The sequence below is a fragment of the Phascolarctos cinereus genome, unplaced genomic scaffold, assembly GCF_003287225.1.
Source record: "Phascolarctos cinereus isolate Bilbo 61053 unplaced genomic scaffold, phaCin_HiC Scaffold_4;HRSCAF=312, whole genome shotgun sequence".
Lineage (NCBI taxonomy): Eukaryota > Metazoa > Chordata > Mammalia > Diprotodontia > Phascolarctidae > Phascolarctos > Phascolarctos cinereus.
In genome coordinates, this window is record NW_027555847.1 from 556,247,725 (window position 1) to 556,316,046 (window position 68,322).

The 68,322-nt window shown below is 40.4% G+C and overlaps 1 long non-coding RNA gene across 2 annotated transcripts; it reads right to left on the reverse strand.

Annotated features, from left to right (window-relative positions):
- Positions 1-40,156: 40,156 nt before the first annotated feature.
- On the reverse strand, positions 40,157-48,220 carry LOC110208694 (uncharacterized). Of its 2 annotated transcripts, none has more exons than XR_002324601.2 (3): positions 48,175-48,220; positions 42,668-42,735; positions 40,157-40,764 (listed from the first exon to the last, which is right to left on the reverse strand). It is a non-coding gene; the product is annotated as an uncharacterized LOC110208694 (long non-coding RNA). The 2 variants fall into 2 exon arrangements; XR_013485734.1 differs by having other exon boundaries at positions 40,157-40,835.
- Between the last annotated feature and the right edge of the window lie 20,102 nt (positions 48,221-68,322).

A 68,322-nucleotide genomic window follows, 5' to 3' on the forward strand; every position in this document is an offset into this window, starting at 1 on the left:
ACTCAGGAAGATGAGTCTTCCTGACTCCAGGCCCAGAACTCTTTCCATGATACTACCCAGCTACCCATCATCCAAGATACATGCAACTAAAACGAGATGAACTGATTGTGTAGTGAGAGCAGGGGATAAGACATAAAGGACTCTAAAGCCAGACCATTGGCAATTTTGGGAGCCCTCCCTGCCATAGGAGGATTTATTGGCGGTCCTGGAAAAAGATCTCCTAGGAAAACTGTGGGTGGGTTGTGACCTGCACTGTAGGAAGTAAGTCTCCTTATATATACCTGCCTGCTGCCACAAGGCTGTTTCAAGGTAACAGGACAGAGCCATCAAAGTATGGAAAGCGCGTAGGTTTAAGGTAGCATCCTTCCCAAACATAGATTCATTTTAATAAGAGATTCTGCATGACCTAATGGAAAGAATCTGTAACGATGGAATTTCAGGCAATACGGCTGGTAGTAGGGGAGATTTGGAGTCTATGGGATCTGCTTGGAGCTTATGATGTTGCAGCATATCACCTACCCTCAAAGGTGACCCTGAGCCTCACCAAATTAGAAGCAAAGCAAATCATCTGAAAGTTGGCTTCCTTTCTGCCTTTGCTGAAAGAAGCCAGGCATTCATCAGAAGGAGGTAGGATTGGGACAATACATTCTGAGCTCCCGGAGCACTGGTCTAGCTAACACATTCATTCCCTATGACCCACCAAGAAGTCTAAACATGGAATTAATTGCCATTTGTTTTTACTGTAAAATGCTCCATCTAGATGACTTTCCAAACAGCCTTTTGCAGCACTTTCTTCAACTGAAATATCATATGCAGGAAACCTGCATATGATAAATGGGAACATGCGATCATTAATGGATTAGGTGGTCTTACATGTCATTGCTCTGTTTACATGTCTGTGAAGTTGATGTATGTATATGTGTTTGCATGCTTGTGTTTGTGTGTGTGTGTGTGTATATATTATATATATATATATATATACTGTATATATAATCAGGATATGTTTATAATATTCAGGCATATGCTCATAAATATTCATGAGCCAATCCATACATAAATGAATAATTTAACTTACTTAACATCAACCAAAGTCTGTTTATAGCATTTCCTTTCAGTTCCAGTTGAGCATCACCTCATAAAGTTCTTTTAAACACCTTCTCTCAGCTAGTATCCTGTGAAGAAGGTGAACAAGCCTGATGGGACTAACAAAGCAGAAAGAAAGAGAAAAAAGAAGCAAATTGTTTTCTGTTAGTCAGGCTCTTTCTTCTCTAGCACACGCAGCACGAGGGTTGAGCATTCTCTTCTGCTTGTTCCAAGGTGCCATATGTTCCTAGTTTGAGTCTTTCTCACCTACACCGTCAGTTACTGTGAAAGACGAAGCCTCTTACATGATGGAATCACATTGGTCTTGTTGGCTGATCTGGGTTTGATCCCCACCTCTGATACTTACTAATTGTGTCTATAGATAAGTCACTTAATCTCTATCTTTTCACCCTTAGTCTTCTCATCTGTAAATTGGAAAGAGTGATATTTGTCATAGGATATTAGGGTCATTGATTTAGAGATGGAAGAGAGACCTTAGAGATACTCTAGTCTACGCATTCTTAACCTGGGCTCCATAGACCCCCAAGTTGTTCATAGATAAATTTCAGGGAGGGGGTCTGTGAATCTGGATGGAAGAAAACACACACACACACACACACACACACACACACACACATATATACATATATGTACATATAAATTTTTTTTCACTAACCTCTAACTAAAATTTATTTTTCCTTCATCTATTAGTGAGGGTGACAAACCATTATTCTGAAAATGGGTCCATAGGCTTCATCAGACTTCCAAAGAGAAGATTAAGAACCCCTAATCTAATTTAGCTTTCTCCTCTCATAGATGAAGAAACTGAGGCATGAGAGGTGATGGGGCTTTCCCAAAGTCATTTGGGTAGTAAGTAAGAGTCAGAATTGCATGACCACCGTCAAGGTTGTTGTGAAGAAAGTACTTCGTTGCCCTTCAGAAAAGGAGATATTTAAGACTCAAAATCCAAAATATTACAAACATCAAGAGATGCTGAATGAAGTCAAAGCACTAACAACCATAGAAACTGATAAAAGCTTAAGTGATTTGAAAAATCATTTTAGTTTTTTTTTATTTCAGTTTGTTTTCTCAACTGAGTGGTGGGGTAAGTTAGGGTGGTGAATGGAACAGTCAATTCTTCTAGGTTGAGAGTTACAAAGTCCCATTATTTTGGCCTTCTTGTCTCTGAGAGAGTCTACATAAATCCATCTCTTGGAACATACCAGTTACGAACACTAGGTCAAGGAGCCTGAGATTATACATTGTCTCATTAGAGGAATCTGAGTGATAGCCTACAGCCTTCCCTTCCAATACCACTAATAAATGTCTCCTGAAGGAAAAATAGCCCTCATTTTCTTCACTGGTCATGTGGTTGCTGGGGTGACTTCATAATCTTGTTTGATGGATTAGATACATTAAATAGATTTCTTAATGCCTAAAAACAGTTGCATTCACATGCAATATGGCTATTTCAAAACCTAAAAATTTAAAAGTTGGGGAACTAATATGCATAATGGAGCCTGGCCTTGCAAAAAAGGAAAGAGCATTTAATATGATCTTTTTAGGTGCAAATCTTAATTAGGGTCAAAAAGCAGGAAACATTACTCTATGGTCATTATTGAATGGATGAGAATTGATGTCAATATAGACAAAATCAATAAGATAACTGAAGCATTTATACGGAAAATAATGTGATAATGGCCAGCTTTTATATAATACTTTCAGGTTTTCAAAGTGTTTTCTGTATATTATAACATTTGATCCTCACAACAACCCTGGAGGTAGGTACTAATTATCCCCATTTACAGATGGGAAAACTGAGGCTAGAAGCACTTAAGTAACTTTCCTAGGATCATAGGGTCTCTGATCTTCAGTTGGCACTTCTATAAAATGAAGAGGTTAAATTAAAGCAATGGTGTCAAACTCAAATAGAAATGGGTGCCAAGGGTATTGTGTTTGAGGAAGGATTCAAATTCATGTCTTCTTGACTCTATGTCCAGCACTCTGACATACAAGCTAGCCACCAATTTTTGTTTGCCTGAAATATTAAAATATCTACCTATATATACATACATGGGTAGCTAGGTAGTGCAGCGCATTGTATGTTGGCTCTGGAGTCAGGAAGACCTGAGTTCAAATGTGGCCTCAGATGCTTACTAGCTGTGTGACTCTGGGCAAGTCACTTAACCCTTGTTTGCCTCAGTTTCTTTCTTTCTTTTTTTTTGGCTAGGCAATGGGGTTAAGTGATTTGCCCAGGGTCACACAGCTAGTAAGTGTTATGTGTCTTAGGCCAGATTTGAACTCGTGTCCTCCTGAATCCAGGGATGGTGCTCTATCCACTGTGCCACCTAGCTGCCCCCCTCAGTTTCTTCATCTATAAAATAAGATGGAGAAGGAAATGCCAAGCTGCTCCAGTAACCTTGCCCCCAAAAAACACCAAATGGGGTCACAAAGATTTGGATATGACTGGAATGACTGAAGAACAACATATACATGCATATCTATGTGTCTGTATCTATACATACATGCATACATACATGTATATGTACATTTATGTGCATTATATATTTATACCTATATTTATACCTATATTTATATATATGTATGTCTTTGTCTATATCTATATCCATATCTACTCTAATCCACATCTACTCTACATCCATATCCATGTATTTATATCTATGTCTATATCTATATATGTAAAACTTAGTTTAGAGGTTATCTAGTCCAGGACAGTCAAACTCATGACTTGCAGAGCTCTCAAGTGCTGGCTTGAAGAAAATTAAAATGTAATTTGGAAATGTTCAACAAAATAAACAAAATTATGACATAGATAATTTGTGATTTTGAAAAATGTATTTCAGTACAATTGGTTTCCCTTATAGTCATATGTATTTTATTTTGTTCACTTAAGAATTTTTTTCTGAGAAAGTGCCCATAAACTTCCTTCACCAGACTGCTGAAGGTGTCCATGAAGGTCAAGAGCCCGTGCGCAAGGTCCCACAGGTAGTTGATAGCAGATGCTAATCCACTAGCACTGACTTTCGACAAATTGGAATCAAGACAGGTGGAAGAAGAAAGGGAGAGAGTATGCCCAGTCTGAGACCAACTGCCATGAACTTTCCTTTGCCTAGGTGTTCCCTCTGATCTTTCTCATTTGTTGCTTGGCAAAAGAGAAACCAGATGGAGAGGAAAAGAGCAAATGCATTTTTAACTTGAACAATTTAGCTAATTGCCTCTATTCTCCATTTTCCTAAACATATGTAGATGTTGTGATTGGCCTAGTTTAATGTATGTAGACAGTAGCATATAGTATCTATTAAGCTATATTCATACAAGAAAATGCAAGATAATGTTCAACAACTCCTTGTACATTTTTGTATATTCATATCAATCAACACTGGGCACCATCCAGAAATAAGAAATCTAATATAGCTAGACAGCCTCTATAGAGTTCCACTTCCCTTTAGTCATAAAATTTTTAAGGATTTGGTTTAAGTGGACAGTATGTATATAGAAGTCTGCTATAGTCTCTATATAAATTAACAAAAATCCAGGTACTAAAAACTTCCAGCTAAGTTAAGCAGGCTAATTGAAGTGGACACAGTCATTTCCCTCATAAGATTACCCAACTTTACATCATTTTGAAATAACATCATTAATATATTGTGAGTCCTATTATAAAATTGCAAAACCTTGTCATTTGGCCTTTCCATCAAGAATGCTTGAAAGTCTTTTATTTCATTAGAGGACCATTTTTTACCCCTGAAGGATTATATTCAGTTTTCCTGGGTAGACAATTCTTGGCTGTAAGTCTTCTGATACTTTATAGTAGAAGCTGCTAAATCTTGTGTTATCCTGACTGTGGCTCCACAATATTTGAATTATTTCTTTCTGGCTGCTTGTAATATTTTATCCTTGACCTGAGAACTCAGGAATTTTGCTGTAATATTCCTGGGAGTTTTCATTTTGGGATCTCTTCCAGGAGGTGATCAGTGGATTCTTTCCATTTCTATCTTACCCTCTGATTCTAGAATATCAAGTCAGTTTTCTTTGAAAATTACTTGAAAGATTATGTTTAGGATTTTTATTTGATCATGGCTTTCAGGTAGTACAATAATTGTTAAATTATTTCTCCTGGATCTATTTTCTCGGCTAGTTGTTTTTCCAATGATATATTTCACATTTTCTCCTATTTTTTCATTATTTTTGTTCTATTTTATTGTTTCTTCATGTCCCATGGAGTTAATAGCTTCTACTTGCTCAATTTAAAAAAAAATTTTTTTTTTTTGCTTTTTGGTGAGGCTATCAGGGTTAAGTGACTTGCTCAGGGTCACACAGCTAGTAAGTGACATGTGTCTGAGACTGTATTTGAACTCATGTACTCCTGACTCCAAGGCTAGAGCTCTATCCACTGCTCCACCTAGCTGCCCCTCAATTTTAATTTTTAAAGAATTGTTTTCTCCAGTTAGTTTTTATACTCCTTTTCCGTTTGGTCACTTCTACTTTTTAAGGAGTTATTTTCTTTAGTGAATTTTTGTACATGTTTTTTCATGTGGTCAGTTCTGTTTTTAAGGAGTTTTCCTCTTCAGTAAATTTTTGTTCCCCTTTTATCATTTGATCTATTCTGTTTTTTAAGGCATTATTTTTTTCAGCATTTTTGTGCCTCCTTTACCAAGCTTTTGACTCCTTTTTTCATGTTTTTTTTTGCATCACTCTCATTTCATTTCCCAATTTTTCCCTCTATCTCTCTTATTTGATTCTTAAAATCCTCTTTTAACTCTTCCAGGAATTCATTTTAAGCCTGAGACCAGCTTATAATTCTCTTTGAGGCTTTGGATGTAGCAGTTCTGACTTTGTTGTCTTCTGAGTTGGTTGATTTTCCCTGTCACCACAACAACTTTCTATGATCAATTCATTTTTTTGTTGATTGCTCCTTTTCCCAGCCTATTTCTTGACTTTTAACTTTATGTTAAAGATGGGCTGTACTCCTAGGGTGGAGTGGCACTGTCTTAAGCTTCAGGTTTTTTGTGCTAGTTCTGGGGGTCTGCAAGTTTTCAGTTCTTCCCAGGTGGTATGATCTAAGGAGAGATGTGTTTACTGCTCTCTTGGCCTGTGCTCCAGTCTATGAGCAACCACAAACACTCTTTTCCACCCTGGAACTGTGACCAAGGTCCCCTCTCCTCTGTGGCTACAAGCCCTTGTGTGCTAATATTAGCTCCTACTCACCCTGGGACTGTGACCTAGGACTGACACCCAGATCCACATATGGGCAATTCAACAGAGTCTTGCTCCCATGTCAGCGAAGGAACCCTTGTAATCATCTTCTGACCTTACCATCCTTATCCCATTACCATCTGTAGGCTGAGAGATCCAGAAGCTGCCACAGCTGATTCAGTGTCCCTCCAAGGCGTGCTGCTGGCTTGCCTTGCACAGGACTATGCTCCACTGTCACCCTGGTGCAACAGACTCTTCCTGCCAACTTTCTAGGTTGTCTTAGGCTTGAAAATTATTTCACCCCATGTTTTTGTGGGTTCTGCCACTCTGGAATCCATTTTAAGGTTGCTCAGAGGGGAATTTGGGAGAGCTTAGGCTAGTCCCTGCCTTTTTTCTGCCCCAACAAAATCATTTTTCAAAACAAAAAAGAAAACACCAGTGATTATGGAACAATGAATATTGTGTCAAAAGACCTGGATTGGTAGTCCTGGCTCTGCTGGTTTCACAAGGCACTCTTGGCCAGTACCATTCTTGGTTCGATGATGTTGACACACCCACCATCTTTTTGGCAGTCAGCATGCTCTTAGTTAAATGAAGGAGTTTGACTAAATTATCTGAGGTCTCATGCAGTTCTAACAACTCCTATATATGTAAATGTCAGACCCCAAAGTCTTAGGTTACACGTCCATCTCAGTTTCCTTCCTTCAATTTTTTGTTTTTTGCTGCCCAGCTTGTGAGAGTCTAAAAGGGGCATATGAGAGGAATGTCATGGATATGGGACATACCTGAAGACATGGTCTTCTAATTGGTGGCAGGCTATTTGATAACTTGACATTGCATTTTTCTGGTGTTTTTCCTTAGATTGAGGGGTTCAGAGACAGAGAGACATGAGAGAGAAAGGGAGAAAGAATGAGAGGAGATAGAACTAGAGAAAGTGAAAGTGAAAAAGACTCAGAGAGAGAGGGAGACAGATATTAAGACAGAGAAACAGAGAGACAGAGAGAGAAGGAAAGAGGGAAGGGGGGAGGAGAGGGGGAGAGAAAGACAGAGGGGGAGGAGAAAGGGAGAAAAAGAGAGAGAGAGAAGGAAGAGGAGGAGGGGGAGAGAGAAAGAGAGGAGGAAGAGACAGAGACACAGAGAAAGAGAAAGACAGAGAAACAGAGAGAGAGAGAGAGTCTAATGTGTGGCAGGGGATTTAGTTGGCTTTTAAATATGCAGTGCTGCTGTCCTAAAATATACCTGTGCCTGTGAGGCCACTGTAAGTTCATTTATTCACTTGGAAAGGTTGGCCTGATTTGCATGGTCTCTGAGAGACTTCCTGCAGGCTGCCACATGGGAATCTGTCCCCTTGTAGACACCTGCCCGCAAGCACAGAGCTGCTTCAGGGCAACAGGACAGTACATGTTACATCCATCAGTTGAGCTGATGGATAACATTATACTTTCCAGAATAAATAAATAACCAAGCAGAAAGGTACTGAAAGAAAAAAAAATTCCCAGATACTGAGATTGTAATATACATTTTTTGAGCTTTTAGGCACTTAGGAGGCCTCAGGAAAGCTTAAGAGAAAATTAATAATAACTGGAAAATAAGGTATCATGACCTTACAAAAATTCTAAACCATAGCACCCCAACCTCTTTTCTCTCCACCCTCATCTCCTTCACCATCCCATGGCCTCTCTAAATGTGTGTGTTTGCTCTGGCACACAAGGAATGTCTCCCAAAAACAAGAAGGGAAGGGAAGTTGTCTGAAGGCCTCTTGAAGAGGTATTAGATGCATTTTAAGGAAAAGACTATCTTCACTGTATGGAATCTCTGTGAATTCTGTGAGATATCATGGCAGAGTAGGAAGAACGCTAGATGGACAATCAAGAGTGACCTGCATACAAATCTCACATCTAATACTGACTGTGTGACCATGAGCAAGTCACTTAAACTCTCTGAGCTTCAGTTTTCAAACCTGTAAGATGGGAATGATAATACTTGAACCTGCATCTCAGGGCTGTTGTGAGGATCGATTAAGATAATGTATGTAAATAACTTTGCAAATATTAAAGCACTTGGATTATTAAATTAAACACTTAATAAATAGCTACTATGTGCAAGGTAGGCAGCTAGGTGGTGCCAGGCCTGGAGTCAGGAAGACACGAGTTCAAATTTGGCCTCAGATGCTTACTAGCTGTACGACCCTGAGCAAGTCACTTAACCCTGTTTACTTTTCCTCATCTGTAAAATGAGCTGGAGAAGGAAATGGCAAAGCACTTCAGTATCTTTGCCAAGAAAACCTCAGACAGGGTCATGGAGAGTCATACACAATTGAAATAGCTGAACAACAATATATGTAAGGTACTACTATAGACGCTGGGTACACAAAGATGGTTAGCATATGATTTATAAATATAGACCATGTTCTAAATTAACTTAAAATCTAGAAATTAATAGAAAGTAAAGGAAATTAAAGGAAGAGTAAGATTGAATGCAAAGGGGAAGACCAAGCAAAAAGCTATGAGAAATATGAGGAAAGAGCCACCATTTTCACCTTGCAAGGTCAAGGAACCTTCATGGAGGAGTTGGCACCTTAGGATTGGCTTGAAGGAAAGGAAGAACTTCACCTGATGAATATTAGGAAGTAAGATTGGAAAGAAAAGGAGGGTGTCCATTTCAATCACAGGGGTGCCAAAAGCAAAGGCAGGAACATGAGAAAGAATAGAGAGATGAAAATAGAGGCCAGAAAGTAGACCAATTAAATAATTCCAAAGGAACATCGTTCCTCAAAAAGTCTAGGGCACGGCGGGGGGCAGAGGAAGGTGCAAAAAAAAAAAAAGAAAGAAATGTACACAATAACTTCATATATTTAAAAGAGGTAGCAAGTTGTACCTAGTAGACTTGTAGCTTTATGTGCAATCATCTTTTTTATCATATTGTTATGGAAATGCTTGTTTTACTCCATAAATTAAAAATAATTTTTTTTTTTACTTTTTGGTGAGGCAATCAGGGTTAAGTGACTTGCCCAGGGTCACACAGCTAGCATGTGTCACGCATCTGAGGCCAGATTTGATCTCAGGTTCTCCTGACTCCAGGGCCGGTGCTCTATCCACTGGCCACCTAGTTGCCCCCTAAATACTTTTTTTAAAAGAAACATTATTTGAGCATAAATGCTAGATCATGCCACTCTCCTGCTCATAAATTTTTTGTGGCTTTTTATCTACTACCAAATAAAATTCAGAGTCAGTCCATGATGTGGTGCTACTTTTCCCAATCATTTCACATGACTCTCTTCAACATACTCTAATCTCCCATAAAACTGGATTATGCCATGTCCTCTGAACATTGCTTACCACATGTTGCTGCTAATGCCTAGAACGTCCTCCATTCCCCGCTTTGGCTGTTGAATTTCTTCCCTCTCTGTAAAGCCCATTTTAAATGCTCCCTCCCTTGAGAAACTACCTTTTTTCCACTTTTGTTCTCCAAGGAGGAGAGAATAGATAAGGATACAGAGAAGTTCAGAGTTTGTAGGATCATAGATTTCTAACTATAAGGCCATCTGGCCCAACCCTTTTTTTGGTAGATGAGACACAAGAGGTTAAGATACTTGCTAAGGTCACACAGCTAGTAAGTGTTTAGGGAAAGATTTGAACACAGGTCTTCTTGACTCCAACATCAATGGAGTCCATTATAGAAAAGTGGAGTTGGGGTGCTTCATTAGAAAACCTTAGTCTTCTCAATAAACTAGAAGACTAGGTCATCAGCTGGGTATCTGGCGATAGGGTGGGAATCTTAAGGAAAGACGAAAAAACTTAAGTAGGGAACCATGATAGATGAATAAGATTGCTGAAGAAATGTATCATCAACTTGTAGTAAGTGAAACCAATATGATTTCATGACTTTGTTCAGCAAACTCAGCAATGTAGGAGCAAGAGGGGAGGAACTGAATGGGGAAAGGGAAGGGATAGGTTATGCAGAGCTGAGTATGAGTCAGTCAGGACCAGCAGAAGGATAAAGGAGAAGGGATCCCATGCGTGGAGCTAGTGAATCACTGACCATGGGATCAAGACTGGCTATGGAGGACAAGACAAAGTGAATCAATAGCCGAGGAGACAGATGAGTGAATTATTATTACGGTTTTTAGTTCAGATTTGTGATTTCATCTGTATACGGAGTTACCAGTGAGGAAACTCTCCCAGTGCTGATCCGCAGCAACGTTGCACTTTAGTAGCAGAGCATTGCATGAGGCACTGAAAGGTTGAATGATTTGGCTAGGGTGATAAAGCCAGTATGAGTCCGAAGCAGGACTCTGACGTGGGCCTTCCATCCCCTTTGCCACACTACCTCTTAGACAGCAGAATAATTATTGGTAAACTTAAAGGTATTATATTCAATTAAATCCAACACATATTTATTAAATGCCTGCCATGTATGAGGTATAGTGGTAGGTGCTGGGGATTTTTGCCTTCAAGGATCTTATGTTCTACTGGTCTATAAATCATATTCCTGGGCTTCTATGTATGGCATTGTTGTTGTTAAAATTACTGGGAAGGGTCAAAGGGCACAATGAGGAAAAATGGTAGGCTTAATGTGATTGAAGGAGAAAGGTAGAGTCATAGCCCTTTTTTACATATGGTAAACTGAGGCACAGAAAAATTAAATGATTTGACCAAGGATACACACACACACACACACACACACACACACACACACACACACACACACACAGATGATGGCAGAGCTGAGATTTGAGCAAAGGTCATCTGACTCTAGAGACAGATAGATGGCTCAGTGGATAAAGCTCTGGGCCTGGACTCAGGAAGATCTAAGTCCAAATCTGGCCTCACTAGCTGTGTTACCCTGGGTAAGTCACCTAACCCCCACTGAGGAAGGAAACGGCAAACCACTCCAGTATCTTTGCCAAGAAAACCAAATGGACAGTATGATCCACAGGATCATGCAGAGTCAGACGAGACTGAATATCGACATCTGACTCTAAACCAGCACTATTTCCACTATACCATGCTTTTTCTCTTGAAGGAAAGAGATTTCATTTAGAGAATAGAATTTAGGAGTTCAGGATTTGAAGGTGGTATAGTTTTACATGATGATACTAAGCTGCCTAGTGGGCAGCTAAAGTGGAGTCGAAATAAAAGTCGTTGGAGAAGAGGTTGAGAAACTGAAGTCAGAGTTAGATGGTCTTTCACTGTGAATATTGACATCTCTAAGGATGATGGGAAGGGCTAGGGTTGGGATTTTAGGTCCAAGAAGTGAAATCATTGAAGAAGTTAGGAAAATGATGAGATGGTCAACATATAAAAAGAATGAGTCAGCATAGAGGGTGGTATAATCAGATTGCATGGAGGAAAGATCCCTGAAGAACAGCAGCCAAGGATTGACTTGAACAGTGAGGGGAAAGGAATGTGTCAGCATTTTACCTTGGCCCTGTGAGATTGGGGGGAATGGAAGGAGTGGCCTTCCTTGTATCCAATTGTGGGGAATTTGGTTTCTTTTTAGAGAAGTCAGGGTTCCACTAAAAGAATGAAGTGGAAGAAGAGATCAGGAAAAACAAATTGAAGATGTGGGTGGGCTGATTAAAAATTGAGTAAGGATTCCAAAGGCTCAGTGGAAAGTATGAAAGTAGGACTGATTTGGATGAGGAGAGGTGCAAAGGAGGAAGCTGGGTATGGAGCTTGCATTAATGATGGTAAATATATATGACATGGATTGGGGAGCCGTCAGGACTTGGGGTAGTGTGGAGTGACCTATTGGTAGTAAAAGCAGGAGAAACTAAAGAGCTTGTATAACTAACCAAATCCAAAGTGATGCAGTGGATAGAACACCAGGCCTGGAATCAGGAAGACCTGGGTTCAAATCTAGTCTCTGACACTAGTAAGTGACCTCGGGCAAGTCACTTAGCCCTGTTTGCCTCACTTTCTTCATCTCTAAAATGATTTGGAGAAGGAAAGAGCAAAACTGTTCCAGTATCTTTGCCAAGAAAATCTTAAATGAGGTCATAAAGAGTCAGACAGGACTGAAAAATGACTGAACAACAACAAAGTGCTAGGTAGGATATGAAACGCTGAGGTAGTCTTGTCTGTCAACCCAAGGTGAGACTGAAAACTCTTCTGTTCCTAAAGTCTTACCTTCCTTCTCCATTCAGGGGCAGAGAGTTCTAGGCTTGGCAATTCCCCTAACTGAAGAGCTATGAAGTCAACTTGGGGCTACTATGGATTTACAAAATTAAAATAATAGTCACAGGCTACTACATAACTATTCCCAACTATTTTATAAAATTTAGTTGACTCTAGATCAGGGATTCTTAATTTGGGGTCTGTTCATTTAGTTGTTATTTTATTTTGATAATTGTATTTCAACATATTTGACTTCCTTTGTAATCCTATGTATGCCATTTTGTGCATTTAAAGTTTTTGAGGAGAGATAGGCTTTACCAAACCACAAGAGTCCACAATGCAAAACATGGTTAAAAACTTCTAGCCTAGAAGTTAATATGCTTATGATTGCAGAAAAGAACCCATGCAATTCAGAGTATGAAGGTTAGCTTCCCATTCATGTGAAGGTTTATGTATTGGAGGGCCATCTAGCTCTGGACAAAGAACAGTAGCTTTGGAGTCAGAGGACTTGGGTTCATTTCCTTTATCTGATGCTTACTACTTATGTGACCCTGGGTAATCAACCTCTCTAAGCCCAGTTTCCTTACTGAGTGAAAACAAACAAACAAAGCAAAAACGTGACTTGGACTGGGTGACCTCTATACCTATGGTCCTTGTGACCCAGCCCTTAAACTTGTCCTGGCCTTTAGAAATGTTCATAGGTGCCTCTGCCAGCAGGTGGTGCTGTTTGACAACAGAGAAAATGGCCCAACTGAAGCGACCCCAATCGCTTTGCTTTGCAAAGCTCCAATCAGGCAAGACCAATACTGATTCAGTAGAACCTTTTTCTTCTAAATCACCATTTCCCAAACTAATTTGACTACAGAACACATTGGGCCTTGAAATAAATCAACAACCCCAATGTTGCTCTAGGGGCCTTTTATAAAGGCTAAAGAATATCCCTGGGGTAAGGGATAAGGGAGAGATGTTTGGGGACAAAATAGAGGAAATTAAATTTAGAATCATTTCATCTCAATTGCCTTCATGTAATTTTTTTTGCTACATACATATTTCATATTCAGATTTTTTTTTGAGGGAAGAATATTCCCTGCACTGCCACTTTTTTTTTGGATCCTTGCTTCAGAACAGCAGGAGTCTGCAAAATAGGGTTTGTCTAAGGCTATGTCTTAAGGCCTTGCTCTTGGCAGCCTGCAATCCCAGAAACATCACATGGGGAACTAACCCCACCTCTTTAAACTTAGTTGGAGGCCTTGCTTTGATTCAACTTCAATCAAGCTTAATTTCAGTGTTTACTTTATTAGCTTTGTTAGCTCACCTGGCACAGGTACTGAGCATACAGAGTCATTCAGTGTGCTGGAGGTAATGCACTGTTTAACTTGAACTGTGTTACCTCCTCTCTCCTCTCTCTCTCTCTCTCTCTCTCTCTCTCTCTCTCTCTCTCCAGCAGTTCCTTCCACAGGACTGGAAGTTCTAGGGCTAACTATTAAGTTCATATGGCCTACACCCCATCACCAATGTTCTCTTTCTCAAGACAACTAAGCAAAAAGTGCCCAAGCTTTCCTAGTAAGGTAAATGCTTAACTACAAGAGACATGTTTTTTGGTAGCTCCGAGAAATTCATTATGTGATTAGAACAAATGCTTTTTGGGGAAAATGACTTCTATCCAAACCTCACTTTCGTATATGCTTTATGGTTTGTGTCTACATTTTCCCATAACCCTGCAAAAGAAGATAGTGTTTTGTCCTCATTTGACAAATAAGAAAACTGAGACTTAAATAGGTTAAGTGACTTGTACATCATTGGTAAGTGAGAGAGCTGGGACTTAAATCTGGATTTCTTGTTTCAGTCTCCCCTTTTACACCAGGACACCTCTCCACTATCCTGCTGTTGTTATTGCTCAGTCATTTTTCAGTCATGTCTGACTCTTCATGACCCCATTTGGGGTTTCCTTGGCAAGAAGACTAGAGTGATTCACCATTTCCTTCTCCAGCTCATTTTACAGGTAAGGAAACTGAGGCAGGCAGGGTTAATTGACTCGCCCAGGGTCACCCAGCTAGTAAGTGTCTGAGGTCAGATTTGAACTCAGGAAGATGAGTCTCTGTAACTACACTCCCTTCCCTCTATTCACTTCACCACCTAACTACCTACTACTAGTATGACTTTTTAAAATGTGCTCTATGCAAATAAGATTGGAAAGCTGCAGCGTGCCTTAATATAATGCAGGAGCTGGTGTTCAATAAATGCTCAAAGATTAAGATCTAAAGGTTTTGATGGATTGTAAGCTCCATATGAATCAACAGTGTGATGTGGTAGTGAAAGAAAGAAAGAGAAAGAAAGAAAGAAAGAAAGGAAGATAGGAAGGAAGAAGGAGGAAAGGAAGATAGGAAGGAAGGAAGGAGGAAAGAAAGAAATGAAGGAAGGAAGGAGGGAAGGAAGGAAGGAAGGAAGGAAGGAAGGAAGGAAGGAAGGAAGGAAGGAAGAAAGGAAGGAAGGAAGGAAGGAAGGAAGGAAGGAAGGAAGGAAGGAAGGAAGGAAGGAAGGAGGGAAGGAGGGAAGGAGGGAAGGAAGGAGGGAAGGAGGGAAGGAAGGAAGGAAGGAAGAAGGAAGGAGGGAAGGAGGGAAGGAAGGAAGGAAGGAGGGAAGGAGGGAAGGAGAGAAGGAAGGAAGGAATCAGGAAGTGATAGTTTGTAGTATTATGCTCACTTCTGGGCTCCACGTTTTAGGGAGATATCAATAGATGCTTGAGAAGAAGGCAAATAGGGTGCTGAAAGGCCTCAAGTTCGTGCCATAAGAGGATCACCTGAGGGAACTGGGGGTGTTTAGCCTAGAAGGAGGAAAGGAAGGAAACAAGCATTTATTAAGTGCCTACGATGTACTAAGTAGGCAGCTAGGTGGCACAGTGGATAGAGTGCTGGGCCTAGAGTCAGGAAGACTCATCTTCCTGAATTCAAATCCAGCCTCAGACACCTACTAGCTGTGTGACCCTGGGCAAATCATTTAACCCTGTTTGCCTCAGTCTCCTCATCGGTAAAATGAGATGGAGAAGGAAATGGCAAATCACTCTAGTATCCTTGCCAAGAAAAACGTGACTGAAAAGTGACTCAACCCAAATTTTAAAAAAATGTACTAGACACTATGCTAAGCGCTTTTATCAACGTTATCTCATTTCATCTTTACTACAACCCTAGGAGGTAGGTTCTATTGTTATCCTCACTTTATATTTGAGGAAACTGAGACAAACAAAAGTTAAAATGTCTTGTTCAAGGTCACACAGCTCGTAAATGTCTGGGGCTGGATTTGAACTCAAGTCTTTCTGACTTCAGACCCAACATTTTATTCCCTGCCTCACTTAGCCCCTGGAGAAAAGAAAACATCTAGATCACATAACAGCTCTCTTCGATTGTGTGAATATCTGTCCTGTGCAAGAGAGCTTAGAACCGTTCTGTTTGTCCTAGAAGGGCAGAACTAAGAGCGATGGGTGGGAATTGAAAGGAGGTAAATTAGCCTTGATGTTAAAAAAAATCAACTTTATGATACTTGGAGTTGTTCAAATACGTAATGTCCTTCTTCAAGTGCTAGTAGTTTCTTCCTTGCTAGAGGCCTTAAGCAGCAGTTGCCAAAAGCATTTATTGACTATATTGTACAGGATATACTTTTTCTGAGGGCAAAGGTATTAAAATAATACTTTGTGATTCTGATCAATTGTTCTTTCCTTCCTTCCTTCCTTCCTTCCTTCCTTCCTTCCTTCCTTCCTTCCTTCCTTCCTTCCTTCCTCTTTCTTTCTCTTTCTTTTCCTTCCTTCCTCTCTCTCTCTCTCTCTCTCTCTCTCTCTCTCTCTCTCTCTCTCTCTCTCTCTTTCTCTCTCTCTCTCTTTCTTCCATTCTTCCTCCTTCCCTCTCTCTTTCTATCTTTCTGTCTTCCTTCTTCCTTCCCTCTCTCTTTTTCTTTTTTCCTTCTTTCCTTCCTTCCTTCCTATTTCCCTTCTTCCTTCCTTCCTAGATTGGGAATCTCTAGATTGGGTCTTCTGATATCACCTAGGGTAGGTCCTCCGTTCCCCAGGGACTTATAATATTGGTCCCAGAGTTAGTGTGGACACGTAATTAACTTTAGCCCTACTGTAGCTCAGAACTCAAAAGCTTAAGCAACCCACTAGCCTCAGTCTCCCTAGCATCAGTGATTACAGGCATATCCATCTATGTAGTTTACCATGAGATGACACCATGAGTTGTTTGCTTGACAGCCTCTGAAATCCTTTCAAAGTACAGTAATGGTATGTACTCTTCCAAAAAGGAATAGTTGTAAGTAATTTTGTAGGCCTTCTTACAATGAAAAGTCCTGCCAAGGTAAATGTAGCTTAGTTTCCCTGTCCAATTTAGAGCTCATTCCAACACATCCAGATCATACTTCTGGTCAGGATCCTGCAGCCAAGAAGAATAACAGAGGACGGTGCAGGATTACTTTTATTTTCTCAAGTACAGCTGAAACAAGAAAATCAAATTTAGGCTTTGGTAGAGAATAGTCTTAGGAATTTGAATTCACCCCAGACTGTGTGCCCAATGTTATAAAAGTTTGGTATTTCCTTGCCCTTTTCTGTCCTACATGCAGCTCGATGTTGAATTAAAATAATCATCAACGCTTCTAGTGTTAACTAACCTCAGGGCTTAATGACAACCAACAAATATTTATTTAGAGACTGATGTACCATTTTATTATTGTAAATGAGTGAACAAACAACGAATTCACTCACTACTGGGCTAGAAACTGTTGGGGCTCTGATTGAAGTGTAAAATGATGTCCCTGCTCTACAGGAGCTTATCATCTAGTTGGGGAAATTAGGGTAAATGTGAGAAAACTTAGAAAACAAAACAGGGGAGTTTTTAAATTGGTAACATGGACTATTAGAGTGTTCAGAGAAGGGAAAGACCACCATGGACTGGAGCTACAGCAGCCATATGTCAATCTGGCTCTGTATTTTTCTGGAGTGGCTTAACAAATTCTCATCTCCAAACACTATAGACTATAATCTTTTTAGTGGTATGGTAGAAATGATAACTGGCATTTATGTAGTGCTTTAAGATTTGCAAAACACATACATGTGATCTCATTTGATCCTTACAACAATCCTGGGAGGCAGATGCTCCTATTCTCATCCCCATTTCATAGCTGTGGAAATTGAGGTAGAGAGAGCTTGAGACTTAGGGTCATGTGACTAGTAAGTGAGGTAGGATCCAAAGTCTTTCTGACTTAGTAAATGGAGTTAGAGGAGCACGTACTGCTAGTGGGCGGTTCTAAGATGCAGTTCTCTCCCCTTGGGGAAACAGGTTCATTGTCTTTGAATGGGGGAAGGAAGTCCCTGCTCAGAAGCTCTCTACACTGATTAAATCAAATGTCTGGTTAAGAAAAAAATCATCCGCATATCTGAACTTGCAAAGTTGTGTGGGTAAACAGGCTATACTTATCAATACATGCGGCGGTATTGGTGGTGGTGGTGTTGGCAGCCAGGTGATGCAGTGGATAGAGCACCAGGCCTGGGGTCAGGAAGACTCATCTTTCTCCTGAGTTCAAATCTGGCTTTAGACACTTACTATCTATATAACCTTGGCAAGTCATTTCATCCTGTTTGTCTCAGTTTCCTCATCTGTAAAATTAGCTGAAGAAAAAAATGGCAAATCACTCCAGTATCATTGCCAAGAAAACCCCAAATGAGGTCATGAAGAATCAGACAAGACTGAAACAAATGAACAACAACAATAACAATAACAGATGAACAAATGTTATCAATGTTATAATTTAATTAAATTTAATTCATATATATTATGATCTAATTCATATAATTCAATTATAATTAAAATTCAATGTTATAATTCAGTTCAACAAAACATTTGTTTGCCTACTGTTTCATTCTTGTCTTTGGATCCTGAGTATCTGCCACAGGCTGCTAATACATAGTAGGCACTTAATAAATGTTTCTGGATTGATTGATTGATTGGTAGTAGGCACTCTAGAAGGAACTGGAGATAAAAAAGGCAAAGAGGAAACAATCAGTCCATGTTCCCATTAAATCCTACTTGGTGGGTGGGAGGAGAGGATGGCAGGAATGTGGGTAAACCTAATACAAATTTAGGGGTAAAGGAGAAAGAGTAAGATAACTCAGTTTCCTAGGAACATTGAAGGGGGACAAAAAAGGCCTTCATCTAAAGGGAGTGGCTTAGAGAAGGGTACATTCAAAGAGATTCCTCAAGGGAATCATCAAGAAAGGTACAGATTGTGATAAGAAAGATGAAGATGAAGATCATTCCAGGCATGGGTTTTTCTGTGTGCAAACACACAAGAGGAAAAGATGGCATGCCAAATTCAAGAATAGCCCAGAGATCAGTTTGGTCAAAACAAATAATAAAAGAATCAGGCTAATGGGATGAAAGATTGGACAGATAGATTGGAGGCAGAGTGGGACCATCATACTATATCACAAGATTGATCATAACAACAGTGAATGCTAACTGAGGAGGGAGGGTTGGCCGACTTTGTATATTATCCTAGAGGAAATAGGGAGCCACCACAATTTTCTTTCAAAAGGAGAAGGATATGTTCAGATCTTTGTCTACTGTTGCAACTGCAAGGAGGAAGGATTGGAGATGAAAATGACCAGAAGTCAGACAAGCAATTAGGAAGCTCAGATGAGGGGGATGAGTGACTATGGTGTGGAATCAGGAAGTCTGTCTTCAAACCCCAGCTCTGACGTTCTTGTTTTTGGTACCTTGGACACATTGCTTTGCTTCTGAGTTTTTTCAGTTGTAAAACTGAGATTTACAACGTGGTTAGACACGACCTGTGAGGACTCCTTTAGTTCTAAGTCTATGATCCGGTGGCAATGAGCCTGACCTATGTTGGTGGTCAAGTGCTTGAGAAGGAAGGCACTGATAAAAGTCTACAAGACTTGAAATCTGATTGGCTCCAGGAAGGAGGCAAAGGGATGATCCAAAGATGACTTAAAGTTCTTATCCTAATCTGGAGAATGATGGCACCCTTAACACAAGAGTAGGGATATTTGGAAGAGGTTCACAGTTAGGGGAAAGATGACATGTCCATTTTGGGACATAGTGAGTTTGGAGGGTATGTAGGAGATCTAATGCCATTTTTTTTTCTCTCGTTCCCTAATTATAATCATAGGTTTTGATTTTATCTCTCAAGTTAAATTATTTACAGTTTTTAATATATCACTATCACTTCCCAGTGGCCACCTCTAACAACTCTTCATTTTAAAACATAGGTACAATTAAACAAAATATGTATATACATTATCCAGGTGTAAAAATGTGTGCCTCATCCCACTACTCCAGTCCTTCCATCTTCTCTGTGAAGAGGTAGGAAGCATGTTTCATCCAGTCCTCTGATGGTACAATTTTTCCACCTGAATTGAATTTGAGAGGATGGAACTAAAGCTGGGTCTTGAAGGATGGGTAGGATTTAAGTGGTCAGAGAAGAAGGGGCTAGACATTTAAAGCTCCAAGAAAGGCAATGAGCAAAGACATTAGAGTGGAAAAGAGGCCTGGTGTATGGCGACAACATTTAAAAACACTGGCCTGACTGGAGCCTAAATATATATATATACATATTGGTCACTGATGGGAGATAAAGTAAGATAGAACTTTCTGCTCCAGATAAACCAGCCTGTTGAAGATACCTGATGCTTTCCCACCTCCACGTCCTTGCTCATGTCATTCCTTCATGCTCTTGGCAAGGCAAATAGGTAGCACAGTGGGTACACCAATGGGCCAGGAGTCAAGGAGACCTGAGTTTATGTCTTACTTCAGATACTTACTGGCTATATGACTCAAGGCAAAATCACTTAGCTTCTGTCTGTCTCAATTTTTTTTTTTATTTTTAGGCAGTTGGGGTTAAGTGACTTGCCCAGGGTCACACAGCTAGTGTCAAGTGTTTGGTCTGAGGCCGGATCTGAACTCAGGTCCCCCTGACTCCAGGGCCAGTGCTCTATCCACTGTGCAACCTGGCTGCCCCCCATTGTCTCAATTTTTTAAAACTATAAAGTGTGCATAATAATAAAACTTACTTCCCAGGATTGTTGCTAGGATCAAATGGGATAATATTCGTCAAGTGCTTAGAGCAATGCCTGGTGTGTTGTGGGAAATTAATAAATGATTGTTTCCTTTCTTTCCTTCTCTTTCTCCTTCCTTCCTTCCTTCCTTCCTTCCTTCCTTCCTTCCTTTCTTTCCTTTCCTTCCTTCTCTTCTTTCCTCATTTCTTCTTCCTTTTCTTTCCCTTCCTTCTTCTTTCCCTTCCTCCCTCCCTTCCTTCTTTCTTCCCTTCTTTCTTTCCTTTCTTCCCTCCCTTCCCTTCCTCTCTCCCTTCCTTCTCCTTTCCTGCCTCCCTCCCTCCTTCATTCCTTCCCTCCCTTCCTTCCTTCTCTCATTCCCTCCCTTCCTTCCTCTCTCCTTCTCTCCCTTTCTTCCTTCCTTCCTTCCTTGCTTTCTTCCTTTCTTCCCTTCCTTCCCTCCCTACCTCATTCCTTCCCTCCTGCCTGATTGCCATTTCTCCTCTCCATCTACCCAAACCCAACCTCTTCTATGAGGCCTTGTCATGTAGTATTTCATATCCTACTCATCTGTGTTTTTACCAGATTCCTCTACAAGACTGTGAGCTCCACAAGGCCAGGAGCTGGGCAGTATCTAAACTTTATAAATTCAGCAGCCCCAGCACAGAGTGCTCTGCACCACGTAGGCATTTCATGAATATGTTAGATTGAATTCTTCCTCGACTCAACCACCTTCCTCACAGTGATCTTCTCCCTTTTTGAACCACTGTGGCATTTATTTGTGTATATTTTAAGCTTCTTGGTGTCCCGGTTTTATGGAAACTGTGGCCTGAATTGTGAGGATCATTTAAGTTTTTTTTGGGGGGGAGAATAAGAACCTAGCCTAGCAGGTGATAACGCAGAGGAGACACACACTCATTAGGCAACTTTCTATTAACCTGCCAGTGATGGATCAAACTATTAGACAATCTAAATGTATTGTTAATTGCCATTATAATCTTGAAATATTGAAATAATCATTATTACTCATGTCTTCCCTGTGCTAATTTCCCCCACTTTATCTTAATGCATTGATGTTTCCCTTATGTGGTTTTATTTCCCCTGTTAGCTGTGTATGGAGATTGTAGGGCTCAGAGCTGTGTATCTGTTTTCCATAGGGTATCTGATGCTGTTATTAAATGACTTTGGGGTTCCATTCAACGACCCCCACATTGCCCCATTAAAATGCCCTAGAGTTGGCCTGCTGCCAGTCTCACTGTTACTACCTCTCCCAGGGGTCTAGATTCCTAGGTTGGTATGATCACAGCTTTAGAGCTATAAGAGGTCTGTGAAATCATTCAGTCTAATACTCTCATTTGAAAGGTGAGGAAACCGAGACCCAGAGCTGACAAATGACTGACTCACCCAAGGTCACAAAGGGAGCAGGATTTGAACCCTGATTCTCTGTCTCTAAACCCACCACACTCTTTACCATATCATGATTGCCAGATGACAGCTTTCTCTTCTTTCCTGATCCTCTTGTCTGTAAACAACAAACTGTTCTTTTTTTCTTCTTTTCTCTCTTTTCTGTCATAACTTTTTTCTAAAAGAGTTTTTCATACCTCATCTTCTCTATCCAATAAGTTGCCAATTCTTGTCTCTTCTCTGGTCATATTCTCCCCCTCCTCACTTCTACCATCCTAGTGATCCGTCCAGAACTTTTGTCTATCATTCAAGTTTCCCATCTAATGTCATTAGGTCAGGGAAATAATTTCCAGAGCTGGTTTTTCCATACCCAAATGCCACTAGATTTTCAAGGGGACATGACAAGATTCACAAAACAGAGCTAATTCTAGTTCATTTTAATTATCTTTTTTCTTAAGTGATGCTACCTAGATCATGTAATGGAAAATACATAGGATGTATATTTGGGCCTGAAATGCTGGCTCTGCCACTTTTTACCTATGTTATCTTAAGCAAATCACTTCACCTCTCTGGGCCTCAATTTACCTACATATTAAATGGAGAGTTTGGGCTGGATGATCTTTAAGATCTCTTTCAAATCTAAAATACTTCTCTGGCCCTCCTTACAGTCTTCCTGTCTGATGCAAAAGCTTCCTACCAGGTCTCCCTGGGTTCACTCTATTCCTATTTGCCACTATTAGGCCAATTTTCATCTTGCATAGTTGTAGTCATGTCAACCTCACCTCAAGACCTTTCAATGACTCTCTGTAGCCTACTGGATAAGATGCAAGCTCTTTGATGTTCGTCTTTGTTTTGAAGAGGACCAATGACATCACAGGGTGATGTGTTGGCTTGAGCGTGAGTTGGATTTAAATGAGGCAGAGTTGCACAAAGTCAGTCTCTCTCTTTCAGAGTCGCTGAAGTTGAGTGGCAAGACAAAAGTCTGGGTGACCACTGATGGCCCCGCATGCAACAGATGAACTTGGCATCTTTGATGTCTGACTGAGCTCTAAGGGCTCCACTGTACCTGCCTTCATGGCTACTGGAACAACTTGTTCTTATCAGCCCATTCCAGAGGTAGAAGTTTTCATATGGTTGGGGTAGACATCTCCCTAACTTACTTGTGGGTTTGAGGCCTGCTGGCTACCCCTAACCTGGTTTGGCCAAAATGGTTTATCAGGGTGTGGCCACTGCACATGCTACAGCTTCTCAGAATCACAGGTGAGAATTGAGTGAAGATGGACATGGGAGATAGATGAGCAGCCCTGAAAAGGGATTGGCAGGGCTTTCCATCAGAGGTGCTAGTCCTCCCTGAACACCCCATACACCCCTTAGCATGGTATTCAAGGCCCTCTGCATGCCACTTCCTTCCTTCCATGTATTCTACATGTTAGTAAAAGGGGGCCATCTCCAGATGCCCTGGCTTGTATCTTGCTACTGTACCCAGATGGCTCCAGAGGAAAAAGTAATGCTGGCGACCTTGCATCGCCCACCCTCACTTAAATCCAATTCACTTGCAAATCATGGCATCACCTTCCTGGTGCCAGAGTCCTTTTTGAGAATGAAGGACAAACCACAGCAACTTGAGTCAAACAGAACTAATGCCTCTGGACTCAGTGATTGATTGACACCTTTCCCTGGCCTCAGATTGGTGAGTTATAACACACATGTCTTCCCCAGGGAAGCGACTTGATAAAATTCTCCCTTCATTTCAGTGACAAGAGGGGAGGAGGTGAGAAGGAATATCCCATATATACAGTAAATAATAATAAACAATTACCACCACCACCACCACGAGTTCTGTCCAACTTGCTGTATGGACTTTGCTGTTGCCATGGAGAATGATGAGGGTTGCAATAAGTGTTCTCTAGCTGGAGGGACTTCAGAAGAAACTGGAAGCCTTGGCCAGCCTCAAACAGCCAGGCATAGAAACCAGTGTCCACCCACAGATCCACTAAAGGCAATAAACTGACCTCCCTAGACCCCGTTATGACCCTTGCTTTTAACCCTGCTTCCGTCTTCAGACACTGCCTCCCATTTCTGACCCTTGCGACTCCATAACTGACTGTTTCACTTTACCTCAGCTTGTTAACAGTGTGGATTTTGCTCCCAGCTATCTGGAGACTTCCTGACTGCAACGTTTAGTCCCAGCTCTCTGTAGGAACCAGAACAGTGGTAAGGGAACCGTTATCCTTGGGGCAGGGACATCCCCCAGTGCAAATGATAGCAACAGTGAATTGCTGACTAAGGAGGGGGGATTGAAGGTGAATTCCTCAATCTTTGGATGACAGATTTAAAACTGGAGGGGACCTCAGAAGCCATCTAGTTCAGCAGATCCCTTTTACAGGACAGTTAAATGACTTGTACAAGGTCACAAAGGTAGTATCATGGGCAGAAAATTTCTGAGCTTGTATCCTTCACTTAGCCAACATCGACTATTTTTAATGCTGTTTTCCCCTTATCAAGTCACTAATACAGCACTGTTTCAGATGAACCCAGATAAAAGTTCTGGGACAAGTTATTTAATCCTCAAGGGGCTTTAACTGACTGTTCTACCTGTAGTTAAATTGGAGAAGAATGATCACTGTTTTTCCCCCTAGAGATCTTTTACCAGTTTCAAAGTGGGCCAGAGTCACTCCTGGAGCAGGAGAGGAAGTAAACCATGTTTGGAGCAGTTTCTGCTTGCTTCATTTCTCAACGTTTTGGCAAAATCACTTGAAAAATGAAATCTCTTGGCCCAAGCTCAGTTAGACTTCTGAAGCACTCACTGTGCCAAGGCAGCTCCCCCTCAGCACCTCCACCCATCAGCTGAAGCTATGAGTACGACCAAAGCTGTGTCAACATGGGGTCATGGACTAGAACTGAATGGGAAGTGTGGGTATTGATTCCTTTGAGGGCTCGTTAGCACACACTCAAAAAAGACAGTGCAGAAATGTGTCCAACTGAGTACCCATTTGCTCATTGGTTCATTCATTCATTCAGCAACTACTTGTTAAGTACCTAACAATCAACGAGCATTTATTAATCGCATACTATGTGTCACATGCATACACCTACTGTGTCCTCAACTGCTCGGGAGGAGAAACAAAATAGATGATGTGATTCCTACCTTGGAGGAATTGACACACCACACCTTAACAAATGCAGGTATACCTCGGAGATACTATGGATTTGATTCCAGATCACTGCAATCAAGTGAATATCGCAATAAAGCAAGTCACATAAATGTTTTGGTTTCCCAATGCATACAAAAGTTATGTTTATATTATACTACAGCCCGTCAAGTGTGTAATAGTATTCTATCTACAAAAATGATGACATACCTTGATTTGAAAACACTTTACTCCTAAAAAAAATGCTACCCATTATCTAAGCTTTTAGCAAGTCATAATCTTTTTGCTAGTGGAGGGTCTTGCCTCAATGTTGATGGCTGCTGACTGATCAGGGTGGTGGTTTCTGAAGTTTGGGGTGGTTGTGGCAATTTCTTAGAATAAAACAACAAATAAAGTTTCCCACATCCATTGACTCTTCCTTTCACAAAAGATTTCTCTCGATGCTGTTTAATAGTATTTTACGCACAGTAGAACTTTCAAAATTGGAGTCAATCCTTTCAAATCCTGCCTCAGATTTACAATTAAGTTTATGTAATATTCTTCAATATTTTTGTGTCGCAGGGAATAGGGAGGCTTGAGGAGAGAGAGAGAGAGAGGGAGAGATGGGGGAATAGCCAGTCCATGGACAAGTCAGAACACACAATTTTTACCAATTAAGTTTGCTGTCTTATATGGGCACAAATCATGGCTCCCACAATTATGGTATTAACACCAAAGATTACTGATCACAGATCACCATAACAGATATAGTAATAATGAAAAAGTTTGAAATATTATGATAATTACCAAAGCATGACCCAGAAATACAATGTGAACACATGCTTTTGGAAAAATGGTGCCAATAGACTGGCTCAATGCAGAGTTGCCACAAACCTTCAATTTATAAAAAAAATTTAAAAAATGTATCTGTGAAGCTTAATAAAGCAATGCACAATCAAATGAAGTATGCCTGTAGGTGGTTATTCTAGACTTGAGCCCCCCTTGTAGAGTAATAACTAAGGTAGGACAACTGGACACTGAAATTTGGGGGTTACAAAGATTTAACGTGCATTTTTCATAAGTATAGAATCCAAAGCAATAATTCTCCTTTCCACTCAACTGATTTTGTCTTCATTACTTTCTGTATTATTTCAGCATCACGAAGGACAAGTTCCGTGTGCATTTCTTGCTGCTTGCCCTAGGCGTCCAAATTGCTAGTTATAGCTATCTCCTTTTGCTTCCCAGACTGGAACAGGCCCAGGGAATGTGCTGTGGTTCAAAGATACTCTCGGATTTTCACTGAACTTCCATTCCTACCATTCTCCACCCAGAGGCAGGTCTATGTCCTACCTCTATGAATGAAGAAGGATATCCAGGACCTCTGCCAATTCTGTTGGGGAGGTGGAAGGGAGGCGGTTCCAGAACCAACTCTTCCTGCAGCCTCCCTACCACTGCGATGTTTGGAAGATTTGGGCTTAATAAGACATCAGCATCCCATATGGGAATGTTCAGAGATGGGGAAAATATTTCAGTAGGGATAATTGTATATCTAAGTACAGATAATATCTAAGTAAAGATATTTCCAGCTAAGAATGTTCTCTTTGGGTCTAGGGTGCCCAAAGATTGATGTCATTTTCCTTTGCAAAGCTCCAGTTACATGTAGGAGTGCTATTCTTTGCAGCCATAAGTATACTCAATGATCAAGTCTATTCTCCTTTCTTCTCCTTCATCATTTGTTAGAAAACATCCTAAGAAAATGTAGTATGTCATCTTGGGAAAACATTCCAAGAAAATGTAGTATATCATCTTAGGAATAGTTTTCTGGGAGCTTATTTCTAGCTTACTGAAATATCTTTTTCAGTAGGTTGGGGCTTTGCTTCTCCTTTTAGTGTTATGAATACCAGTACAATGGGGATGGCACCAATTAATAATTAAATGCATTGAATCAAAAACTTTTTTAATACTCTACAAAAGGAATCACCTATGACTAGTATTAGGGACCAAGCCTAAACTAGGCTAGTGCAGTAATTCAAGCTTAAGAGTTAAAAATAATGTAAGAGACTCATGGGTCTTAAAATATAGTAAAAACAAACTTCACAAATAAAAGAGTTAATTTAAAAGGACAATAAGTGAAAATAAAACACTACTCTCTTCTTTCTCCAAAACCACCAGAGTGATAATTTGCTAGATCAGAGAGACAGGTATCCACAACCTCAGTGACATGCAGCATCAAGGTTTTCAGTTATACTCCAAGATCTTTTAGTTCTCCCATGCAAATAAATGGGTATGGGAAAGCAAGACCAGAAATGGGTAAGTGGGACACCTGTGAAGCTTACAATTCAAATCACTCATTCAGAATTGTTGCATCTTTTATGTATATGTGTCCAGTCACGTAGTTTTCAGTCTCTGAGGCCCCACACACATGAAAAGTACACTTCAGACCTTAAAGTATTATATAAACACAGCTACCATTGTTATTCCTGCTGAACCATTTCAGGGTCTATGTCCTATCATTGTCAAGGGTGCCCCAAGACAAACATTTCTAGGTAATGAACTATGGCCTATGTTCTCCCAAGTATCACTACAGAGAAAATCTTAGAGATCTGAGATTTGGTTTCTCTCGTGTCCTCACTCTAGCAAACACATTCCTGGTTCTCATCTCAGTGACATTAGCTTGTCTTATGGGGCTCATAAATATTTTACTTCTCATGTATGTTTGCCCTTTGGTTATTCCTGTGGAATTCTAAGTAGTGACAAGCCCCAGAACTACTACCTTAAAAAAGAAAGAAAAAAAGAAACTAGAAACCTGCTTTTGTCAACACCTCAAGGAGACTTGTCGCTGTTAAAAGAACTCAAATTTGAGGGACTGGTGGTGTCGGTTGTTAGGTGAATGTGCTTGCTGTGTGCTATTTGTGTGAAATGAAGTTGGCAAGAAAAATGCTGGGTGACTGCTATTTCTTTTGGGTTCCTTTAAAAATGAGATGCCTGTCTCCTGAGGGCAAATTCACCCAAATTCTAAATAACAGTCACATTTCAATTCAGACCATTTTGTAGAACACATTCACAAAGCTTGATTTCACTTGTTTTCTTTAACTTATATTGGCACTCAAGTTTCAAGCTAACCAGAATCACTTATTTTTCTTTCTCGCGTCACTGCCCTCATATTCTCCTTTTTCATCTCTGATCAGGAATAAGGAGAAGATAGGCTTGTCTGTTAGCCTTGCTTGGTTGTTTGGTGTTGTTGTTGTTGTTTGGGGTTTTTATTTTTACAGCAAAGAAGGCTAAAATAGCTACACACTTGAAAAAATTGGAGTGCAGCACCTGACGCCGTCGACCCTACCCTCCTCTCAAACATTTTCTCCGACTTCAGTTTTCGTGACACTGTTCGCTCTCAGTCTCCTTTACTAGATCATCACCTGTGTTTGGTCCCATAATGGAGCTCCTTCAATTAATTTCCAAGGCACACTTCTTTTTCTCTTTCTACATTCTCTCTTGATAGCATCAGTAGCGCCAAGGTGTTCCATTTTTATCTTTATGTAGTGACTCTTAGATCTAGCAAGCTCTAATCTCTCTCCTGAGCTCTAATACTGGACCACCAATTGCTTGTTGGACATTTTGTACTAGAAGTCCTATAGGCATTATACACACACACACACACACACACACATACACACACACACACATATATATACATATGCGTGTGTATGTGTGTATGTATATGTATGTGTGTATATATATGTATGTGTGTATATATATGTGTGTGTGTATAATGTGTGTGTGTGTATATATATGTGTGTGTATATATATGTATATATATATACACATACACACACACACACACACACACACACATATATATATATATATATATATATATATATATATATATATATATATAAATTCTATATATCTAAAATGGAACTTAAACTTTTTCCCTCCAAGCTTACTCTTCTTCATAGCTTCCTTATTTCTCTTAAGGGTAGCAGCATGGCTATTGCTTCACAACCTTGGGGTCATCCTTAACTCCGACTGCTTCTCCCTTTCCAATCAGATACCAAGTATGATTGATTCTATATCCACAGTATCTCTCACATCTGTCCTCTCTTCTCTATTCACATGGCCACCACCCTAGTTCATGCCCTCATCACCTCTTATCTGGCTCCAAATTGGTCTCCCTCCAAGCTGTCCTTGCTTTAATCCATTCTCCACACAGCTGTCAAACTGAAAATCCTAAAGAATGGGTCTCACTCCACCACTCCAAGCTGAAGAAACTTCAGGAGAGCCCTACTTGGTTGATTCTCCTATTTTATGTTCCATCCAAACCAGTCTATTTTTTATTCTTCATCAAGCCAAATGAACAAATATTTATTTGTGAGTGACATTCCTTCATTTACCTCCATGCCTTTGACCAGGCTGTACCCTGTACCTGGAATACTCTCCTTTACCTCTGCCTCTTAGAACCCTTTTTTTTTTTTGTTCAGTCTTTTCTCAGTTGTATCCAACTCTTCATGACCCCATTTGGGGTTTTCTTGGCAAAGATTTTGGAATGGTTTGCCATTTCCTTCTTCAGTTTATTCTACAGATGAGGAAGCTGAGGCAAAAAGGGTTAAGTGACTTGCCCGTGGTCACACAGTTAATAAGTGTCCGAGGCCAGATTTGAACTTAGATTTTCCTGACTGTAGGCCTAGTACTCTCTCCACTGCACCACCTAGCTGCCCCAAAAGTATTTATTAATCATCTACTATGTGCCAGGCACTGTGCTAAGTGTTTTACCAATATCATCTCATTTTATGCTTTCAATTACCCTCAGAGGTAAGTGCTATTATTATCCCAATTTTACATTTGAGGAAACTGAAGCAGACAGAGGTTTAAGTGACTTGTCCAGGGTGATAGAGCTAGTATATCTGAGGCTAAATTTGAATTCTGATCTTCCTGACTCTAGGTCCAGCACTCTGTCCACTGCTTCAATTAGCTGTCCCTAAAGAGTGACCAGTGTCCTAAGACCAGGTCAATTTTAGTTTGAAATAACTGAATGCTTCCCCTACCTCTAACCTCATTCCTTCTGAGCCTTTAGATCCAACAATTGTGCTGCGGTTTTACGAATTGTAAATTGGAACAGAGATATTGGCTTAACAAGAATGTCATATGAGTTCACTAATTTGTTAATATTCATAAAAGTGCTGGGGAAGCAAGAGAGCTACACTGGTCAAACATGATTTTAAAAATTCCTTCTACACAGTCATCTTCATTTTTACTTCCTTTCCCCACTCCCCTTCCACCTCCCACTCATCCCCCAATTCCTTCTTTTCTGCCAAATGTTGTGTAGACATGAGATTTATTCCTTACTCTTTTCCATTTTACCTTTGGGGCTCAGAAGTGTGGATTAGCCCATCACAGGGGTGTCATCTTGCATTATTCTCTCAATGGTGCTGCTCTAGATTTTCTGATTTTTGTGTTCTGTTTGTCATTGGAAGGAGTAAGGTTTTTCACTGAGGTCAATTGTTAGAGAGAGAGTGAGCTCAGCATAATAGAAAGGGATTCAGAGCCCGAAGATGTACCTTTGACCCTCAGCCCTGACCCTCGCTATGTAACTTTGGCAAGGCCTTTCACATTGCCAAGGCTGCTGTGAAATGTAGATAACAATCCTTGTGACTGCCTACTTCATAGAGTTGTTGTAAGGAAAGGCATTCGTAAGCCTTTCACTGATTATATACATGTGAGTTTTAACTAACCCTTAGCATCCAATTAAAAAAAAAATTAATGAAAATCTTTCCAAAATATAATGCACAATTTGCTGCCTTCTTAAATAGAGGATATTGAATATTCATTATGTTTATCGATTCAGGCGGGGGGGGGGGCTTCTGTGTCCTTGGGTGCAGCCTTTTGACTGAGTCCAAGTTTTACAGAACAAATCCTTTTATGAAGGGGATTTGTTCTGTGAAGTTTGGATCTGGTCAAAGGGCCACACTTCAGGACCTAGAGGGACATGTGGCCTCGAGGCCGCAGGTTCCCCATCCCTGATACTTAGAACAGGATTGGACTTTTTAGGCAACCTGGTCCAACCTCCCCATTTTACAGATGAAGAAACTGGAGCCCAGAGTGCCTATTCCAAGAAGACACAGTCAGTCAGTCAGCCACGCACGAGTCACAACACCACCCCATGATGCCATTGGTTCTCTTCAAAAATGAAGGATGAGAGGGGACAGCTAGGTGGCACAGTGGATAGAGCACTGGCCCTGAAGTCAGAAGGACCTGAGTTCAAAACCGGCCTCAGACCAAACACCTGACACTTACTAGCTGTGTGACCCTGGGCAAGTCACTTAACCTCAATTGCCTAAAAAAATAAAATACCTCCAGTGAGGGGAAACCCACCAGTGCCTGAGCAAATCCATTCACAGGATCATTGATTTAGAGCTGGCAAGGACCTTAGAGGCTATCGAGTCTAACCTTCTTATTTTACATATGAGGAAACCGAGGCAGACTGTCACATAGACAATAAGTATCTTGGGCAGTATTCCTGTCTCCAAACCCCAACATTCTCTCCACCGTGCATCTAGAGTTCACAAGTTCTTTTTTTTTTTAACAATGGTTTTTAATTTGACTCAGTTCTTTGTTGTTTTTCTGTTTTCCTCCTCATTATCAGGCTGTCAATTGTCTCATTCCTTGTCATCCACTGTCAGTGAATTGCTCCTCAGCACATCCCCACTATTGTTTATAAAGTTCTAACTCCTGAATTGTTATGAACTGAAAGGCCAGTCAACGAAGTGTTTTAGAATTGAGAGGATAGTTGTAAAAGTTTCCAAAAGAGGGCCTATAGACCACTTTATGACACTTATTTCTGGTGTCTAGAAGCCTTTTTCATTTCAATTCAATACAACAAATATTTACTCGATGCCTACTATATGCAAGGCACACTGTTAGGTACTACAAAGAATACACATATAAATAAGAGTTTGTAAGTGCAGTTAGGTGACCCAGTGGATAGAGTGCTGGGCCTGAGACACTTACTAGCTGTGTGACCCTGGGCAAGTCATTTAACCCTGTTTGCCACCATTTCCTCATCTGTAAAATGAGATGGAGAAGGAAATGGCAAACCACTCCAGTATCTTTGCCACGAAAACTCCAAATGGGGTCACAAAGAGTCAGACATGACTTAGACAACTGAACAGCAAAAGAATTTGTAACTACTCTCAAGAGCTGGAGCCAGGTGGGGTGGGAAAGAATCTGAGAGAAAGGGAAAAAGGACAATTCCAATAACATGACAGCTGTAAGGGGCCTTAGTGATACTGTGGTACAATGAAGAGGTCTGGATTTTGGAATCAGAAGACCTGGGTTTGAATCCTAGTTCAGCCACTTACTATCTCTGTGAAGTCACTTCTCTAGCCCTCAGTTTCTTCCTCTGTAAAAAGAAGGGGTTGAAGTAGATGACCTTTAAGCTCCCTTACAATTCTAAATCAGAGATGGCATGAACATCTTTATTTCACACAACATATGAGATAATATATGTAAAGTTCTCAAACCTCAAAGTGCTATATGAATGTCAGCTATTTATAATATTATTATGATTATGAATATTTTTATTACAGATGAAGATGCTGGGACCCACAGAGCTGAGACAACTTGCCCAAATCACTTGTGTGTTTGAGCTCACTTTCTAAGTCAGGTGATAAGAGAAGCCATTAAGGTAGAGGGGGCATTTGAACTAATCTGAAAAGAATGAGTAGGGTTCTAATAGATAGAAACACAAAGAAGAGCATCTCAGGCAGAAGGCATAGAAGGCAAAAAGGCATAGAGAACAAGAAAGTGGGAGAGGGAATGCTCACGTTATTAATCTAGTTTATATCAAGCCCAAGGGCTTTGGGAGCATCATCATCTTCATCACAGTAACAACAGACATTTACACAGCATCCTCACATACGGAACCCCGAAAGCTACTCATAGCTGTGATGCTACAGAGCTACTAATGTCCTCTGGCAATGTCATCTGGCTGCTCTCTACTGGAGGAATGGGCACATGAGAACAGTTTGTTCCAATGGCCATGAAGGCAGCTGAAATAGGCACTATGGAGGGCTTAGAGTTTGGTCAGACATCAAAGACACCAAGGCCACCCACTGCATCCCGAGCCATCACCAGCCATCTTGACTTTTGTCCTGACACTGGATTTCGATGACTCAGGAAGAGAAAGAGAGAGAGAGAGAGAGAGAGAGAGAGAGAGAGAGAGAGAGAGAGAGAGAGAGAGAGAGAGAGAGAGGCTGACAACTGTGCAGCTCTGCCTCACTTAAATCCAATTCACATGCGAGTCAAAACATCGCCTGTGATATCATTAGTCCTCTTGGAAAACAAAGGATGAACAACTGGAGGGAGCATCTCTGTTGTATACATCGTGTCCATTGAACATTTTTGCTAGTTTCTTGGTCATCAAAATGCTCTCTACCACCATCTACTGGACTTCAACTATTTAGGGCCATCATGTTTCTGCCATCTAATATGATACAGTGGATAATTTCGAAATTCCTTTCTCTGGCAAGGAGTGTCACAACTTTTAGGGCAAGACTGCCAGACAGCTAACATCTGGCAGAGTGCTGTAGGCCAAGACTAAGTCCAATCTTTTGATTCCTTTTCTCTGATGTGGACTGGAGGTCCTTGTTCTTATTCAACTATCTGATTTGGGATTAGAAAATTCTTTTTAATTATGATTAAATTTCTGATTATGAGTCTATATTCTCAAAGCCCATTCCAGGGACTCTGCCCCTCCAAATCCCATAAGAGCTATATGGGAAACTAGAGTGATAATTCTTCCCTAGATCCCAAGATTCTTCTTCATTTGAATGCAAATGAAGTTAGAGCAAGAGGGAAAGTAGGCAGGGTCATCAATAACTCAGATTCTTCCTTTATTAATCAGTGCAGTCTTGTGAACAGAGAGTAACCTTGGAACCAAGATGAACAAGGTTCAAGTCTACCTCCTCCTCCTCCTCTCCTCCTCCTCCTCCTCCTCCTTCCTTCCTCTCCTCCTCCTCCTTCTCTCCTCCTCCTCTCTTCTTCTTCTTCTTCTTCTTCTTCTTCTTCTTCTTTCTTCTTCTTCTTCTTCTTCTTCTCTTCTTCTTCTTCTTCTTTCTTTCCTCCTCCTCCTCCTCCTCTCTGTCTGTCTGTCTCCAAAATCTCTTGACTTCTGACTGCTTTCCATCTAGCATAAACTTCACTGGTCCTCCTACTATATAAATAGGCAAGTTTGGTGAGATTATAGAGTATGTGTAGTATAACACAAATATGAATCTAACAAACATTTATTATGTGACTACTATGTATATAGTAGGGTTGCATGGGACCACGAAGGTTGGGGTCATATTTTGCAGACGTTCAAGGGAATTCCAGCCTGAGGAAACTTGGCTTTACCATGTAGACAATGAATGAAGAGCCCTTGGAAGATTTTGAATAGTAGAGTGATGTAATCACAGCTTTGGGCATATTAACATTAATATTAATGTGTAGGATGATTTGGACAGACTGGAGAAAAGTATACTTGTTAGGAATCCATTGCAATAGTCAAATGATAGCAGTGAATAAAAGGCATTAGGAAAGTAGGATATTTAGAGGTAGGCAGAAGAGAAATGTTAAAGATAGGGTCAGAGGAGTACTAAGGGTAGATTTAATGAAAAGTATTTCTGGGTTCTTCCATATTTTCTGGATGTCTATGATTGCTAGAAATCTGTGTTCTTGGTAAGGTATTACAAGCAATAGCTCCACACAGTGATTAGAGTGTTGGGCTAAGAGTCAAGAAAACCTGGGTTCAAATTCCCCTCCAAAAAATTCCTGGATTTATATCCATGGGCAAGATAATCCATGGGCAAGTATTAAGTGCCTTTTATGTACCAGACTGTGCTAGGCACTAGGGATATAAAGATAATGATGAAATTGTCCCTGCCTTCAAGGATTTTACCTTCTATGGATGGAAATGGTATACACACATATTTTATACATTGTATATTATATAATAATTTATAATATCATTATAGTAATAATAACAATAATTATAAATAAAACATGCTATATATTGTTGTTATTATTGTTGTACTATTGTAGTTAACATTTATATAGTGCCTACCATGTGCTAGACATTGCCTTAAGTGCTTTGCAGATGCCTCGTTTGATCTTCGCAACAATCCTGGAAGGAAGGTGCTATTATTATCTCTATTTTACAGTTGAGAAAACTGAGGCAGACAGTAGTTAAGTGATTTGCCCAAAGTCACTTAGCTAGTAAAGTCTGAGGCCACATGTGAACTCAGGTTTTTCTGTCTCCAGGTCCAATAATCTATCCACCATGACCCTGGCTGCCATATATACACACATATGTGTGTGTGTGTGTGTGTGTGTATACACATACATATATATATATACACACACACACACACATATGGTGTTGAAACATCTTTCTGAGCCTCACTGTACTTATCTGTACAAAGGGGACAAAAACAGTGCTTACCTCACAGAACTATTATGAAAATCAAATGAGGTAATATGTGTAAAGCACTTGTAAAACCTTATAAATATGAGCGACTACAGTACTCTGAATCTAGTTTCTAGAGTACTTGTACCAAATCTTAATTTCTCCTTCGTATGCCATCACACACGCACACACAAGCTACCCATCAAAACAACAATAAAAAAGATATTTCTCTACCACATAACATAGAGAGGGAGACAGACAGAGGTTAAGAAAAAAAAGAAAGGAAGAGAAATACAGAGAGTGTACTATTTGAGGTGGTAAAGCATTTCAAATTACTTCTAAAAAACCTTTGATTTTCATAAATTAATAGATTGTTTTCATTCCCTGCCTCCTCCCCTCCCCTATTTAATGCTTGATTGAATCTATTTGTCACAAATGCATTCATGATGTTTTTCTTTAATTTTTTTTTAACCTGCTCTGGTATGCTCCTAATTTTTCTTTGTAGCTTTTAAATGTCTATTTGCACTGTTACTAATTCAGAGACTCAGTTCTCCCTGCCTGCCACTTAAGAGTCTTGCCTATAGTACTTTTGGTCTTTCCTTGTGTTTATGCTATGGACATACCCACATGGCCAAGCCCGGGGTTTTATTTTTTTTCAGAGGATTGTGCCTTCGGTGAGCAATGAGGCAAAACTAGTTACTTTTCTTGTGCCAGAATTTAAATGCCTGTTGTCTACTTAAATGACTTGGTCTTTGTGTGCAAAAAAAGCTCAGTTTTTCTATTGGGCTTTCCAGGACACCTCCACATAATAGGGTAGACATTTCCCCATGCCTTTTTAACAACCCAAAGGGTGAGGGATCCTTGAGGGTATGGAGGGGAGAGCATGGAGAGTGGTCAGTGCTAAGGGGAATTACTGAGGTGAGTGAGAAAGAAATTAGGAGAAAGGTGGGTACAATATATATGCAGTCTGTGTGAAGGAGGGATTGGGAGGAGGGTAAGGGGATTATGTTCAGAGGAGGAGTGGATATGCCCATCCCACATAAAAATAAAGGCATGTCCACTGTCCATTTTCTTTTCCTTTAATAGTTTTCTTTCTTAGTTTTCAGTAACAGCTTTCTGTGCCTTCTCCACATCTTTTTGGCCAGTGATTACATTTCCACTGTCTTGCTAATCCACCTTGGCCTTTTTTTCTCTGAGAATATTTATGACTAGATAGCATGTAGTCATTTTGGTCACACATTAACTTACCTTTGAACACTTTCTATTTCCTCCCATGGCTTTCTTTTTTTCACTGCTTTATACTGTTTTATTTCCCTCTTCATCTTCCCTATTCTTCCAAAATTAGCCCTCCTGACATTTAATGTCTTTAGCTTCCCCTCCTGGCATTGCCTTAATCCTCCCAGGCATAAACACAGCTATCATTACCCAAGCACCTTTGCTTATGTGGGCTTCCATGGCTCCATTTCTTAATACATCCCGGAGCTCTCCAGCAAAGCTAGATATTGCAGCTGTTCCCTATTCTCCCTTGCACAGATGGTTTCCATCAGGGCCTGTCCAGCGTAATGGGGACACACCTATTGTTTAGGTTAGTCTCTGTACTTCAGAGTGTCCTAGTTTACTGTTTGGTATGGTGTGTCCAGATGACCGTCTTTTCCTCCCTTTTGTGATAGCATCAACCATGCCCGAGCTGCTGTAACAGTACATCCTACAGGCATAGCAATGAATTCCCTTTGGATTGTTAAAAGGGGAGGAAGGCACTAAAGAAATTCACAGATTGCTTTCTAATGTGCTACATATTCTGACATCCCTGAAATGTACACGTGGAATGTACACGCTCTTCTTGCAAGCTTGTCACTTTCAAGATGCTCAGTTTGGGTCTGCTCTCTGCTGTGTTTGGGGTGCTTTATTCAGCAGAAAGCTGGAAAGCCACAGTTGATGGACAAGTCCAAAAGATTGATGCACAAATTGGGGCTGTTTATGCTTCAAGCCTTCTGGAAGAGTGGAAAAATACTCACCTCTCCTGAACATTTGCTCTGCTACCATTGCCAAATTATCTAACAACCAGTCCCTATCCAATTTGACAGCATGGTATTTATTTTTTTTTTTAAATTATGCATTGTGGTGTCTGTTTCTGCCTATGACAGGTTCCTTATAATAATAATACTTTGCCTTTATGTAGTTCCCTTTTATTCCAGAATCTCAAAGTGCTTTTGAATACCATCACCTCTGTGAAATTTCATAGACAGGCAAGCAGAGACATAGATTAAGTCATATGAATAGCAGAGTTGTTCCAAGGGCTTGGGGCAGCACTGGGCTGCCAGCTTCCAGGAAGGTATTTTATCTCCAGTTCAGTGCCCTACTATATCACTGTTCTTTCTTTTCTACTCCCTAAGAGCTAGGGGAAACTGCCCTGCCACCAGCCCACGTAGCTCTCTCTCCCTTCCAACCCTCTCCAATTGGCTCCCTCCTATCATCACAGTATCCCTCCCCTGTACCCCTCACCCACTTGAAAAATGGTGCTAGGGACAAGTCCAAGGTCATCATCAGATCGAAGACAATGACACGGTGTGGTAAAAGGAGATTGCCTGGGAACCTGAAATCCCAGTTTGCCCTCCTGAGGTTCACTGGTGATTTCCTGTGGGATCTCGGGTGAAGCATTTATCTTCCCTGAACTGCTTTTTCCTTAATTGAAATACAGAGAGAATAAGTGTCTTGCTTGCCATTTATTGACTTCACGGGGTGGCCTGGGACATGGGGCAAGGAATAGGAATAAGATTTGCACAGAAAACTAGAGCCTTTCCTAAAGAACGGTAGCAAATTGTTGGGGGTACTCCTTGTCTAAATGTCCCCTTTCCATGAACACAACTGAGATCCAATAATATCCACTAATTCTTTCATTTATAAGAGAGAAGCAGAGTGAAGCAGGTGAAAGAACCCAGCCCTGGTGCCCAGAGACCTCTATCAATTACCTGTTTAAATGAACTCGGGCATTTCGCTTGCTTTTTTGTCTCTCTTTCCTCAGTTGCCAAACGGGGATGATGATAATACATATCCTTACCCCTACAGGGTTGCAGTGAAGACCAAGTTAGATAAATAAAAAAAATATTTATTAAATACTTAGCTATGTGCAAAGCACTACGCTAACCACTGGGAATACAAAAAAAGTAAGACCATCCCTGCTCTCAAGATGCTCATCTTCTAACAGCACAAGACAATATATACGGAAGGTTTCAGCTGCACATCAGATGGAAAGGTCCCATAGTCCTTAGGGGGCAGCAGCAAGGCAGACAGTAATACCTCTTCTTTAATGTTATAATCAGTTTCTGGTATTGGACCATGTGGCAGTGCTAAGGACTTGGGTAGCGAGAATTATCTTTCCTGAGTCTTCAGTAGCAGTGGCTGGAGCACCTGCAGGAGCAGTGGCCAGGTTGCATATCCACAGGGGTTGTTTCCCAGAGTGATGGCTGAAGACATTGGGCTGGAAGCATTACAGTTTCCAAGGGTCTTGGGTTCAGCATCCTGGGATGTCTCCAACCGGGTCTGAGAGGAGATGGTGGTCAAGGTGTTGGGGGTGGTTTGAGTTGCCTGGTATATGTTGCCTCTTGTCTTTCAGGGTATCTTGCTGCATCAGCTAAGCTGGCTTGCCTGCCCTGTGTGACAGTTGATGGGAATGACTGGTCCCTTCTTTCTTTCTTTTTTTTTGTTTTGTGAGACAATTGGGGTTAAGTGACTTGCTCAGGGTCACACAGCTAGTAAGTATCAAATGTCTGAGGTTGGATTTGAACTCAGGTCCTCAGGGCTGGTGCTCTATCCACTGTGCCACCTAGCTGCCCCTGACCCTTCTTCATAGGAATTGCTGCTTCCCTAGATGATGGCTGTGAGGTCCGGGCTGGAAGCAGGACCAGATGGGGAAGTGGGAGGCAGGGTGCTGCCATTTCTAGGGCTTCTGTGCTGATCTGATGTATATGAGAGGATATATATGATAGCTCTGCATGAATTATAAAGCACTATAGAAATGTAAACTGGCATTTTTATTGTATGTCTGAGTAAAAATTGAATAAACATTTCAGCTTTGATCCTATTACCATTACATCTGTATTTTGAACTGGGCTTATATGTGTGTGATTATCATGTGGCACGGTTTGAGGTGGCAAAATGTATCAGGGCACCCCTATTTGCCCTCCAGTGCAATGGAGGTAGCTTGTCACCAAGAATGTCTACTCTTGGAGACATTTGTTGTGGGGCAAGCACCACTACTGGTTAATAAAAAGGTGGGCGGGGGGCAGGAAGCACAGGTAACCCAGGAAGGAAGATGGAGAGAAAGCCCATTAGCACGTGAGTAGCCATCTTTCTTCTTGTTGTTGTTAAGTTGTTTTAGTTGTGTTCGACTCATTACCCCATTTTGGGGTTTTCTTGGCAGACATACTGGAATGGTTGGCCATTTCCTTCTCCAAGTCATTTTACAGATGAGGAAACTGAGGCAAACAGGGTTAAGTGACTTGCCCAGGACCACACAGCTAGTAAGTGTCTGAGGGCTGGATTTGAACTCATGAAGATGTTTTCCTGATTCCAAGCCCCATGTTCTCTCCACTGCATCACCTACTATCAGAATAACTGAATTTTCAGTTTGGGTCATGATTGTTTGGATTTCCTTTGGGTATCAATCTATAGTCATAAGACACACAAAAGAAGCCTACAAAATTCATTCAGTTATTCAACAATCATTTATTAGACCCACTGTGCCAGGTTTTGTGGGATAAACAAGAGAGGCATGGTGGCTGCCTTAGAAGAGCTGACATTTTGCCTAGGCAAGCACATGCCATTTTGGAGAGCCTACCAGTGGGACACAGGACAGGTCATTTTTGACTGAGTGAGCCCATAAAGGTCTGTATCAGGAAGGTACAATAAAGTATATGGAATGCCTCAATGGAAGATTCCTGGCAACTGAGCATCTGGGAATGGGGATGAGGAGGACAGGGTGCTAAAAATAGTGAGACTAGAAATGAGTATGCTTCCCTTCTTGTCTGTCCCCATCAGCTTGATCTTCCATTGTCATTTCCCTCGGGGCAAAGATTCCCCATTTCACTCGATTGCAGGGAGAGTGCCTGGCATACAGCGCCATGTGCAGAGAGGCAGCGCAACAAAGCTTTTTGATTGATAGTTGTACTTTGACAGTCTGTGTATCTTTTTTTTTCCTTTTTGCCATTTCCTTTGGTTTATTAAAAGCAGAATCTTGAAATATCGAAATTTATTTTAATTCCCATCACATGCGAGTTCTGAGTTGCTCACGTTTCTGACTAGATTCCATCCAAGCTGGGTTTCAGCAAACAAAAGCAAGACGTTATAACACCTGCATATGCTGTACTCTACATTTCACAATGACACTGCAAGGACCAAATGAGATAACATATGGGAAGTGCTTTGTAAGATTTAGAGCACCCTATAAATATTAGCAAGTATTATTATTAAATAATAAGAGGATCACTGACTGAGAGTGAGAAGCCTCAGAAGCCATTAGAATCAAACCATTAGTTTTACAGATAGGGAAACTGAGGCAATGGAGGTTAAATGACTTGCCCAAAGTCACAAGGGCAATAAGAATCACAGCCAGGGTTTGAATACAGGTCCTCTGATTGTATCTAGTTCTCTTTCCACTGTGCCAGTACATATAATATGCGTTGCAAATTTTAAAGCTCTATATAATTGTTATTAATAGACCCCACCAGTTCTCTGGCTGGATGAAAACTGGTTTAAAAACCTTCATAACTCCTGAAGTTCCTTGTTGGACTCTGCTACCTGGGCGGACAGAAGGAGCCTTTCATCAGCCAGGGTACGGAATTGCAGAGTGAGGTCCCTGGACAGCCAACAGGGGAAATGCTGAGGGTGTTTCCAATTTAATTCAATTAATAATGTTATTTTTCCCTGGCAAAGACTAGGCTCAATGTACTCTAAACCTTCTTCAAAGAAACTTCTCCAACTAAAGGTTTTAAGCCTGGTCCAAAATTAGGCAGAAAAAAAAGTGGAGAGAGAATGTTAAATGAGAGAAAGTCAATATTAAAAGAAGAAAGAAAGAAAGAAAGAAAGAAAGAAAGAAAGAAAGAAAGAAAGAAAGAAAGAAAGAAAGAAAGAAAGAAAGAAAGAAAGAAAGAAAGAAAGAAAGAAAGAAAGAAAGGAAGGAAGGAAGGAAGGAAGGAAGGAAGGAAGGAAGGAAGGAAGGAAGGAAGGAAGAAGGAAGGAAGGAAGAAAGAAAGAAAGAAAGAAAGAAAGAAAGAAAGAAAGAAAGAAAGAAAGAAAGAAAGAAAGAAAGAAAGAGCATGTAAACACCTAGAGAACACATCCAAACAAGTCCCAATGTATCTGCTGCAACATAGCCCCTCTGGTCAAAAGCCTTTATTTCATTGTCCTATTGGCCATGACTCCAGCCCTGCTTGAACTGCAAGAGATGGGGTTTGGAGAGCTGCCTATCAAAGAAACGGAGCTTGTCCCCTATTTGTAGTGCTAAGGCAAAACCAACCCCAGCAAAGTTCACTCAGTGTGGCATTTATTTATCTCTGGCTCCAGCTCAATCTCAGGCAGGCAGAGAGCAGAAAGTCATTTTTTAGGATTGGGATGCTGGGAAAACTCCTATGACTTGGGAAAGCCATCTTCACAAAGGGGAGGAATTTCCCCCTTCCTTTTTTAAAAGCAATTTAGGGTGTTTCTCTTTTTAAATCTTTAAACTTTTGGTTGTGAAAAGGACCACACCCTTGCTCCCAACTACATTGCCCAGGTGATGTCTGCATAGGAGAGACATAGATTGGCCTCCACATTGGACCTTGTTTCTCCCCCCTCCACAGCCATGTTCAGGGATCTGGCTATACAAGGCTGCCCTCGTTTTCAGTTTTCTGGGAGCCATCGCTCTCCCTTTCATGTTCAGCTGCTATATAACCTTTTATGGGTTTTTTTTTTCAATCTCGCTTGAGTTTCACATCTGTTTTAACAGTACTTTGACAACCAGAAAACAGAACTGTTTACCCAGTTCACAGCTGCTGGTAATGCCGGGGAACCAGCCAGAAGGGACTGTTTCTCTGGTTAGCTCATCCTATGGAATGGAACCCTCTACAGGGTTTGTTGAAAGTTTTTGTTTCAGTTGGAGCAGTATCAAAAGTCCCCACATCTGTGAAGTTCTTGGACTCCATCCTCCTTAGCAAATCAAAAGGCCAAGGCCACAACTCACTTATTCCAGCAGCCTTTCAGATGGTTCCCATTGGTGGCACATCATGGCCTTTTCAAATACAGCAAGAACTGTGGAGAAAAACAGTCAATCATAGAATATACAATATATAGAACCACTCCCTCCATCATAAAAGTTTGTCATTAGCTGAATTTGGATCTACCACCAGAATATTTCCAAAGGGAGGGGGAGGGAGAAACACTATTGTACAATTCATAGAAACAACGTAGTATGGTGGAAAGGGCACTGATCTTGGAGTTGGGAAAGCTGACTTATAACTTCTGGGATCAGAAACCTGATAGAATGGAAACTGGAGAAGGAAAGCGACTATGTCATTTCTGTTTGTGCATCCTAGACAGCACCTCTCATACTGCAGCTAGGATAGCAGTAGATAGACCATTGGTCCTGGAGTAGGAAAGCTCTAAGTTCAAATCTAGTTGTGGACATTCACTGGCTGTGTGACCCTGGGCAAGTCACTTAACCTTTGCCTGCCTCAGTTTCCTCAACTGCAAAATAATAGCACCTGCCTTTCAGAGTTGTTGTGAGGTATTTGTAAAGTGCTCAATGCAGTGGCTGACACATAGTAGGCATTATTTCTCTCCTGGTACATAGTAGGTGCTTACTAAATGCTTGCTGACTGAGTGATTGGGTATTAATTCAGTTCCCTCACTAGCTATTCTAAGTGATCTGGGCAATTCTCTGAGCCTTACTCTCCTCAATCCACAAAAATGGGAATATTACATACTACCCACCTCACTGGGTGGTTTGGAGGAAAGCACTTTTGTAAACCTTTAAAAAGTACCATAGAGATATGCCATTATCTTTACTATTATTTAAATGATAGATTTTACAGCTTTTAAAGTGCATTTTCTAAACATTATCACACTTGAATATCACAACAGTACTGAGCAGAGCAAATATTAGCCTTTTTTTTTTTAAATGAATGAATATACTAGGACCCAGAGATGTTAATGGACTAGCTTCAGGTCACACAGTGGCAAGACACAGAGAGCCTTGCCTTAGTTTTCAGGTCTTCTGATTCTTTTGGCAATGCTTTTTCTCCTATACCCTATGGAACTAATCACAGGCTCATAGACTAAGAACTAGAAGAAACTTCCTAAATCATTTAGCCCAATTCCCTCATTTTACAAATGAGGAAACTGACACCCAAGGAGGAAGAGTGAGTGGTCCAAGGTTATATACTGTTTGTGTGTGTCTAACATGCATCTATTCAGTTTGAACCTAGGTCTTTCGACTCCAAATCCAGTGTTCTTCCCACTATGACAGACTGCCTGTCACTTTACCTGATAAAATATAATTAGCCTATTACTTAGGACTAGATTCTAAAATAACCCAGTTGTACTTTAGAAATTCCAGTATCAAGAATCCGCCAAATAATTCTGTCCAGAGCTCCCCTTTAGCACTCTGTAGGGTTTTTTTTTTTCATTTAGAAGCAAGGTTAGTTGGTTTCATTGTATTTTGGGGAGGGGCGCATAGTATGGGGGGATGTGCAGACCTGTGGTTTCATCAGTATAAATAACTTGTAAGTTTGGAAATGCCCTCCAATTAATCAGTCAATAAATATTTATAAAAAAGCCTACTGTGTGCTGGACACTGTGCTAAGTGGAGGGATATACAAAAAGGCAAAAGACAGGCCCCGCTCTCAATGAGCTTACTTATACTCTAAAGGAACTATGCAGATCAACAACTCATGTGTAAAGTATATACAGTAAGAGATAGTTGTTTAGGGCACTTAGAGATTAAATGACTTGCCCATAGCCACCAAGCTTGGAATATGTCAGAAGGCAAGACTCTGTGAAGTCTTCCTGAATTCCAAGGCTAGCTCTCTGCCTACCACTTTCATATAACTTCTTACATTACAGAAAATGTTTGGATATTTTTCACTGGAGCATTTCATTCTAGTAATTAAGTTAGGCTCTTAATAGCATAAAATTTGGTATGTTGAGGAAGTTGTGGGATTTCAAAAATTCCTGGAGCTGATCTGACTTTTCCTTCTCAATTAGCTAACATGTTTATATAATCAATCTGTTTTCACTGTAACTTTTAGAGTTTACTGTGGTATTCATGTTTCAAGAGGCTTTTCTCAAAGTGCCTTAAAGGCATGTCTATACTAAACATTTTTTTAATTTTTTTGCTGATGGCTTTATTGATTAGTTCAAAAATCAGTAATACACTTTAGTTGGCAAATCTGTTAAAAGTCCTCAATTTTATATTTTTAAGGGTCCAACAAGCTTCCATGATATGGAAATGCTTATTTACTTTATAAAATCTCCTTTGGGACCTGAAAAGTAGCTGTAGTTGTAGAATCCTTTATGCCTGAGTTACCAGAGCTCAAGTATCTGAAGACTTAGAAGTGATTTGACAGGTTAGCTTTTCCCCTCTTCATTGTGGGTATTCCCCGCCCCCCCCCCCTTAAATGACATGATTGATGTTGAGAAAATTCAGTGGGTCTTTTTGGTTGGAGAGTTTGAAGCTGATATGTATAATGTGTTGATTATTCTCTATGTATTTGTTAGCCAAGTGAGGAACTACTGCCTCAATTGCCTCCATTAAGAGAAAGTTTTTGGCTGAGTCACCCACATTTTGCAGATTCTCATATAAAAATGTTTTCATGACCTTTTTCCAAGACTCTGTGAGCCAGACTCTACCAGATATAAAGGCAAGGCATGTGTAGAGGCGTTATTTAATTTTTCAGGCTACTAATGAGCAATTTATAATACAATTTTCCTAGGATTTTTTTTTTATTTTGAAGGAGTAGTTGAGTTTCTTGAGTCTAATCCTGTGATTTTGTAGGTATTAAGAACTCCTAACACGGAAACTGTTCACCAAAGCAGATCAACAACTCTTCTGTAACCCTTCATGGGCTGGCTAGGCAGGAAGAACTTCCAGGACAGTCATCCTTCCCTCCTGCCTCCCCTTAGGAGGACAGATGTGGTTGTTCACACTATTTTGGTGAGCTGGGAGTCCCTAGGTATAAGGCTTCTGATGAGATGAAGGACTATCTGCTCTGCTGCTAGATGCTATAAACCACTCACCATTGTCGTCAAACCTGGTGGAGAACCCCGAACCTTGCCATCCTACCTACAGTTGAAAACTTCTGTATGTATTGTCTTCCCAAATCAGAATGTTAGTTCCTTGAGAACAGAAACCATCTTTTTTTTCTCTCCCTTTGTGCACATAATAAGCATTTAATAAATGTGTTCCTATTCATTTGTTCATTCATTTTAGCCTTAGAATGCACATAGTAAGCATTTACTAAATGCTTTCTCATTCATTCATTCAAAGCTTCCAGGGTACAGAGTGGTTAAGAGCCTTGTTGATGATCACACAGTTATTATGGGTCAGAGTCAGGATTTGAAAGCAGGTCTTTGAGAATCCAAGCCTTGTCTATTATGCCACACCACCTCTCTGTACCTTAGGGTACAATATGAAGTATAACGAAATAACGTATATAAAAATGATGTTCTTGATCCTCCATCAATAGAGTATTTTGAAATGTTTTATAAAAGTGGGGCTGATCCCTGAAGTTAAGTCAAGAATGACCTGCATCCTTGAACTCTTACTTTCCTGGTTCTGGTTGCACAGGCATTGCTCCTAATTCTGCCTGTCAAGCAGAACAAGTCCAGTCACTTATTCAAAAAGCATGCCTTTAAATTCTTGATGGTAGCTCTAATATTACCTCTTCCCCACCCCAAGTCTTTTGTTCTCCACTCTAAATATTCCCAGTTCCATGATCTTGCCCTCATTGGTAACTAGGCAAATAGGCTAACCAATGTTAAATGACACTCCAGCAAACATCTGACATGCCATCATTTCTCCATCTTCAAGCACATTATTTCCCATTGATTTGGGGGTGCTAACACTATGAACGCTTTTTGACTTGCAGAAAGCCTAATCACTATGTTTGGGTAGAGAGCAAGCCTAAAGAGAAGTTATCTCTATATAAGGACAAGAGAATTATTTGGAGATATTTACAAACAGTGCTCCATTTGTAAGCAGATCTTTAACTTTAAAATTTTGCTTCTCTTTTTTTTATTACTGCCCATGGCAGTATTATAAATACTTGTTTTAACTGTGCATAAACACAGAAATACCACAGATCTGAGTACCCTTCAACCTTCACCTCCCTCAGTCACTCTTTATAGAAGTTAGCCAATTGTAAATATATAGCATGGCATGTGTATGAACACAGTTATGTCAACTACTCTATCAGAAATGTGTCCAGCTCACAGTTGAGCAGTTCAAGCTTTCACACCTCAGCAGCTGAAACTGTTGATAAGACATAGTTATAGATAAGGGCAAAAACATAGAGGCAAAGTCATTTAGAAGTGGAGAGGGAGGAGAATAATTATTTCACAATGCCTTCCTTCTTTCTTTCCCTTTTCTTCTCTCCCATGTATATTTAATAAACCTATATCTGTATTTAATTGCTACCAGTGGGCAAAGTAGGCATCAGTAAAGCTGCCTGGCCTATTAGGATTGTCATTTGTTACCACTCACTCATTACCTCTGCCTTCTGCAGAAAATGAACCCAGTTCCTATGTACTTCTAGACAAATTTGTATGTCTAACACACAATCTCTTGGCTCAGCCCCCACCTAATTAGCTGATCTCTGCTTTCCTTCACAGCTGTCAACCAAAAGCATTTGTGGAAAGCAGTGTATCTCAGTAAATGTTTTAATTGGGTTAGGTACAGGGACAATAAATTGTAAACAATAAATACATATATTTCAGAAATGGCAACTATCTCTGTTTTCCCCATCACTTACAGAGAAGAGTTTTACCCTTCTTTAGGATGGAAGAAACGAAAAGTTCAAGGGCTTAATGTAAACCTTCCAATTCTTTCTAGAACAGGAAGGGAATAAACTTCGAGCTGTTTATACACTCCACACGTCTGATCATTTTGTTTGGGATGCCTCTCACTTGGTTACTCATGGATGTTGGTTTTTCTGCTAGTAGAATGGAAAGATTATGCATTGGCACAGAGATGTGTCAAATTACAAGTTTTAATATCTTAAAGAAGTCAATGCCCTACTTGAGAGATTCTGTCTATAAATACATATATTTGAACAGATATTCTTACTATATGAAAATATGTATATACCTATGTACTACACATATATTAAGGAAAAGTCCATTGAACACACAAAATACTAGAGAATGAAATGATATGAAGAAGCAAAATAGATATTTAACAACCTCCTTTCTTCCTCTACTCCCCTAAATTTTCTTTTAGTCTGCTCTTACTAGTTGTTACCACTCCTTCATTAGCTGATTCTGCCATCTTCTAACGAGAACTTTAGATGAAGGGCCCATGTTGGGCTGGATTAGATTTGGGAAAGAGCCAAGAGAAGTTGCCACGTTAGACATAGAGAGGCCTGATGCCACCACCTTCACTTGTTCATCACTCCAAAGGTCATCGTTCTCAACATAGACTCAAAAGAAAGAATACGTTATTGGGTTGGAGAGAAAGGGTAGAGTACCACAGACCTATCCTCACACATACTTTTTCTTCTCTCAACTGACTCCTCTTCACTATGTCTACCAATACAACAGGAAGTGGTTCTGTGGTGATGTCATAATGGGTACCCACACCACAAGTCACCAATTCTTAGATCCAAATCATGAGGGAAGAATGTTCAGTTGAAGGAACAAGAGATACTTTAATAGTGGCATTGTAACCTCTACTCACCTGAAGTTCTATTTTCAGTTTGTATTCAAAGAAGACATATATCCAAATGGCCTAGGCCCTCTTCATCACTAAAAGGCATAAGGGATAGGGAACAGGGAAGGAGGAGTAGATTCTGATGTGGGTAATAGTCTTGGTTCAAGAACTCTCAGAATCAACACAACCTGGTGCGCGTAAGAACACAGTAGCAGTCCTCCTTCTGCACTAAGAAATGGTTGAAGACCTAACTAAATTTAGGATAGTTAAGCAACAGGTTGCCCCAAGGTATACTTATTGCTTGTGCCACTGGAAGACTGCACGCACTCTTTATGATCATGAGGTTTTATTATGTCTATTTACCGATGTTATGTTTATAGGCTGCAGCACAGGTCCAGACCAAAAAAAGAACAAAAGAAACAGCACAATCTCAGTACTCAGAAGTAAACACTAAGGAAAAATAAAAATGAAGAAGGAAAAAAAAATCCTCCTTCAAAATGATCTCCAAGGTCCCTTTCAGGACTAAAATTCTGTGACTTTGATGCCAGGTTGGCAGGTTGAGTGGTAAGGTAATAGGAATAAGACTTGTCTGCTTCATGATATTAATCTCACTACAGAATTCACATTAACACTACAGTTATGACTGAAATGAAGTTTCCATTATTATGCTCAATCCATCTCTTTTTCTTTCTGTTCATTCTGTTTTTACTGACAGTTCACTTCTTTAAAAAGAATTCTCCTCAGACTGAAATTTTCCTTGTTTGACATCAGCCCAGTGGTAAAGTGTTTGGAAGGCTGGAGTCCAGTTTGCTCAGTGATGAAGGAAAACATTATATCCCTTCATAAAGTAAAAGTTTTCCCTCCTTCTTTTCTCCTCCTTTCTCTCCTTTCCCTCTTTCCCATCTTCACCTTTTATTTCAAATTTTAGTTAGGTGCCTGGGCTCCTTCCTCCCCAACAAGATTACTAATAGTCAAGATTGCATATATGTACAAGACAAGACAATGACTTGATATCAGACTTCTTCCTCGGCTAATATCCATTTCTGATTTTTTTCTTTCCATTTCAAGAGGGGAGATTAAATGTAGCATTAAAACAATGTCAAGACTGATCACTTAAGTGCCGTATGGATATTACCACAAGCACTTTAACTGGGACACTTAAAAATATTAGGCTGCACTTTAATTCTCCACTCAGGATCTACTTCATTTTTTCATTGAGATGGCCCTGCATTCTCCAAGGCTGGACCAGAGGACTGCAAGTATGGTCAGCTCCTGCTAAGCAAGAAAGGCTAGCAGGGGCCCAGTGATGAACCATTTGTAGGTAATCTAGGGACCAGCTGAATTAAGTCCACAGAGGAGCATCTCTAAAAGATACCAATCACCAAGGGATGAATATTTTCAACTATAGCACATTATTGTAGAAGGGTTGTAACTCACTTCAGTGTCACACTTGTGAAATCACAGAACCTTGAAGCACTAAAGTATATATATGTACATGGACACATGAAATGTATAGGTTTAAATGATGACATGAATAAATTTAGATTTATAAGTCATAGTATTTGCACTCAACTATTTGCATGGATCTGTGATACCTCCAAACTGGGTGCTTCCAATGATGTAGCTTACAAATAATCCATACCTCACTATCCTGTGTGACTTTTGTCTGCAGCTTCCCATAAGTTTGCTGTAAGGGCTGGGAGCCTTGTTTGATTTCTCTTGACATTGAGAAGATAAAGAAATTGGCTTGTCCATGTGTTATTCCTTCTTGTCTTGTCATGTGGCCAGCCCATTATCTCTACCTATTGTTGCTCAGTTTTGTCCAACTCTTTATGACCCTGTGGATCATAACATGCCAATACTGTCTGTAGGTTTTCGTGGCAAAGATACTATAGTGGTTCACCATTTCCTTCTCCAGTAGATTAAGGCAAAGAGAGGTTAAGTGACTTGCCTAGAGTCACACAGCTAGTAAGCGTCTGAGACTGGATTTGAATTCAGGCCTTCCTGACTCCAAGCCCTACACTCTCTCCACTGAGCCATCTGACTGCCTATCATACATCCCCATAATGAGTTCATTTCCTCCTGTTCCTCTTAGCTATATGTTGTACTCATTAGATATATGTTGTAGCCTTCTCACAGCCATCATGCGCCTCTCTGTGTCCTCTGTGAAATATTCATGTTCAGGTCTTTATTGTGTTCCCTGTCACACAGTTATACAATACCACTCCTAGAATACTGATGTTAAAAAGATACACCTTTGTTTCCAGGAGAAACGTGGTGTCAGTGAAGCGACTTTGGAATTTCCTGAAGGCAATGTTCTCTTCCTCTTCTTTAATTCTGGGCCCAACTCGCTATCTGTACTGTGTATCCTAGATATAGATTCTATGGAAAATTCTATAGGTTGTCCATCCAATTTTATTTCATAGTTTAGGCAATAGACATTCTTCATCCACTTGGTCTTTTCTTTGGAGGTCAGACCAAATGCCTTTGACTGGTCACAAATTTCTCCCTCAAGGCTTTGTCATGTTTTAAGGTTTGATGGAACTAAAATAAAGCCATGTGCAAACAGGAACATTCCACAAGGAATCCCTCTTAAATTTGTGCATGGGATCTCCTCCATCACAGTGGTAAGCATCTCTGGAAAGCAGCTGTCTCCTTTTTTATGCACGGTCTGAAATTTATGATCAAATGGTCTTTGAACAAACTTATCTCTGTTGTTATCTCTCACAGATCGTTGAATAATTTTGATGTATAGATGGAAGACACCTGGCTGAAAAGGAGCCTGTAAGGTATGTTTTCCTTTACTGAATCAAATGCTTTTTCATAACCAACAAGCATAATAAGATCATGCATTTTCTACATTTTTCAGTCGATTATGATGTGGTAAAAACCTGCTTCATTGTAAAATAGCTCTTGTGAAAGCATGCCTGTTATACTTTCCTCTTTCAGATACCTTCCGAAATGATGCTTCAGCACCCTCTGAAACATTTCACCCCCAGGACAGATATCCATAGTTGGTCCAGGACAGCTGCTTTCCCTGTCTTTATTTTTTAGTCTTATTTCTAAGTCTTCTATAAGCACATCTGGTTCTGTGATGCTAGATTCCAAGTGTGGTGGTTTGAATGTCCTTGGTGGTTAAAACAGTTTGTATTAAGATCTTTGCACATGATTTCCATTTTTCTTCCGTTTGTTGTTCTCCTTCCACATTCATCCTTAAATGCCCTTAGGATTTAAGGATTGTATTTCCATACGACATCTACATTTTACATTTACATCATATACATATTTTACATTTACATCAATACCTCAAGGATCTGTGGTTTCATTAGTATAGGTACCCTCTACACTAATGAGACTGCAATGCCTCTATGTCTTAGTAGATGTTTGAGACTTGCTATGGCTGAAAAATTCATCACTCTGTGGCTATGATTCAGCAGTCAAAGATGATGAAGCCCTCTGAATTTAGTCAGGCTCATCTTCATATAATAGTCCTACAGCCCAGTGACTGGGTCCCTCTTCAAAGCCTTCTCAGGATTTTCCAGACCTTATGGTCTTCTAGCCTAGCCTTTGAGAACCCAGCTGGGGATCCCTCCACGCCTTAATGAGACATTGGAATAAGATTGCAGTAGAAAAAAGAGACGGAGACCGTGAAATATCAAGAGACAGACAGAGACAGACAGAAAGAGAGACACAAAGAGAGAGACAGAGAAAGAAAGAGAGAAGAGAAAAGAGAGAGAAAGAAAGAGAGAGAGACAGAGAAACACCCTTTCCAACAGTACAGAGAGTAATCCATTCATGTCTTGTTAATTTTATAACTCTTGTTCATGTCTTTTCCTAAGCCTTCCACAGGGGGTCTACTCCATGTGCAAAGGGACTTCCTCTGAAACTCTTAGGTTGTAATGGAGCATATGGATATTAGTCATTCCTCAATCTTGCTATGTGACAGGCCCATCTCCTTTTCTAATAATACATTTTTGGGGGGCAATTGCGGTTAAGTGACTTGCCCAGGGTCACACAGCTAGTAAATGTCAAGTGTTTGGTCTGAGGCCGGATTTGAACTCAGGTTCTCCTGACTTCAGGGCTGGTGCTCTACCCACTGCACCACCTAGCTGCCCCCAATACATTTGTTTGATAACATATCAAATACATCTTGTATGCTGTTTTCTCCTGAGCAGTTTTCAACTGATAATGCTGGGCAGGCTGCTCATAAACCCACCATGGCTTTCTTCTTAATTTTTGTTGTTGTTGTCTTTCCATATAAATGTCTTGATTTTTTCTAGTTCTTTGAAGTAGCCCATTGGCATTTTGATTGATATATAATTAAATATATAAATTAATTTGAAAAATAGTGACATTCTCACCATATTGGTTTAAGCTAGTCATGTGATTTAGCTGTTTATTTCTTTCATCATTATCATTTAAATAAACTTATTTCTATAATTTGTTATTTTGTTATATATTTGTTATATATATATAATACATATTTTGTTATGTATAATTTATCCTTCAATTCAAACAAAATCAGAAACTCTCTGAAACAGATCTGACAGTTCAGTTTATCATCTTGTCCTGAGATTTATAAGTCACATTTATTTCCTTCTTTATTTCATCTTGTAATATGTTAATTTCACAGCTCTGTGGTGCTGCAGTGGATAGAGGGCTGGACTTTGAGTTAGGAAGGCGGGAGTTCAAATCCAGTAACTAGCTATGTGGCCCTGGGCTAGTCACTTAATCTCTCTCTGCATCAGTTTTTTTATCTGTAAAATGGGAATAATAATAGCACTTACCTTCCAGGATTGTTGCAAAGATAAAATTAAATAATGCTTATATGGTGCTTTGCAACCTTTAATAATAATAACAATAACAATAAAACCTTAAGTAAATGGTAGCTATTGCTGTTGTGGCAGCTAGGTGGCGCAGTACAGCACTGGGCCTGGAATCAGGAAGACTCCTTCCAGAGTTCAAATCTGACCTCAGATACTAGTGGTGTGACTCTGAGCAAGTCACTTAACCTTGTTTGCTTCAGTTTCCTCATCTGTAAACTGAACTGGAGAAAGATATGGCAAACCACTCCAGGAACTTTGCCAAGAAAACCCCAATGGGGTTAGAAAGAGTCAGACATGACTGAAAAGTGACTGAATAACAACAATGCAATGTATGTGTGTGTACACATATGTGTGTGTATGATATACTATATCATATAATAATATATAATATAACAAAATATAATACCATGTGTAATATAATGCTATATACTATATTCATATGTATTAAAACTAGTACTTTTGGGACACCCTTGCTATTTGTTTCTTCCTTGAATTCCTTGAATGTGCCTGTTTTCCATTTTATTGTCTTTAGGAGTTTATTGTATGGTTTGTGAAGCTCCTGTAGGGAGAACTGGAATCATGGGAAGGGATCTTATCAGTTGAATTTCCCCAACCTATTTGATGAAATGGCAGGCTATAAGGAGCAAGCAGCAGAAACAATGAAATAAAAGGCACCCTTTTAGAATTTTTGCTCCTCTTCAAAGTTTCCCAGGGAGGATAGAGGAAGGAATTTCCTAGGAGAGATGCCTCAGATGATGGTACAAGGACATCAGGAGAAGACACTGAGGGAGGCCAGCAGCCCCAGGTCATGTGTTCCTCTCATGTGTCCCTCTCCATTTCTAGACTTCAAAGTTCTTGTAGGCAGCTAGGTGGCACAGTGGATAGTATGCTGGCCCTGAGATCAAATGTAATCACAAACACTTTCTAGCTCTTTGTAACTCTGGGCAAGTCACTCAGTCAAAATGGAGATGATTTTATATATATATATATATATATATATATATATATATATATATATATATATATATATATGTATGTATGTATGTATATATGTATATGTATATGTATATGTATATGTATGTATGTATGTGTATATGTATATGTATATGTATATGTATATGTATATGTATATGTATATGTATATGTATATGTATATGTATATGTATATGTATATGTATATGTATATGTATATGTATATACATACATACATATATATGTGTGTGTATATGGTTGTTGTGAGGATCAAGTGGAAAAATATAACAATACATGATTTAATTGTATTATTATCATATAGTTTGTATTTAATAACGCAATCCTTTGTGATCTTACTGTTTCACCATCTCCCTGGAAATATTTCTGTCTATTTTTTAAGCCTTATACAATAGAACCATAGCACCCAGCAGCAAAACAGACAACAGAAGGGTCTGTTTTAAGATCATCCCAAGTTTCAGCTTACACTATCATAAAATAAATGTCAGAATCCCAGTAGGGCAGACAGCCAACCTGTAGAGGGCCAGGCAGTATGAGTATGTCAGTCACACTTTGGCTAATAGAAGAGTTAGCCTATGTGAGTGCTTGGGATGAAGTGAGGATATTTGTCCATCTTTAGAACAACTTCATTGACACTGTCTAAAGACTTCAGATTTTCTTTGAGCCATCCCGGAGCATCAGGTCATAGCAGTCATTATGACTTCTACACATGTGACTGCCATGCCAGGGTCTAAATTTAGTTTTGTAAGTCTATCTCATAAAATCATTGATTTAGATCTGCGAAAGACCTGGGAGGCCCTCTTCTAGTTGAAATCTTTTGCAGTGAGGGAAACTGAGGGCCAAGGATGTTAAGAAGCTTGCCCAGGTCACACAGGTAATTGTCAGGTTAAGGACAGAACCCAAGTCCTCTGATTTCAGATCTGTGTTCTTTATACTGTACCACTTTGCCTTGCCTCTATAGTTCTCCCACCCTAAAACATGGAATCAATCAATGATTTTTCAAGCGTTTGTTAAGTGCCTCACTATTAGCCAGACACTGTGCTAGGCACCAGGGATGCATACAGACCAATTTCTAGAGCATAGTGCCTATCCAAAGAATAACTGCTTACCAAATGCTTGTCGATTGATTGATTGTTTCAATGCTGAAATGAAACATAAACTCCTCCCAGAGAAAGGGCCATGAGGTTTTCACTTCCTCCCCATCTTCCCCAGTCCAGTTTATTCTTGCCAAACCTCTACAATTCAAGGTCTACCCTTTGGGTCTTTGGGACAAAAGAGGGGGAGGAATTCAATGAGATCTTGGAAGAGAAAGGTGTGTCTGTTTTTTCAACACAAAGGACTTGACTAATTTGATTAACATGTTATTACACCAAATGTTCTTTGGACTTTTAGGGTCTGGCAAGCACTTCCACATACTATTAAAATAGCTGAAGTTGCAGGATTATTGTTGTTGTTTTCTCCAGAGCTTATATGAGTCACTACCCTCCAAAAACAACTAAAATCCTCATCGGAATCCAGATCAAAATAACCCTACTATCAAATTTATTTATTATTTCTGGCATTTCTTCAGTCTTCAGGACTTCTTTGGCCATCCATCTAGGCACAACTTTCATAATGAAATCTACCCCTCAGATAAAGGAGAATAAACAAGCCCAGTATCTTAGACTAATGTAATTTTTTGAGTTTCTGGAGGACAGCATTCATTTATTTTTTCAGTCTGATAAGTTTCCAAGGAAAAAATGATTTATCTCTGTCTACTCTTTCACTAGTGTATTCACTGGGCAAAAAAGTGGATTAAGGGAGTTGAGAAAGAGTTTGACGTCAAAAGGGAAGGCACTTTAAGGCAATGCTGCTGCAGTGATGACTGAACCTGATTACTGTGTACTCTCTAAAGGAAACGGAAATCAAATTAAATTGGGGGAAAAGAAAGTGAAAAGAGAAGGAAATTGCAATATTTTGGTCTAGAGGAGATTACATTGTAGGGTTAATGGAATTTATATGGCAACATCATTTTTAAAACTGGATTGGCTTATTCCTATAATTCCTGAATGTATTGCACGTGAGTAAGGGTCTACATGTGTGCGTTTTCTGACACTACACGAGGAAAAACCCTAACCAATGAAAATTGTCTGATGCCAGGAGTCACATAATTCCCTTTCAAAAAAAATCCATCTTCGGAAGTGTCTGTCTTTTAGGCTGCATGCACTCAGAGCCATTCGTTATGATCTAGGCACACACCCAGAAAAGTTGGTCCCTTTTCTCCAAAGCATCAGCCCATTTTCCTAAGACCTTAGTCAGGATCGCTGCTTGCCAGAATGTCAGCTGTGTCCACCAACCCTTGTTCTCCTCCATTCCATACACAATCAGTGCACATTTCTGTGGCACCTATTATGCATAAAGCATCATGTGAAGCATTGTGGAGAGATCAGTACAAAGAAGCCAAAGGGATAATGTTTGTCTTTAAGGAACTTCCAATCCAGCCGGGTCAACAAGTCCCTCATTTAATCTGACCATCCATATATAGTCAGAGTAAAGAAACACACATACATGTATATATATATGTGTGTGTGTGTGTGTGTGTGTGTGTGTGTGTATACACATACATATATATGTTTATATATGTGTGTGCGTATACACATACATATATATGTACCTATGTGCAGCTATATACACATGTATAAACATATATGTATATATACGCATGTATGTATATATAAATCTATGTATGTGTGTGCATGCGTATGCACACACGTAAGTATACACATGCATATACATACATACACATATGCACATACACACACACACACACACATATATATATTTATATTTATATATATAGTCCTGTATCTCTCCTCTTCTCAGCTAAACACCTTGAAGAAGTTCTAAACACTCTGCAATCTGGATTCTGACTTCACTATTCAACTGAAACTGCCCCCTAACCAAAGTTATCACTGATCTAGGTGGCACGGTGGGTACGTACGTTGTAGAAGGCATTCTTGTTTAATTATGGGTCCCTGCCAACACTGAGATTCTGTTATTCAGTGTATGTGCTTTTTAGCTCTTTGTTTTGCAAGTGTATGTCTAAATTTCCTCTCCCTAAAATGGTCCCCTCCTTATTAGCCTTTGTAATTGCAACCTAGGGCTGCTGGGGGGCACAGTAGATAGAGTGCCAGCCCTGGAGTCAGGAGGATCTGAGTTCAAATCTGCCTTCAGACATTTACTAGCTGTGTGACCCTGGGCAAGTCACTTAAACTTGATTGCCTCAGAGGGAAAAAACAAAAAACAAAAACAGGACCACCCAGAATGGTGTGTCCTCATCAAAGAAGGTGCCATACTCTAGGAGCAAAGCAGAATTGAATTAGCTCAAAAGAAACTCTAGGTGCACAAATTTAAAGAACCCACCCCAAATGTTCACTCGGACTATTTGTGCCTGACCTGTGGGAGAGCATTCTGAGCTCGTATTGGTATGGTTAGTCACAGGAGGACACACCATAACTTGATTCTAAGGTGTAGGTCATTTGGGTCCTCTTCGAGAATGAAGGATAATAACCGATTGAAGCCTGAGGAGCTAACAAAGTACGGAGTTTCAACAAGAGTAGCTCCCCTTCCTTTTTAATCCATTGACTCTTGCTTTTAACAACTCCCCATTGAATCTCTTCTCTTCCCTTAAAACTTTTGTTTTGGGCCTTGGAAAAAAATGGACAACTCCTAGATTTGATTTGTAGAAACAGCATAGCATAGCCCTGAGATGGGTAATGAGGCCTCATTGTCACCCACCAACACACAGTATACAGACACACTCACATGCGTACAACGCACACACATACACACAGGGTTCTGTGTGAATGTCAGAGGATTCTGCTGCATAATTTTTGTTGTTCGGTTGCTATTCAATTGTGTCTGACTCTTCATGACCCTTTTTGTAAAGAAAGGACATGCTGAGTGGGTGGGAGGGGGAGGAGAGCATGCCAGACCTGGAGTCATGATTGAATTCTGTCTCCTAGATTTCCTAACTGTGTAACCCTGGGCAAATAATTTAATCCCTCTTGTATTCAGTTTTCTTATCTGTAAAATGGAAATAACAATGACACCTATCTCACAGGGTTATTGTGAGAACCAAAGGAGATAACATATGGAAAGCATTTGCAAACCTTAAAACGCTATACAAAAAACTAGTTATTTATTTGGAAATGAAGGCAATGTTATAACAAGATTCAATTATATATATATATATATATATATATATATATATATATATATATATATGTTTGTGTATAATTATATATAAAACACTTTACAAATATTTCATTTGGTTCTCACAAATTTTTTTTAACTGATGAGGAAACTGAGGCAAATAGAATTTTAGTGCCTTGCCCAGGTTCACATAGGTAGTCAGTGTCTGAGGGTAGAATTGAATTCAAGTCTTCCTGACTCCAGGTCTGGCATTCTATCCACTGTGCCACCTAGCTGCCTAACTCAAAGGCCATTTCAATCCAGTACAATACCTCTCTTACGAGTGAAGTATTATAAGTAAAAATTTCATTTTGTTGTTGTTCAGTTGGGTTTGACTCTTCATGACCTCATTGGGGTTTTCTTGGCAAAGATACTGGAGTAGTCGGCCATTTCCTTCTCCAGTTCATTTTACAGATGAGGAAACGGGGTTAAGTGACTTGCCCAGGGTTACACAGCTAAGTAAGTGTCTGAGGCTGAATTTGAACTCATGTCTTCCTGATTCCTGGACTGCTGTTCTATCCGCTGCACCACCTGGCTGCCCCATGTAGCATAATAATATAATTTTATTCCTTTTTCTTAGTGTTTTGTACCTTTTGAGTTCCTATAGTTTTGTGAATCTGTGATTTGTAGGTAAGGTTTTGCAGTAATAAAGTACATTCATGATGAAGACTTGTTCTAGCCCTTGTATCTTTATTAATCCTAGATATAATGCCCATTCTGGAATGACAGTAAAAATCATATTAAAGCTGGATAACTGAATGTAATTGCTTGTCAGTAATTGAATGCAGCAGCCTAGAGAGGACCTGAGCAGACTCCTACTAAGAATGGTTGGTTTGGGACATACTGAAGGCGTTAACATGAGTGAGCCAGCATCTGAGGATTCTTATGAAGGATGACTATGTTTCTTTCATAAAGCAAAAACTACTAGCATGGAGGAGAGATAGTTATGGGATTCTTCAACTACCCATGTATCTATTACGCTAGCCAAATATCTGATAAATTCTTCATTTGTTTCACTGTCACTTTTAAAAAAAAGACATTTATATTTATGCTTTTTATATCATATACATCTCTGAATACACCCTTTCTCAAGCCAGTGAGTCTTACAGCAAAATCTTTTTCATTTTTTTTGTAAGAGATTGTTGAGGAGAAATGATACTATGGATTTAAATTGGGTGAACAAGGAAGATCTGATTGAAATGGCAGATGCCACAAGGACGTTGGGACAAAGTGCCCATAATCTCTGGAGTTTACGTTAGCCAAGATGCACAATACTGGGTGTTATCAGATATATGGCTGTGTCCTAGGGAACTGACCTCTTTAGCCTGCTCCTAGTAGCCTAGCTCTCACTCACTGACACCTTCTTATCCTGAGCTCAGGACCACCGGCACTGTTGTGCCAGGAGTTTTGCCACCTGGGTTCTAATGCAGGTTTTGTCACTTAGTTGGTGTATAGCTTAACCAAGTTTATATAACAACATTGTCTTGATTTTGTCATCTGTAAAATGAGGTGTTTGGCCTAGAAAATTTTCAAAGTCCCTTCCAGCTTTAGCATTCTATGACCCCAAAGCACGGGCCATGGTGTGCTTCTTATGTGCCAGCTCTGAGATGGATGCTCTTGCCAGCTGGCTTCCACCTTCAGAAGGCTAGGACTCTCTTGCCTGTCCATCTGCCCTTCCCCCCTCTCACTGTTGTCTAAATCCCAAACTCCCTCTTTTGATGTTTCAGTTTGTCATGAATCCCCACAGATTTTCTGGAGAGAGATGCCCTCCCAGAGGGCTCCTCACTCAATCCCTTCTTCAAAATAAATATTAGTGCACTACCTCCTCCCATCCCCCAAATGGCTGTCAGCTGCTGTCCTTGAGCAAAGATCTTGAACTTGCCAGATAGCCATCATTAAAACTCATCATCTAGTGTTCTATGCAGCTAGGTGGCTTAGGGGATAGAGCACTAGAAGTCAGGAAGGCCTGAGTTCAAATCTTGCCTCAGACCCATACTAGCTGTGTCATACTGAGCAAGTCCATCAACCTCTGGCAGCCTCAGTTTCTTCATCTGTAAAATGAGGATAATAACAGCACCTACCTCCCAGAGTCGTTGTAAAAGTTAAAATAAGACAACATATATAAAATACTTTGCAAATCTTAAGGTGCTATAGAAATGCAACCCAAATATTTCATAACTCTACATACCAAACGATTCTGGAGCACAGATCAGCCAACAAACATTTATTAAGTGCCTACTATGTGTCAGGCACTATGCTAAACACTGGGGAGACAAAAGAAAGCAAAAGATAGCCCCTGCCCTCAAGGAGCCCACAGTCTAATGGGGAGATGGTATGCAAACAACTACGTGCAAACAGATTGTAAGCAGAAAAAGTTAGAATTAAAATGGTATCAGGAAAGACTTCCTGCAGAAGGAGGAATTTTAGATGGGACTTGAAGGGAATGAGGAGGCAGAGATGATGAGAGAGGGGAGTTCAGTCACAGGAGACAGACAGCTAGTGCATATGGCCAGAGTCTGAAGCTGGAAAGTGTTGGGGGAGGAGGCCAGCGTCACTGGATCACAGACTACGTGAGGTTCAGGGGAGGGGGAGGTGTAAGATATAAGAAGGCTGGAAAGGTGGGAAGGGCAGGTTACGAAGGTCTTTGAATGCCAAGCAGCAGCTCTCCCTCCCTACCACCACCCCATTTCCCAATCCCTATTCTTGCCTGGTCACTTGAAGCAGCACAGAGCCGAATTAGAAAGACAAACTGACATTACCCCGGACGGGCTAATGTTTCCTGTGGGTTTTCCTGGAAAATGGGCAGGGATGCAACGCAACCTCTCAGCACTGTCTTCGCAGGGGTTCTGACTGTCAAAGCCAGAACCTGACACTGCTATAGTTGGTCCCCCGAGCTCTATAGCATCCAAAACAAATTAATCAATTAACAAGTACTTGTAAGTTTCCTTCTCTATGTCAGGTACTGTGCTAGGTCCTGGGGATAAAAAAGACCATAGCGACACGTTCCTGCTCTCCAAGAGCTTACATTTTATCAAATGATCCAGTGTGACAGAGGGGGGAGGTGGGTGATGGTGGTGCTAGATGAGACACTTGGGGAATCAGCTCAGCTGACGCCATTGAGAGGGGCAGTCCTAGGCAACATCTGACCACACTCTTATTATCACTTACTTTTCCAGTTCTAAAGTACCATATCATGTGGATTCTGGAACACCATGTGCTCCAGAAACTAAAACAAATACCCGAGGTGAGGAAAGCCAATATCATGGGCATGGCAGCCACAGGACCCCTCTCAACCTCAACCAGCATCTCCTGGAACAAGCTCTACCTTGCTCTTCTTCACCATCAAGTAAAGGCTGAATTCCAAATACACCAGACCACTTCTCACTATCTAGATCCCCTGAATAGCCCATGGTATCATCTTCCACTCACCTCAGGTGTTATGAACCAAAGGGAAATTTCCCTAAACTGAATCATCTACACTCCTTTCTATCTCCCAACCTTGTAGGAGATGCCATTTCCATCTCTTCAATCTCACTGCCTTCTCCTACTAGTTCAGACCCTTAAAACCTGTTCCTATGTACTAATAATCTATTCTCATTCTCTCTGTCTCTCTATCTCTCTCTGTCTCTGTGTCTCTGTCTCTCTGTCCCCTCTTTCCTCCTCCTTCTTCTTCTCCTCCTCCTTCTTCTTATTCTCCTTCCCCTTCCCCTTCCCCTTCCCCTTCTCCTTCTCCTTCCCCTTCTCCTTCTCCTCCTCCTCCTCCTCCTCCCCTTCCTCCTCCTCCTCCTCCTCCTCCTCCTCCTCCTCCTCTTCTTCTTCTTCTTCTTCTTCTTCTTCTTCTTCTTCTTCTTCTTCTTCTTCTTCCTGTCTCTCTCTCTCTCTCTCTCTCTCTCTCTCTCTCTCTCTCTCTCTCTCTCTCTCTCTCTCTCGTCTGTCCTTCACATAGCTGACAAAATAGTCTTATTAAGGTACTGATCTAACCATGTCATCTCCTTACTCAAAAATCTTCAGTGGCTCCCTATTACTTCCTTAGTACAGAATTTAAAGCCATCCACAACCTTACCCACCAGCCAAGCCTTACTTTACTATTACCTTCCCTCACTGAGAAGGCAAAAAAAGCAAAATCCATTACAAATACATTTAGTCACACAAAATAAATTCCCATATTACCCATGTCCAAAAAAAGAAAGAAAGAAAAAGATGGAAAGGAATATATACTTCTTTCTGCACTCTGAGTCCATTAGCTCACCACTGTCTGGAGATGGAAAACATGTTTTCTCATAACTTCTTTGGAATTGGTCATTATGTTGTTCAGAGTTCCTAAATCTTTGATTGTCCTTACAATGTTGCTGCTACTGTATAAATTGTTCTTCTGGTTCTGCTCACTTCACTCTGCATTCATCATATAAGTCTTCCCAGGTTTTTCTAAAACCATTTTCTTCATCATTTCTTACAGAATAATAGCATTCTACTGCATTCACATCCCATAACTTGTTCAGTCATTTCAGATATGGAGTACTTATTTAACACATTTATTAAAACAAATATTTAGCACATTTTATGTTCCTTGTGTGTTTTCTTCACATTGATTGTACAGAGCTGTTGATCTAAAGGAGTACACTTAAAAAATAATACTTCCCATAATCTATAAGTTTCACTTCCCAATATTGCTGAGGATTTGCTGTTGGGTTGAAAGCTTACTTTTTAACTGGATAGGATTCTTAAATGAGCCTTCATCTAAGTTCTGTATTCTTTCTATCATTCTCCTCAGCCTTTCATCCCTCACCTACCTCTCCCTGCAGCTTGCCTCTAGTTTTGTTCTATTGGCTCCAGAAAGAAGCCAGGCTCACTTTCCTTTTCTTCCTTCCCCTCCCCCTTCCTTTCTTCATTCCCCATTTGGTGCCTAGCTAATCCACTTTCAATAGGAAAGTTTAAAATCTCCGAGTTGGGAAATCTGAGAAGCTCTCCAGAGATTAGAAACTTGGAGGTTTCACTCAGCCCTGGTTCCAAAAAAGAAATCCTGCAGAATTTGAGTGCATCTGAGTGGCATCCACACTGGGTTTCTTTTATGCTGTTCCTTTATTCCCCCATAGAGCCTCGATCACAAGAAATGAAAACTGCCACCACAGAGGGTTAAAAGCATTGAGAGCAACACAATTACACAGAAATGCACAAACCGACATTATCAAGACAAAGTCACATTTGAAAGTTGTGGAAAAGTGCTCTCTCCTTGAAGACTGTCAGTCACTTCAGTTATAAAAGACACTGCACTTAAGAGTTGTCACTCATCTCCCAGGAAAGGAGACAAGAAACTTTTAACATGTGCATTGCTAATATTTACCATACACGTGGAGAGATTGGAAGAAAAAAAAAAGGAATGGGAGAGAGGAAGAAATAGGACTGCTTCCTCGCCATCCCCTAACTGGTTCACAATGTTTCATCGGGCACATTGCCACCAAGTGAGAGCAGGACAAAAAGAGTTAGCTGAGGCCTTGTGAGAGTAAAGGGCCCTTGGCCCTGCTCAGTCCATAGTGGCCAGCTCTCTGTAGCAGATTTGCAAATGGACAGCTTATTAGAGAGGAAAGCTGGCTGACTATGGAGAGGCAGGCTGCCCAGACAAAAATAGTGTGTGATTTGGATCTTTGAAAAGCTGCCTGGTAGAAAGGGGGAATGTGCCAATGAACCACTTGCCTCCCACATGGCACCGCTTGCAACTCTTCACCCCATTTTCTTGCTCCCATTCAGGAACGCAGGGTGAGTTGGAGGAGCTCAGATGCACTACAAGGTCTTGGTTTTGGGAATGGGCAGATTCATCTCCTTATAATATATAGTACTTTTCACTTGAAGATGATTTGAAGAAAACAAATGTTATACTCCCTCTGGGCCCTTTCTCCCAACTTCCACTCTCACAAGGGCAGGTTGGAGCCCCAAAGGATGGCTTATGGTTCCCTCTTATCAGAAGACCTAGCTTCATATTCCACTAAAAAAATCATTGCTATCTATTGCAATCATTCTCCCTTGGAGTTCTAGGATTAATCCCAGCTTACTGCAATTTCTAATACAATTACTCATGAGCCCCCATCCAGTGTGATTCCCTCATATCAATTAATTAGTTGATATCGATGAAATTTTACAAATGGATATTTATCTAGAGGCAGAACAAGGACAAAAGTTATAAACAACATTCCCCCAAACCAAAGGGCAGAATCTTCCCTGCTCATACTCATTTCCTAGAGAGAGTGGGTGCAAACTTAAACAGAAAATTACACATGTAAAGGTCACATACAGCCAAAGAGTACCTATTAGCCGGGAGAGTCCTTTTTTCCCTTTTCTTCATCCCCTCAAGTTCACTTCTGGGTGTGGCATGGCCAGTATGTTGTTCCCTTGCTCAGTTGGGCTGGCACCTTTCAGGACATGCTTTCTTGGTCAATGGGCCACTCCGCTACTGGACCAAGTCATGCAATTTGCTTGGCTGATTTTCAGGCTCCTCATTAGACTCAGCTGCTATGGTTTGGGGAGTCCAATGGCAAGTGGGACCTTTGATAGATCTCCCAATCTCCTGGGTCTCCTGGGTGCTCCTATTTCGGGGGTACCCATTCACCTACAGTAAGGAAAGAATGAACTTAAGAGACAAAAGAAGCAGAGGTGCCATATGTTTACAGCTATAACTGCCAAGTAGTGTGATAAAGGCAGCTGAGGCTGCTGACCCTCCTACTCCCAGATACTCAGAACAATCTTCACTTGAAAGCTGCTGAGGAAGAAAGTCAGAGATCATCGGACTGAAACTTTTGCATGCATACTTAGTTCTTACAGTAAGCCAACAGAAAAAATCAGAGGAAACCAAAACAGTGGTTATAAGGGAAAGTGTGGGAAAAGGCCCCTCCATTATGCAGGCCTGGAAGTAGATTCAAGTCTCCATATGTTGGACTGAACCAGTCAGGGTATATCGTGCCAAGGACTGGGAACTCTCTTATTATATATGCATAGGACCAAAGGGCATCCTGGGTGAGATCAGCGGAAATGAGCATACTCTTCTAAATTGAGGATGAAGGAATCATCCACTCTTATAGCTAGAAGAACCTTAGAGATCTTCTAGTCACACAACGATGCTGATTGGTCTATTACAAAGCCATGTTGACTGGTCCATAACAAACTTACATCATCTATTCTCAAATGGGCCCTCTCTGTTGTACAGCAGTCTCTTTAGTTTTCCAAATTAACTTTCTTTTATACTCCCCATAACAGCTGTTCCAAACATTCTCTTCTCAAGCTATCTATAGAATTCCCTTCCTCTTATCAGAGGACCAAGCTTCACTGGAAAAATTGATACTGGCTGTCACAACCTCTTTCTCCTTTCTAATTCCATATGTCAAAACACACCAACATTATCCCCCATTCTCTTCTTCTTTGTTTCAATCTCATAGGCTAAGTTGGATCTCTTTGCTTATGCCTGACTTTCTACTCTTGTATTCTTGACCCTGTCCCCATCTATCTTCTCTGGCAGCTAACTCTCTTGGTCATTTCTCTCTCTGTTCCTACTTTTCAACCTTTCCTTATCCACTGGCTCCTTTACTGTTGCCTGAACACTTGGCCAGACCACCTCATTCTTAAACATTTTTCACTCAATCCTACCATTCCTTCATCTCTCCTCCTATTCACAAACTCCTAAATAAAGTTCTCTACACTCACTGCTTCCACTCTCTCACCTCCCACTCACTTCTCATTGTGTTGTTCAGTTGTCTCATACTTGGGGTTTTCTTGGCAAAGATACTGGAGTGGTTTGCCATTTCCTTCTCCAGATCATTTTACAGATAAGGAAACTGAGACAAACAGGGATAAGTGACTTGACTAAAGTCACACAGCTAGTAATTATCGGAGGCCAGATTTGAACTCAGAAAGATGAGTCTTCCTGACTCCAGGCCTAGCACTCTATCCACTGTGCCACCAACCTGCCAAATTCAATGACTTTTTTTTTAATCGGTATTCATGTTCTTGATCTCTCTGCAATGTCCATCACTGTTGACCTTTCCTTCCTTCTGTATACTTTCTCCTCCCAGGATTTTTGTGGTACTGTGCTGTTACATTTTTCTTCCTACCTGTCTTACTAGTCATTCTAAGTCATTTTTCAGGATTATTATCTATATCCCACTACCATGCCTGCACATAACCTAAGGATCTGTCCTAAATACCTTCTCTACATATTCTCTTTCAGTGGTCTCATAATTCCCATAGATTCAACAATTATTTCTTTGTAGATGCTTCCTAGTCTACACATCCATTCCTCATCATTCTCGTGAATTCTGGCTCTACATTTCCCACTGCCTGTTCATCATTTCCACTTGGAGACCTCGCAAGCTTCTCAGATTCAATGTGTCTAAAATTGAACTTATTATCTTTCCTCAGAAACCCACTCTTCCTTCTAACTTCATAATTCCTTCAAAATCACTGCCGTTTTCCCAGTCACATGGGTTCACAACCTAGGAATTATTATCTACCTTTCACTCTCACTCACCCACAACATCCAACTAGTTTTCCAATTTTTGTTAAATTCACTCAATATGTCTCCCATGTAATCCTTTTGCTCTAATCACACTTCAACCACTGTAGTTCAGATCCTCATTACCTCTCATCTGAAATGCTATAATGGCCTCCTAATCATTCTCCTTGAATCCAATCTCTCTCCATCTCCAATCCACCCTCCACTCAGTTATAAAATTGGTATTACTAGAGCACAGATTTGACCATGTCATTCACTTGCTCAGGACCTTTAAGATAAAATACAAACTCCTTCATTTGACATTCAAAGTGCTTTACAATCTCATTCTGGCCTATCTTTTTGAAAAGCTAGTTCAGTTTAGGGGGCTCCAGAGGAAAGTGCAGGAGAGAAAAGGTATTAGACCACCTACCAAACTGAAGGTCTACAGAGCTGTTGTGCTGAACTCATTGTCATATTCCTGTGAAACCTGGACAGTATACCAGCACCATGCCAGGAAACTGAATCACTTCCATCTGAATTGTCTTAGGAAGATTCTGAAGATCACCTGGCCTTTTCTCAAGTTAAACTTTCAAGCATTCAAACTCTATCATAGAGAGCACAACTCTCATAGACTGGCCATATTGTTTGAATGCCAAATGTATATTTGCCTAAAAGACTATTTTATGGAGAACTCATGCAAGGAAGGAGTTCACGTGGAGGTCAGAAGAAGTGATACAAGGACACTCTCAAGGCCTCTCTGAAGAACTTTGGAATCAGTTGCACGACATGGGAGATGCTGGTATAGGCCTGCCCAGTAAGGCATGCCTGCATCAAAGAAGATGCTATACTCTATAAGCAAAGCAGAATTGAGGTAGCTCAAAAGAAATGTAAGATGCACAAATTTAGAGACATTTCTACTTCAAATATGGACTATTTGTGTCTGACCTGTGGTAGAACCTTCCGAGCTCATATTAGTCAGATACAGTCAGACACATTGTGCCTTGGCTCCAACATGATGATGTCACTTTGGTCCTCTTTGAGAAGGAAGGACAAACACTACCACCACAATCACCACTACCACCATACATTACTTCCTTCTTTACCTTCTAATATCAACCAAACCAGCCCATTTGTTGTTTCACATATACAACATGCCCTGCCCTCCTGCCCCATATCTAGAATGTTTTCCCTTCTCATTTCTCATTTTTCCCTTCTCATTTCTGTCTCTTGGAAGCTCTAGCTTTCTTCAAGGCCTAGCTCAAAAGCCATCCCCCTCAAGAAGCCTTGTCTAATACCCCCATCTGTTAGTGACCACACTCATAAATTACTTTGTGTTTATCTTGTTAATATATTTTATTTACTTACCTGTGAACATATTGTACTCATCAAGTTGATTGAAAGCTCTTTGAAGGCAAGGACTGTCTCATTTTTGCATTTGTTTCTCCAGG